The sequence below is a fragment of the Athene noctua genome, chromosome 7, assembly GCF_965140245.1.
Source record: "Athene noctua chromosome 7, bAthNoc1.hap1.1, whole genome shotgun sequence".
In the NCBI taxonomy this organism is placed as follows: Eukaryota; Metazoa; Chordata; class Aves; order Strigiformes; family Strigidae; genus Athene; species Athene noctua.
In genome coordinates this window covers 20808364-20879132 of record NC_134043.1, presented here as the reverse complement: position 1 = coordinate 20879132, position 70769 = coordinate 20808364, and the positions used below count along the sequence as shown (strand labels likewise).

The window sequence follows — 70769 nt, the reverse complement described above, 5'->3', positions numbered from 1 at the left end:
TCTGTGTAAAGTTACCCTACAAAGGAGACCAAATTATGGAAAGCACTGGATCAATCCTGGTTAAATACCAGTCTTATTTTGATTCCATGAGTTACACTTTCAGTGAGGAATCTCCTTAAAAATTACTCATCCAGAGTTTGAGAGTAAAATTAAATCAAAGGAAAAATAGAATTATATTAGGTGAATAACTAATAAAAAATAATTGTTACTTCATGGCAAGATACAATAAGGATACTCTAACATTCTTATCGACTTGCCTAATCCTAGGAAAATACTGATAATTTGTTTTTATAGACCATCACTCTGCAGTACAGCAAGCAGAGTTTGTGCATAAACAAGATGACCTACATTTCAACATCTGCAAGTCTTAGCTTGAAGCTTGTTTGTTACTCGAAAAGGCAATTAAAATTTAAACAAGTGTGAAAGAACAAACTTATTTTCCTTCAATTTCTGTGAAGGAACAGTTATGCATTAACTAATATTCAGTACAAAGTCACATCAGAATTCAAAATAACAGAGGGTAATTAACAGTCACATTCTTTAAGAATAAAACAAATCACAGATACTAAAACATATGCAGGAATATACAGTAACAATAGAGGTAAACATTTCAGGAGACTTGAGTGGGTAATTCCTTTCAAATCTTAAACTGTGTAAAGGAAGTGTAATTACACAGAATATCCATCAAGTAAGAAGTAAAGTCTGAGCTGATGAACAAAGTGACCTATATATTTTTGTATGGAAATCATTAAAAATCCAGGCACTAGACTTGCAACAAAGAAACGCTTCACGTAAAAGGTGACTTTTAAACATCAGTAAGTATTTACACTGGTAAACCTATTCCTGCTTTCTTCTACTTGTAATTTTTTTTTCATTGCATTTACATCTGTTATTATTTAGCTATGCATTTCAGGATGGATTTACTGCTACTTATTGAACATGTTATTTATTACAAGCTGAAAAGTGATACACAAACCAAAACAATTTCTGTTCCAAAGAGCTTGTAAACCAGGCAAACAGGCAAACACAGGAAAAACTGTCAAAGGACCAAGGGGCACTACAGCACCCATTTTTCATGGAAGCTAAAGAACCCAAATAATTTATACCTCTCAGTGTCCTGAAAAATGTCCTGAAGACAAATATGCCAGAACATGTTGTATGTTGTACTAACAAACTATTCTGAGCAAATTCAGCTCCATCCCTGTCACTGCTCTCAGGGATGGTTTTTTAGTTAAAGCACAAATGTCGAAGTCTAAAGAACTATGTTCTGTTACCAGCTCCTCTGCAGAACTTCAGACCTCTGGCTAAGGCTGTTACATATTTTCTTTACTTCATTCCACATTAAGAATCCAAATGTCACCACTTACACAAATGTACTTTAACATCTATATAAGCAAGCGTTTTAGACTTTTCCCATGAATCTACTTTTTTTATCTCAGGCAAACAAAACTATTTTAATGACAAAATCTGGCATCCTAGAGACAAGTGCATGATACTATAAACACTTGAGATTTGTGCTTCCACAGACTGTGGCATTCATAAGAGAAAGAATGGATAAATTAACGATGAAGAATGGGAAATAGAGTAGTCACAGGAAATTAAATCTCCTCTAAAATTAAGTATATGTTGCCATTCTTTGTGAACTTATATTTAAAAGCTCAAAGATTATTCAAGATACAAATAAATGATCTGACTATATAAATATCTGATCTCATGTACATTAAAAGAACAAAGAAGAATAGAGACTAAGGTTGCCATTAGTGCAGAAATGTCAATCGTAGTATTTCCTCACTGTACATTTGTGTAGCTTCTGATCCTTATATTTCTCTTAAATTCACTCTTCAAATTGTCCCGATGTCTTTATTTTAATTACAAGCTTCTTTGACCTTTTTCTCTTACCAATACAAAGTATTTTTAAAGGATGAAAGAGAACAGCCATGTAAATATATGCTGGTTACTTCAACACTGATCCTGGGTAAAATCATATAATGGAAGGTAAAGACTGCAATAAATTTAGAATTAGAGATGCTAGAATAACTGATGAGCATCAGAACAGCTTTAGAACTAAGTCTTGGCAAACACCACTTTTTTCTGAATATGGATTTATTTGATCAAAGTAACTGTGTTGACATCAAATGCCTTGCAGGAGCCTTTTAAAAGGCATATATGACATTCTGAGACACACAAAAAAAAATCAGTACTATTAAAAAAATCTTTATAGGGTTTGAAATCGATTGTATCTATGTAAATCACAGGTATCCAAAGGTAAACATAAATGAGATGCTACTAATAGAAGGAAGCATCCCCATTCAGATGTGGCTGATTTTGGTCAAAAGTAACAGATGCATCTTTATCATAGACTGGAACATTGTCCTGCATCACATTCTGGCATACTTGAGAAGAAAAGAAAATTTTTAAAGTTGACAAACTGAAAGTTAGCAGAATAAAAACAGTCAAAGAACAATTTTTTATCTTAGATAATGAAGAGTGAAAACTGCACTTCATGTACTAATTACTTTATCCAACTGAATACTGAAGCAATATGATTATCATCTATATATGCTTACATGCAAGAGAGATGCCTTTTACATTGTCTTCAAAATCATGATCTAGCAATAGATGTAAACCCTAATACAAAATCTTGGAATTCTTGTAGAATACTTGCATACAGAAAGTTTGAGCTACAGCTCTACAAAATCCCCTCTTTTTAAAGTATGATTTATATACCTTCTTTTAATCTCATGAGGAGCAGTTATTAGAATTATTAGTAGAATACTAGATAAAATACTAGAATCAAAATATCTCCAAGAAATACAAAATGACAAGAATTAGAAGGTTTTAAAAAAAAAAAAAAAAAAAAAAAAATCACACAAACTTCCCCTCAGATTCATTGTATTATCAGCACCTGAAATTACATACACTGGAATTCAAATTGCCTGATTCCAATATCCTTTTTATCATTAGTACAGCTTTATGTCTTAAAAGATATTTCTTTAAATCACACACGTCTTGTTATTGAAGAATTCTGCCCTAGTGTGACTTTTGTTTGAATTACTTCTTTCTACTGCTCCCTCATTCTCTTACATAATTCATTTGCTTAGGGTACCATCTGAGAGAAGATTACAGGTTAGCATCCTGAGACCTATTAGCCAGCAGGCTGTTTCCCTTCTAGGACAGCACCTCTGGGCAGACAGTCTGGCAAGCCAGTTCTCTCCATCCTGATTCTCCCCAGACAGGGAGACAAAGTGATTCATCCCTCCCGGCAGATAAGCTGCTGACATTTCCATCTCTGGTTACAGGGTTAGTTGACAGATTGCTGACATGATCCTTTTATTTTCTCCCTATTCTCTTTACATTAAAGCTGGGAACTTTAGAGGGTGAACACCACTTTCTGCTACAGTCTGAAAACACCACATGGAGTGAACTTTACTAGTAGTTTCAGTTTCAGAGTATAAAAGGTTAAGCATGTATATTAAAAATCTCCATTGCAAAACTCAGTTTGACAAAAAATAACAACGTCCTTAAAAAAAAGGCATTATCAGTCATATGACACATATTAATTTCACACACAGATGCTATTTATAAAGGAAAGCAAAAAGTTTTGCAAAGATTTCTTAAGGTACGGAAAAAACACCTATGAGGAGGTGAACAGATCTTGCTCCATTAAAAAAAAAAAAAAAAAAAAAAAAAATCAGACCTCTTTTTAACTTTAGTGACAAGCAGTTAAATTCTATAAGCTAAAGAATTTTAAACTCAGAATTTCCAAAAGGAAATGCTCCCTTTCAAAGCAAACAACTGATTTAAGTAACTTCAGGGGTGTCAGAGTCAGATCCCAAAGTTCTAGCTAGCTATAAAAAAAGCATATGTTATACATTTTAATGATGCTTGCTAGCTCCAAAAATTTTAAACAAGTTAATCTTGAGGTTGTTCAACTGTACAACACACAAACCCCATACATTTATATAGCATTACACAAATAAATCTTCCTAGGACTGGAACTTTACAAGCCCTACAGTATATGGAGGGAGGGAGGACAGGCTTAGATACAGTGTTACAGAATAAAAATAGACTACTAGTTCTCTAAGAAGAGGGAAAGCAATCACTAACCACTCTAAGACATGGACCTATAAACTTCTGATGCCACTAGACTACATTACATGGCACACAAAAACATGTAAAGCCATTTGTCTATTCACTGTTTACTAAAAGCTCACTAAATTGTGATTGCGTTTTAATGTTCAAGAAAAAAAATCCTAAGTTTTGCATCATGATTGTATTATTTCTAAATTATTAGGACACATTATAAAGGTAAAAGCTGACAGGATATTTAGCTCTAGATTCTCTCTTCTTTTCCCTCAACCACACCAGACATACATCTCCGAGCTCTGCCCACTGCTTTTTTGCTGTTGCCTCTCAGAAACAGCTGGCACATTTTTTAATGTTGATGGCATGTGCTTCTTTAAAACACTAAGCTGGAAAATTTACATGTAGAAATAAACACTAAGTACTTCTAAGGTGGAATAACTATTTGGTCACATTCTCCAGCCTCCAGGATGCTTCCTACAATAAGATTTTTGCAGAATAATTTCAAAGTACATAGGAACCAATTCTAACGCCTGTATTTTAGATTTGACTGCTACCTGTCATCAACCTGATAAAGAAGAAAAGATACCCTAAGAAGCAGAAACAAAATAATCTTTCACTGGAGTCCAAATCTCCAAGTATTTTATTTTTAGCATATAAATAAAAATTAAATCTATACAAATAATTCTTTATTGTGTCAACATTGATCGAACATTTCTTGTGCCTTTAAATGATACTTTAAACACACTTTTTTCCTCCTAGTTCAAGAACTTGAAGCTGCAAAAGAAACATTTCAAATATGACCCATTATAAATACCCTTCTTCTATTCACTATTAATGATTTAAATCACCTACTAGCTTCTGAAATTTCTAAGAGACAAAAAAAACAATAAAATTCTTCAGATAATATATTCCTTATCAGCATGGTTTTGGTGACAATCAGAGTGATGCTGAAAATTTGCCTCTTACACCCAGTTTCCTGGACAATAATGTAGAAATCACTAAATAGATGGGGAGCATTTGAAAGGGAAAGTGATTAAGCATTTCTTTTCAAAGTCTGTAGGATAAGAATTACTCAAAATAGGAAGGATACCTCAGATTTATAAATCTAGAAGTTGTGTAAGCCAAAACACACTGGTAAAAGGATCTAAAAAATACAATAGAGTACACTACATGTAACACCAGCATCAGAGCTCTAAAACATTGGGTATATATTTATTTTTAATGATTTATAGAACATTTCTGAAAAGGTATCAACTAAACTGATGGAGGATATAGCTAAAAATTACCTCTACAGCTCCCAAAAGAGGAAAATCTTGAAAGGAGGACTCATTTATCTGTCCAGGGCTTTTGATCTTATCATTTATTGATTTTTTTCAGAACAAAAGAGAATTTTTTTATAAGTTTCCCTTGAAAACCACTATGCAATATATTGGCAAGGTATGTCCCTGAGTCACACTGACATATCTGAACCCAAGTTGAGTTAGATGAAGACTGTTTTAAATATGGTGGAAGGGAAAATAGATCTGTGGAAAAAATTACAAAAAGATTCAAGATTTGCAGGATCTGAGTAAGAGTCCCTAAGTAAGTTGTAATAGTATTATAACATATTAGAAGTATATTCTTCTTTGCTGTCATGAAGGAGCTGGAATAAATAATATTCTATCATGAAATGGAGAACTACAAAGACAATTTGAAGGATTTCTCAATCTAATCACCCACAGTTTAGCACTTCAGGGAAAATATGTGAGAAGTCTGACTGACTTGGTATTATAGAATACCTTTAGTATCATGAAAAAAAGTTCTGAATCAATAAGACTTAAAAAAGCTATGTTTCTTATTACTCTTGCATCTCTGAATGATAAAGGCAACATAAAAATGAAGTAATGTAAGCTGTGAATAAAGTTTTCATAACCTTGCTAAATATTTCCTCCCAATATTCCTAAATCAGACAAGAAAGAAAAAAAAAAAAAAGTCCCTTATTTTCCAGTTAGGTTAAAATACTTCTTTGGAAGATAAGAAAAAAAAAAAAAAGCCAAAACAAAATTCAAAATCTGTGTTATCTATATTGATACTCTGTGGCCTTAAAATAATTTTAATTAAGTTAGTACAGAAGTTCTACAGAGCTTTCAAATCTAATTGTCTCCTCCCCAACTTCAACATCAAAATGTACTTTTTGTAACATATAATATGAACATTATCATCAAATACAACTTTATAGGACTTCTGATATTTTATAAAAGCTTTATATTATTTAGCCACTGTTTAAGACACATTCTCAGAATTTTGTATGAATAAATTCTAATACTTTAAAAAATATTTAAATTCTAGTTTGCTGTGGGGACATCTGGAAAAATAAAATATTCTGTTACATTCTTATTCCATAATTTTGTGTTCATGATTTTGCGAATCAAAAAATGCTGCTGCCCTTTAAGACACAGATAACCCTTTTGGAAGGGTCAGCATATTTAGTCATTTGTAGCAAGAAGACATTTAGTTAAATTACTGAATTAAACAGTCACCTATCTGAAATGTTTTCATATGACTTCATCTACAAAATAATTGAAAAATTAATATAATTAAATGTTGAAAAGTCCTTACAATTGTATTGTCCTGGTGTGCCCTTAACTTTCTAGTTATTCTAGTGCAGTAAATAGCACAAAGCTACAGTGACACCAGTGTTTCATTCCTGTTATATCTAAATTCTATTTCCTGAAAGAAAGATGCTTACCCACTGTAAATAGGTTCATAAGGTCATGTATTTAAGTTAACTTGGTACTAAAAAGGGGAACAGTTTCTTCATGAAATTTTCTGACTGCTTATATACTTGACCTCTTCCAGGGTGAGTGCCTTTTCCTTCTCTTTTATTTACATGAATATACAGCCAACCATTTTAAGATTTTACATGCATATCAGTACCCACAGAAAGCATGCTCTGTCTGCTGACTTACCAAAAGGACAGCTAGGCCTTTTTACAGCGAAAACCAAAATAATGCTCAAAACAATACCTTGGGTTTTTTTCCAAAGAATGTATCAGCATAAACAAAAAGCACCATTTTGCATACAGATTTGTCTGACAAGGATAGTTAAAAACCCAAAACATGCTGCAGCATCCTAATACAAGACAAAAATCACTGACCAAATTTTAACATATTCCAAGAATTCACAGAATTACAACATGCTCACTTTCTCCTCTGCTAGCTAACATTCCCTTTTTTCTGTTTCTTAGACCTGAACAAGTACTGCTTGCACAGTTAAAAAAGTCTCTGTAAAAAAAGTTATTAGCGATACCTCTGAAACAAACCAAAATTAACTTACTCTGCTGAAGCACATCATGAGCTGCATCACTTCTACATATCCTTCAAGTCCTTCTTCCTCAGTGTATTTGTTCCTCAGCAGTTTTAATGGGAGAAGGCGAATGGCACTCAGCAATGGACCTGCCAGAACCTCACTGTTCATGACATAGCACCTAATGAGACAGTAGAAAAGAGTTGGTTTGAATAATTTAAGGGTTTTTTTTTTTTTAAATAAAAGGGGAGGGGAGGGCAAGGAGGAGACAATATTATCTTGCAAGACAAAAGCAATATTTGATTCCCACTAACTTCCAGGTTTAAATTCTACCTGCTTGTGAATGCAGACTATCTCTGGTGAAACAGAAAGATTCATTCACTATACATTTTAGAATTAACTGTACTGAAATAGGACACAACTACTGAAGGGTAAACTAGATGAGTGAAATCTTACTAAAATTATAGAATCAAGATTTGAATCTAGCTAAATTCCATATTGATCAAAATCATGAACTTGAATTTATTGCTCAGCAGTCCACCAAGTTTCTAGTTTCTGAAAGACTTGCCAATCACTGCTGGCAAATTTAGAAACTAGAATCAACAAGAGCATTGATCCCAATAGACTAAAGACCTGGCTACACCAAGATACGCAGGGAATTTGATACATGTAAGACCTTCTCTGTGTCTGCAGAGGTGGACGCTCCATTGCACTATAAACTACCGTTTTCAGATGCTTTCGTAAACAAAATTGATTTCTTCATTTTTACAGAATATCATGGTTTTTACTTAAAAGCAATTCTCCAGCTCCCTCCCTGCTCCTCCCCCCCCCAAATAATCACCTCCTATATTTTACCTAATTTTTTGACAGGAATGCAAGGAGGATTGTCCTGGTTCAAAATGCCTTTCAGCTTATTTTAAGAAGAAAGACTTTAAAACACAAAACTGAATTTGGCAGGAACCAAACATCTTTTTATATTTTATAAAATGAAGACCTGCAAGTAAGTGCAATTTGTGGTCAAAAGAGACACAATGTTTCCTTCAAATGCATGGTAGGATAGCTCAAAGTGCCTGTAAAATGTGCTCACTGATGCAAATGCTTGAAACATTATCTACTGCCAGTAGCTGCACCACTGGCATTGGATTACAAGTGCAGAAAATTTCAACCTACTATAGCAGAAAACAGATACTTTATACATGCTTACAACTAGGCAGAAAAGCCTAGCAAAAAAGAATAAAGGCATTTTTAATAAATATAATGGTAAAAATCAGGTTTTAGATAAAAATTATACACTATAAAATCTTATCTCAGAGTTGGTGCTGATGAATAAAAACATTTAACAAAATCAGGTTTACTGTAGGTTTTTACATACCTCTAAGAATGGGCCTTCAAAATCTGAAAAAAACTGAGATCTATAGGCTTGAAAGCAAGCTTGAAGCCATGCTATAGTGGCCACCTAGCTGTTATGACTAGTATAGTTCTCAGGTTTTAATTTTTCAATCCATTAGATATCTCAGACTGTCTGTAAATATTTCCATCAAAGCCACTTATATTAAGTGAAAATGGGGTTGTGCAAACATTTTATTAGGCCATTCTTTCTTTTTACTCTCACACCTCAGTGCCAGGTGAATATTTCCCATCAACTGCTGACAGACCAGAACTATGAAAGCTGAAATTGGAAAATTTCTTTCATGGATCTGTACAGAGCAGTAAAGCCATTGTGAGAAAGATACCAGAATCCACAGGTCTAAGCACAACTCAGTAAGTTTACACACATGAAGCACGTGAGCACACTGTGCTCACGCACACTGCTGCTCCAATGATGGATTTCACCGGTTTCTTTCTGCATTTCAATCTCACTAAGCACAACTTCCTGATATTTATGTACATATACAGCCATTGTGATATTTTTTTTCCACCATATTATCTGAAGGTAGGACAAATCACAGAATCGTTCAGGCTCGAAGGCACCTCTTGAGATCATCTAGTCCAACCCCCTTGCACAAGCAAGGTCACCCAGACCATGTTGTGCAGGACCATGTCCAGATGGCTTTTGGATATCTCCACAGATGGAGACTCCACAACCTCTCTGGGCAACTTGTTTCAGTGTTTGACTAGCCTCACAGTAAAAAAGGTTTTTCTTTTGTTCAGAGGGAATTTCAAATGGTTTAATTTGTGCCTGTTGCCTCTTGTCCTATCAGAAGGCAGTACTGACAAGAGTCTAACTCCCTCTTCTTCATTTTCTCCCAGCAGGTACTTATACACATAACAAGATCCCTGCTGAGCCTTCTCTTCTCCAGATTGAAAGACCCAGTTTTCTCAGCTTCTCTTCATATGACAGATGCTCCAATCTTTTGATGATCTTTGTGGTTCTTTTGTGGACTCACTCCAGGAAGTTCACGTATTTCTCATGCTGGAGAGCCCAGAAGTGGACATGGTACTCCAGATATGACCTCACCAATGCTGAGTACAGAGGGAAAGGATCACCTGCCTCTCCCTGCTGGTACTGTCTTTCCTAATGCAGCCCAGGATGCTGCTAGCTTTTTTTGCTGTGAGGGCACTTTGCTGGCTCATGTTCAACCTATTGTCCACCAGGACCTCAAAATCCCACTCTGCAGAGCCACTTTCCAGCTACCTGGTCCCACCATGTACTGGCAGGACTTGGCAGTGCCCTTTGTGAAACATCATAAGATTCTTCTCTGCCCAATTCTCCAGCCTATCCAGGTCCATCTGAATGGCAGCACAACAGCTTGGTATACAGTATTGTGTAGTAACTCCTCACCATTTTTGTGTTGTCTACAGATTTGCTGAGGGTGTACTCTGTTGCATCATCAGGTTATTAACAAAGAGGTTGAACAGTACCAGTCCCTGTTTCTGTCCCTGAGGTACACACCAATTAGTGACTTGCCTTCAACTGAACTTTGTACTATAACATTATTCTCAGCAATTAACATAAGAACTTCAGGGGGTTTTGCTTAAAACTAATTATTTTTATTTTTTCTTGGTTCAACAATTTCACATGCTATCAATTAAATAACTTGTGAATACAGTTTTTCTATTTGACCATCTGCAACCAAAAGAAGTTTCTGCAGCAAAATAGAAAGGAAATCTGAGTACTACAAAGCCTAAGGCACATGGATTTAAAATAGAGACTATCTAAAGACAGGTTTAAGTCATGGTGTCCTCAATCAGTGGCCTTAATTTCTAAAGATGTTTTTACATTATGTTATCTTTGTACTATTAACAATACTATGCATATCTTATCACCATTTCCCTTTTGACAGAACTAGGTCTCCATAAACATGTACAGATCTGGAAGCAGAATAAAAGCGTTTGAAAATAAACACCTCAAATGTTGGGCAGCATATAAAAACTAAAACGTTATCATTGTTTCTACCATTATTTGCCTTCTATTATATAAAGAGGTTATGATGGATTTCCTTTTAGATTAGCATCACAACAGGGAGCCAAAACTGTAAGACCCTTTCCTTCTGAAAGCAAAGCTGCTGTTAAATTCTGTCATGAACCACTTTTCCCACTTAGAACTGCTAAGTAAAGCATGTGGTGGACATGTTTGAATTCTGACTCTATGACAAGGGTCCTGTAGCTTATGAGACCAAAAAGTCTTACTATTGATAATCCCACATTTTAGTTCATTTAGTTCAAGCACAGTCACAGATGTACTTTTCAAGACCATTATCCAGAGGAATACTTGAAGTTATTGACATCACATTTCTGGCATCAAGATTTTCTGCAGATAAGTCCATATGCTCCAGCACCATCAAGGTTTATGTCACTAGAGTTTTAACTCCAACAAGCGCCCTTTAGACCACATAGATGTAAAGGTAAATTCAACTGAAAACAACCCCAAACAACCAAACACCACTACAATCACCAACACCATTCACTGGTCCTTCTTGTTGGGGATGTGAGGGAGAAATTAAGTAGCAATTCAAGAAATATCCTTGTAAAAATCCGTATTTTGTAAATTCTCCACGCCTTAAGTGCTGTCAGACAGCACAGGGAGTACCAAACTCAGAAACTGGATTACACCAGGTCAGCTTCTACAATACTAAGCAGAGTTCTGCTATTAAGGATGTACTACTCCAAAAGTCCTTCATCTAGCTCAAGCCACAGAGCATTTTATTTAGTTGAGTCCAGTGTGTGCAATCAGCAAGTTAAAAGTAATGTGTGAGCTATAACCCTAAAGCCAAGGTTGCCCAATAACTAGATTCACATTGTATAAATTGATTCCTTGCTATTTGTAGATGTTAAGTGATGTGATCAATACTGTAGCATGCATTTAGCACACGTATCTAGCTGGGTGTTATTCTCTGCCCACTCGAAGTATTTATATCTATGCATGTACTAGATGTGTTACAGTACTTCATTAAATGACTTAACACCTTAAAATGCTGTACATACAAAAGCTGCTGTTTTTTTAAAGAAAACTATCAGAAACAGCTATTCAAAACAAAGCCCACAAAAAAGTGTTTTTAAAATGTATCATGTTAGATATCATCTTAGTAGATTATGTTCATCTTCAGTAAAATAAATATTTACTTACATTTTTAAACATCAGTTTAAAAAAAAAAGTAACACAGTGGAATGTATTAAAACACCCAGATAGCTGAAAAATATCTATGTAATTAGTGACTGAAATATCTTACAATTTGAGAAGATAAAAAAGAATGAAATAACTTTTTTTAAAAAAAAAAAAAAAAAGTATGTGAATACTTACACAAAATACAAATTAAAGACAGATAAAAAATAACACTGAAAAGAACATTGCTTATGTATAATACCTACTAAGATAGTTTTAAGCCTGTTTCTCCTTATTTGTAAAGAAACTGTTGAGGCTCTTACACCCAAAATTAGACCTACTATATCAGTTCTGTTTCAATTCTTGGCTGCGACATTCTTTCAGCCTGCCCCTACACTGCACTCTTGTGAGCTAGTGTGGTAATGCAATAGCTCAAGATGACTTGTTCCAATACTACGCGGTTTCTTCAATACAGAGATGCACAATGGGAAAGGAGTGACATAGCAGTTGCACGCGTGGGAGAGAACTCCTTTGCCTTAATTTGCTGCTCCTGGAGGATTCAGTAAAAAAAAAACCAACGGATTAACGCACCTGCAAGCACTCTTTTCTGGACTGGCACTATACGTCAGGACTACTAAATACGTATTTTGCAAATAAAACTGACAGAATATAAAGCAGTCAGACGAGACTTTAATATATTATGTTTCAGTAATAATTATTCATAGAATCATCATGGAAAAAAGTATTTTGATGTTAAGTGGAAGTAACCTGCTGTGACTCATTATGCAATTCCACCTCTTGGTTGTAGCAGGAATCAAGATATTCAACTCCTTCACAGCAACGTTTGTTTCTTGACTTTAAGCAGATCCATGCTTACCCTGCCTATAATGACTGTGACCACGTCAGTGCACTTCTGAACTAAATCTGGTGAACTGTACCAGCAACCTGCTGGCCGTTACCTGGATCATTCAGATGTTTCCAATTTTATAATCAGTTGTGCTTATGTTTTTAAGGTAGCACCAGTAATCTTAAAATCATCTTTAAAAACATTTAAATAATATGGTATCTCTACTACTATGCCAGGAAACCAACATTTTGGAAAGCAAGGCTGTTCAGCTAATTTTCAGTTACACAAAGTACATGCTTATTGGCATATTTAATGCTAGTAAAGACATGTAGTGAGGAAAAGAGGAAAGGAATTGAGGCAGGATCATCTTAAATAGTTAGAGCTACAACAGCAGTAATCCATAACTATAGCTAACAATGAAAACTCTGAATGCAGTCCTTTCTACAATGTCACAAATGGTTGCTGCAGAATAACAATGTCATTAATCCAAAATTGAAAGAAGAGAGCATCTGGAAACTAAAATCCCAGCCAGCAGCATCTCTGGTGTTAATTTTTTAATGTTAAAATTTATTTACAGGATTGTATTTCTCAGCCATAAATCATATTCTCTCAATCCTATTTTCTGCCTCCCACCCAGCTGCACCTCCACCCACCCTACTTCAAGGCTGTACTGTTGGTGCAAGGTAATGTTCATTGCTGCATATAGTAAAATGATTCTACCTTCTGTTATCCAACAGTACTTCTTTTTCACTCTACATTATTAATAGTTAGTCATAGAGCTATTATTCATTCTCTGAACTCCTAAAATGAAGTATCACTGATAGGTTTATATCCTTAGCAACCGCACATAATATGGAGAACTGTATTTTGCTCAGCTGTATCATCACATGTTCCTATTTCTGCTTGCAAACAGACTCTTGTTGTTGTTAAAGAATGTGTGTCAACAACAGGCTTCAACAAGACATTTCATAGCAGTTAATATTTAAATCATGTCTTTACCTCTCCAGCAATGTCACTAGCTTGAGTTACTTCAGTCTTTCTGCCCAAAAGTAGATCCCTCTGCCAGATAGTACTAAGCCAAGTACCTATTAAGCCTTGGTTCTAGTAAGAAAATATACATATGAATTTTTATCCCTGGTTTTGCCTTAAATATATTTAAATTTATATATATTTAATATATTTGCCCTTTTATATGTAAAAGCATGGCAGATATGTTAGATTGCCTAAAATGTTTAATCACATAGTGAAAATTATTCCCATAAACATAAATGCTGCTTTTTATTTTAAAATTTCATATTTATTGTGTTTTACTCAAATTATTTACTATATTTAACTCAGTTTTACTCCATGTGCACAGCAGGGAGTGCCCCAGACAGAGGATGTAAGACTGAAATTCTTTATAGAAATGAAATTGTTTCAACAGTCACAATCAGATTTTATATTCACTAGGAAAAAAGTGCAGGATATACAAGGACTTTAAAAAACAATGTTTCTAACTTTAGATACATGTTATCGTTAGCATACTTTCATATTATAAAGGAAGGCATGTTGGAAGGCTACTTTTGTTATACTAAGCATGAACTGGATTCAGTGAATTCAGCCAGTAACAGTAACAATGTTCAGAAATTATGAGAAGCTTAAGGTCAGAGAATACTACAGTGGCAGGAGTACTTAGAAGCTGACATCTCTGTATATTCTCCATTTAATAAGGAAAATATGTCTATTGTTCAAATCCCACATCTTTTTTCTGGATGTTTTTTTGCCAATATTAGCAGCAGACTTCTTACAATTCTACATTCCTTTTAGACCGAACATGCTTCAAAAGCACTACAAGGAAGCCAAAAAGCCCAAACTTAATATAACTAATATCTCAGTACACAAGGGGAACTTCCGTTCATGTGGTACTATAGCAAAATCTTGTTCCATGCACTGACTTATCTGATATGACCCGCTTCCCTTTTCCACATATACAACCATGTTAATAAAAAAAATCACTTTAAAAATCACTTACGCAGTTAGTTATTCATTACAAAATACTACCATTTCACTCCATTTGGTCCTCTGTTATTTTTTTTTCCAGAGCCTCACTTTCCTAAACCCTTCCAAAAGAAAGTCAGAGCCATTGCATCTTACAGTTACAAATACTTTACCCCCAAACCAGACCAAAAGAATTATTTCCATTTTGAATAAGGGAGGTGAGAACTACAGGGACCACTGTTATTCCCTCAAGCTCCAAAGACAGCCAGAAAAGTCCATTACCCATTCTCTCCAAGGATATTATCAACTCAAACAGCACAAGGAGGTTTTGTGTAGGTCTTCTGAAGGAAGGCAGAAATGGGGGAGCAGGTAAGGCAGTGTTTCTTGAGGAGCAGAGGGTAAAGTCAGGCTTCTGAATGGATAGCAGTAATAGCAATATGGAACTAAAATGTGGAAGTACATAGCACAGAGTGTGTCTCTATGTACTGCTTCTTTTATAGCACAGAAGATTAAAGGACAGAGGGGACAAATTAAATAAATACAGCTACCATATTACATGTCACCCCTACTTCTATCAGAGAATATTCTCAGGTAAATTATGCACATTGTATGCCAAGCTCAGTACATGCCTCTTTAGTAACTCGCCTAGAGAAAGTATGTTTTCAACCTTGAGAGGGAGATGGTATTTTGTAATACCTTCACCTGAATTTGTCTGTTGAAAATAGGTATGTGTATATGTCATGCATATATTCACACAGCTGCACACACACAGTTCTCAACATTTCCTTTACTTCCCCCCATTGAAAATGCTACTTTGAGTGTGAAAAAAAGTCTCCTTTGTCAGTTATCTGTCCTGAAAATAGAAAAAGATCAGGTTTATTAGCAAATACTTTACTAATCGTATGCAGTTATCCATTGCTTTAGTTGTTATTGCCAGTGGAGATGGTTCTTAGTCTTTCCTCAGTGATGTTGTATTTGTCACTATTCTGGGCATTAATCCAAATCCAAAGATAGGAATGAAAATTATAGGCTCTTCCTACATAGCTTTCCTTTTTAGCAACTTCATGCAGGCACCACATTAGCAACTTCTTACTTCTCTCAGATTTCTTCCTACATAAGTCACTCTCCAAATGGAACAAAAGTGAAATAAATTCAGCTTACTGCTATAAGGGAATTTTATTCTTTAACTTCTTACTGGAAATACACTACCTTTTTTTTCAAATTCAAATAAAGCTAACAGGTTTTTGTGGTTGTTGTTTCTTGTAGCATTTTCTATGGTATCTATCACACTAATATCTGAAGAAAAATGTTAATGGAATTTTCTTCACAATAGTTCTGTAAAATGGAAAATACCATTATCCTCATTTTAGCAACAGGGAACTCCTGCATAGAGAAAGTGTACTAATCAGAAGATTAATATTGAAATCAGGAATACCTTTCTGAAAATACAATCTCTCATTCCTAACTCTTTCAGTGTTTTGGACAATATTGCTATATATTTTTACTGCTGTTCCATGATGCTAATTAAATGGAATGCTGAATGCAACTTTTTGATTTGATCTTATTCATCATACTACTTTAATGAGTAGGAGTCCCAGTCATGGGTCAGGATTCATTCTGACAAATGTTAACAAACTAACGAGTTGGAAATGCTAAAAATACTAAGTATTAACTAACAGAAAAAAATACCTAACCAAATTTAATTCACTCCTAGTCTGAATTAATTGACAGCAAGTCTATTTTAAAGCAGGAGACAGAACTAAGGTGTCACTGATACCATCTGTCATTTATGCTTTGACACAGAAGAGGTATTTGTAAGGCATATCCACATCCTACTGCTACTGGAAAATCTCTGCATTTGATTATATGGAGCCCCTACATAGCAGTAGGGGTATATTTGACTAAATGTTGCTCTCTATATATTAACCAAATCCCTTGGATCATACCAAGTAGAAACTAACAGATTTACTGTTTCACTGAACTTTCAATGGACTTTAAATGGACATACTGACAACACAGTGGAAATCTGCTAGGCTATTTTTTTCTTTCCTCTTGAGACTCTTACTCTTTCTTCACTTCTCTTTATTTGTAATAATGAAAAAATAAGGAAACCATATTTGCATGTAATTCTTCAACCTCACTCTAAAATAAAATCAAGAACTGTTGCCAAAAACTTCTTGGCTGCCTTTCACAATGAAATGTATTCATTTAGGGTTAAAATGAGCAATCAGATATGATTACAAATTGAATGGTGATTGGGAAGCACTTAATCACCTAACTAAAATAAAACGTTACGAGTGGCAAATCAGAAAATACTTCTGAAAGAAAAATCTGAGAGGCTGCAAACACAATCAAAAGAGAAACTAAATGGCAGGGAAGTCATTAGCAAAACAGCATTTGACAAGACCAAGTGCCTCCTACTTATTTTTGTCCTACCATATTAAAATTGTCACTTCCCACAGTTCATTTCTAGTTTTCTCCCTTTCTTCCTTCCCCTTGCCAGCCCTTTTGGCAAAACAAAAACTACCTGTTCTTCCACTCCTCAGAACAGTCTTTTACTTACTAACCCCCTCCAAACTTGCATTATTGTAGAACCTACTACAAAGTTTTACACCTACAAACAATTCTGTCAGATATACAGGTAGTAAAACCACACAAGTAGTGTAGTAAAAAGATCCATTGCATCCTACAGGTGTATGTAATTGGTTAGCTCTTAAGCTATATTCATACAACACCATAGAGTGTTTAGGAGTTACACCACTGACTTCACTTTGTCCAGTTTCTCATCATAAATTTTCTATTCATAAATCAGATTTTAAAATAACAAACAATCAAAAGCTCATGGGAAGGTTCACAGTTTCCATACTGCGCATAGCGAAAATGTTCAGTCACTTGGTACGTCACAAATAAACTATAATCTGTCTATTGCCTGTAACTTTACACTTTTAACATATTAAACACCTACGTAGCTTCAAACACCGACTTTCTTCATGAGATTTGCAACATCTTATCTCCCCACTCTCTGCACAGAAACAAAGAGAAACATGAGTTTGCAAATGATGAAGACTCATAAATGGACAAATAGTTGTAAGGAATGCCAAGTTACTAAGATTGTTAGGAACCAGCCAACAAAAGACAGGAGTTTGACTAATCTGACACAACCATCACTTACTGCACGTAATTTTTGTGCTGTTTTTATAATATGACACTCTTTTGAGAAAAAGAATTGGAATGGTATCACTCGATTTTATTTTGCATCCCTGACAAATCTTTCCAAGCGTGTCACAATGCCTACGATGGATTCTGAGTTCCGGCGCTGTTTTCACCATTTCCTTCCCATTGTCGCTGTGTGTTGAAAACTTTTCCGCTAGTGGCCGTCTAAGCAGTAACCGCAGTAAGCGGGACCCCGAGCCCGGCACGGAGACCCCCGGGCGAGGCCCCTACTGCCCCCTAGTGGCGGCAGGACGCAGCGCGGCGGTTGCGAGGGGCCGCCCCACGGCCGGCGGGCGGGGCCGGGGCGGGGCCGGGGCGGGGCCGGGGCGGGGCCGGCCGCGGGGGTCGCGGTCACGCCGAACGCGGGAGCCCGGCGAGAGGCTGCGCGCCTTAACCCTTGCTGGGTGAGTTCATCGCCATATAGTTTAGGAATGAGCTGTAGGAGTATATACCCGAGTACGAACTAGTCAGCTCTGCAAAGAGAAATTAAAAACTTTAGCAAAGGACTTCAGGAAAGAACGAATATTGTTTATTAGGGATACAGGGGATATGCATATCAAAACTTGAGGGAAAAGAGTATTTTTATACTCAAAGTACGTTATGTTCTTAACTAGAAGAAAAATACTGAGTAAATTGACCTTAGTTTTCCAAATAAGCCCATACCTTATCATATTAAAGGCAGCATTTTTTAAGCTACTGTGTGTATACATTCAGTTGACCATCCACTTCAGAAAACACAGAAGAGATATTCCCTAAAAAGCAAGGAACTCATTCCCTTGATGAGTATTTGTTCTGAAAGGCATTCAGGGATTAAAGCACAGAAGAGCAGGGCCAAAGCAGCAAGCATGAGTAACAGAAATTAATATAGTATCACCAATTTTAATCCTTTGAAAACAAAAGCACATAAATAGTAATAAAGCAGCTTGTCTTACTTCTGTCTAAGATCTGTTAAGGCACTGGAGAAATACTACAGTAAAAGCTCTAGATGGCACATGGCTTTACATCATCAGTAACTAGTGAACTTCCAGCAGAATACCAGCACTTGTAGCATCACCATCTTCTGCTACAGCTCAGAAAGAGGACTGAACCAGTGAAGCAAACCAACTGGAAACCACAATGCCATTACACTCAGCATAAATCAAAACTAAGCATGTAGCAGAGAAACTCGGCACACTTCACAAAAACACCCTTTGCAGATGAATACATGCCCGCCAAACGTGTGTCTCTGCCCTTACCTTTCATTCTCTGAACCCTGAATGCCTTCAGGCTAGCTGCTGGCTAGCACCTTATTAGTCACTTGCACCTTACTCTCTTGCCTCCAGGTCTCCTACTTGTCTTTATTACGTCTATATTCTTTAATCTAAAATAGTTCTGTAGCATTATTTTTTTATATCTATAATCCTGCAGTCAGAAGAAAAATTTAAATAAAAAGCCTGAAGATTACACAGTTGAACTCCTCATGCCAACACCAATTTATCTGTTACTGCACCTTCAGTAACTTGTGATATACAGTGTACATTATAATTCCTTTAAACATTATCAGGACACCAATCTCTACCATCTAGGAAACAGTAAGAATTCTGACATTAGGAGCTTATGGTAACATAAACATGTATGAAGAACAGAGATTGTTACAAAATAAAACTGTAAGAACCAGGACAAGAAGAAGAGGATAGTAGCTACTAAAAGCTGAAGCCTCTAACAGAGAAGCAGGGTAAGCCAGCCTACTTAACCCAAGGCTGCAGCCAAATACCATTGTCTCCATTTAGTCAATACTGAACGGGCACATAACCGAGAAAGCTGGTTTTATTATGGTGACATCTTCAGGCAGCTACCTAAATTAGTTCTTATATGTCTTCATGAATTAAAATTGCTTTAATATTTTTTCCTGACAGCTAGTCAACTTTTCCCACCAGCTATGAGCATAAAAATTTATCCACTGAATAGGAGGCACATTGAGATAGTTTGTTTATACTTTTTTGGTAGAGCAAGCTGAAAACACTGAAAAAAATATCTTGCCTTGGCTTTTGAGAGATGAAAACTATTGCAGAAGAAAATGTAAAGTTTTCAAGAGCATTACTTTTCTACAAACCTGGCTGGTTTGTGGAAACCAGTGCCTGTTAACATTTACTTCCAGCTCCAGATAAAACTGATCATTTTAGTGTGAAATAGCAAAGTAAAATGGGAGGAAAAAATTCTAAACTGACTGACACCTTGCCTCACTAGTTTGTTGTTGCAGAATGTAACTTGTCAAGCCCAAAACTCTTTCAAATGGTTCCCAAATTCACCCCAGTTTATCTAAAGTCCTCAGGGATACAGACAGACCTTGTTTCTCTCTTATGCTTTGCTCACTGCTACCCGACTATACAGTTTGTTCTTCCACATTCCTGGCACCAGGCTCAGTGAAAGCTGGCACACATACTCTGGGGGATAGGAAGACAGAGGAAGATTTTTTTCATACTTACTCTCCCCCAGATATTTTCTGCATTCCTGGAAGCAAAATGTGATAGGTTTGAGGCATTTGTTGAAAAGTTCTGTTTGTGAAAATTTCACAATCAGTTCACAGTTCAAAGTACCCTTTTTTAGGTTCTTTCCCCGCTTGCAGGTTTATATTAAGTTCTATATTACAACTGTAGAAATAGCAAACTTTCCTATAACCCAACAGCCGTACTACATAAAGTTTGCAAACTTCTTTGTACTGTTAAATCTGTGCCCTCGATGCCCTCCTTCATATGTTCGGATCATAGTACAGGGGTACAGAAACCCAAGTTTCTTGTAGACCAGACAACATCTTCAATCTTTCTCACAATTTACAGATATCTGTGTACCCAACACTCAGATGGAGAGGGAATTAGCCAGGTGCAACTATCCCTAAGAAAGATTTACACCTACATTAATAACAATTTTGATAACCATACTACATTGTATCTTTACATAGGCAAAACGTTTGAGACACATGGCATAACAATTTCACTACTACTGTTACCATTTGTAAGAAAGTCTGATCAGACGGAGGATGAAAGATTCTTTTCAAGTGGTGAAGGGCCGCACTTGACCTGTTTTCTCTTATCCTTTCAAATCTGTTCAAGCAGCACAAGAGGTGATACCCAGACCTGCTACAGCAACGCTTCAAGAAAATCCCAATTTTTATCACTACCTCCTCACTCGAATTCTAACTCGTACCCAGGTAAACAATCAAGCAGATATAACTGGCTTCTGTTTTCAGCTTCTCTTTTTTTCCCCTAATATAGATAGTCTAAGCAGGTAAAAGTGGGATATTAACTTCAATCCTAAAACTGTGCTAGTTAAGCACAAGCACAGTTAGCTGCACTCACACACTGCTCACTTATCAATCGGCACACAAAGTAAGCATTTATTTTCTTATTTACTTTCTCAATTATAGTAAATAATCCACAGTAGGGCTACTTGGAGTCAAAAATACACAAAGGGTGGGGAAAAAAAAAAAAAATCCAAGTTCCAAAAAAGGTGAAAGAAACATTTAGGAAAGCAAATAATTAGTTCTTTTTGATGCATACAGTGTACCTGAACAGCTATAGAGTGTAACACAGCAAGGCAGCTCCCAATTCACAGTCATGAGTTCTTAGCACAGCTCTCCCACACCAGCATGCCTGCCCTCTGGGCTTCATTGTGGCTATTTTCAACCAGAAGAATTTTGGTTTTGATTTTCCCAGATACAGATACCATGAATTAATGAGTTGAGGAGAAATGACGAGTTTACATTTCAAACTTGTCATAAGAAAAATTCATATGTAAAGCTTCAAATTCTCATATTTAGCTGTGTTTGAAATTTAAATTAAATAAATAGTACATTAGCAGATCCAGTTGTAGTTCAAGACTTTTTTCCCCTCCAGATGCTTCTTTAGACTACAACTTTGCAGGGCATGTTATATATGAAGCAGAAAATTTTCATTATCACAAAAGGCTGAAGACCCAGGATCCATAATGAGAACCATCATCAAAAGGTTACCAACACTGCCTACCCAAAATTTATCACCTATATGTTTAAGACTCTATGTTTCTCCAGAAGAGATTATGGTAGTTACAACTCACAGGAGAGGAAAAGCTGTACTGATAACTTCCAGCTCAGTTGTTAGCATTTGTCCACTAACTTTACAAACTCCACAGGTTCTTATGAAGGTCAGGTTAGAACTTTTAGAGAGCAAACTAACATTTTCCTCAAACCAAAATTCTTTTAGGTAGTTTCTGTAATTGTCTATATACTCCTCCTGGAGACCAGGTGCTTGGTGTTTATTAAGCTCATCAGCTTAGCAATGCAAGCAGACTGCTTACAGTTTAACATCAGGAGGTTGCATTCCCCTGTAGTGCTGACCATCCTTACAGGGGGTGCCTGATTAAGTTGGGCAATTTTCACTCTAAGTTCTTAGTAAAATCTCTTTTAAAAGTGCTCCATGACGACTCTTACTGGCAGACTATTAGGTATCTTACAGCTAAATTAATAAACTGTTGAAAACATAGTTCTTTTAAAATATGTTTGCCTCATGGATGAAGACACTACTAAAAAGTAAAATGTTATTGACCTTTTCAGGAAGGACTAACAAGTCTGACATTAAAGTGTCATGTGATTATAACAATAATCCTCTACCAAAAATATGGTGGTTTTTTTCCTGGTTTTTTTTTCATTAATTTAAAGAAAGAGATAAAAGCAAATGAAATCTCTGTTTTGTTTGTCAGTTCATATCACATGGCTTTTCTTTTTCTAGGCTTGCTCTGTGTCTAATCTTTCTTACATCTTTTACCTCATGTATTCAGATGATCTAGATCACATCCTTGGAGTACACAAAGAGCCTATAGTATTGACTTTTCTCTGTTTTTTGAATGCCTTGTTTGCTTTAATATATTTAATGCTTGTGAAAGATGATTAGTTTTATTGGCTTTAGAAATTTGGTTCTCAAGCAGTAACACTAGCAAATCAAAGCTATAACAGTGCAGCCTTCTCCACAAAGCTCTGCCAACAGCTCCATCCAATCTCATCCTATTATTTATTATGGTTTCTACTACCTTGCCCAGTGGAAATGTCAGGCATATTGGTATGTAGATTCCTGGATCACTCCTGGAGTCCTTTCAGGCAGTCATATTTATGTCACATTTGCCATTTTCCAATACCACTTAGTAACACTGATATTAAGCAAAACCAGCACTCCCCTTTCCCCAGCTACAAATTTATGATTCCAAGATAAATGCATCTGACCATCCCAAATTATATCTTATCTTTCCATTCACTCTCTTGATAATTCAGTTTAAGGTATATTCTCTGTCTGGTTCTCCATATGGGAAGAGTTCTGCTGTGGAAATCTTCCAAAGATACCCTCCAGTGAACAAAAAATGCCCTCCTTTCTTTCTCTGTTCTGGTTTCATCATGATTGGTCTTCCCACCCAACGTTAATTCTGCATGGATCCTCAGGGTTCTCTTGCAGGATTTTTGCTTGTAAATATTAAGAGTTACTAATATCGATTCCTTTTTGCTGGTTATTGCTCTAACTCATTTTAGTCTGCCTTAATGTGTTTCCACATTTCACATTTATGATTTCATTTCACATTTATGATGCTTTCTGTTTTCTTTTCTGGACACAACTTCGTGTCCTTCTTTTTGGAAGATGCCTCCATTTTTATTTTTATTTTTTTAATAATTGCCCTGCCCCTGTGGTTTAATTGTATTAGTATTCTTCAGAGCTTGGCCCTCCACTGCACCCACAGGCATAAACAATGGTACAAACTGTCCTGCAGCTAATTCCCAAAGAACATAATGCAAACACTGGATTATGAACTTCCAGTGCACCCTGTAATTTTATTCACAATGTACTACTAGTCTCATTGCTAAGATTAAAACGAGCATTAAGCTTTTCATACAATAACCACATCCCAAAGCACAGCAAGGAGCACAGAGCAATCCAAGTGATCAAAGACTACTCATACTGCAGGAAAAAGACCCTCTACATGATCTTTTGGGAAATGCCAGTTCCTTTCCCTAATTCACTGCTAGTATACAGAATTAAAGCTTTCAAGTTTACAAACACAGCTCGGAATCATGCCAGCATGACTGATACAAGTAAAATTCTATGACTCTTAAATAAGTGGGTGCCACATTCAGGCACTGGCCCACTCACATTTTAAGAGATGCATGGTGGGAGCTTGACTTAATTTGTGTCAAATAAATGCCTGAAGAATGTACCTGATTAATAACAAGGACATACAGGAGAAAGCATTTGCACAAAACAGAAATTATTTTCTAAGGTAACAAATGTACACTCCAAACTGAAATTAAAACAAAATCGCAGCTCTCAGAAGGACCACTGTAGAGCATGTGGGTGTTAGATAAAAAGGCTTTGTGAGGAAGTTGCTGCGGTACTTAAACATACAGTCTGATAGAATACTGTCATGAAAACCTACTATATGCTTTATTACACTCTACTTCAGACCAGCTTAATTCCCTGTTTTTACACAGAATTCATTGTATAGTCCAACAAAAATAATGTTGCTACTTGCTCTGCACCTTAGGCCTCTCAATTTTCTCTGCTGAGTCATGTCATCTGACTGGTCACACAAGAATACATGTCAGCTTGTAGCTTGTCATGAAGTTGATTAGAGATTTTTTTGGAAGGAGCTAAATCTAATGTGCTTAAGCTATTGAACAAAAATGTCATGTATGCTCTTTATGTGCACTTCGTTCTCCATATTAAATCAAATGCATCATAGATCTTTAAAGACAAAGTAACTGCTGCATGGCACATGCACTCCTTTAATCACTGCTGTTTATCAAAGAATGATCAAATGTAAGAGTTCTCAAGACTATAGAAAGGAAATTAGCATGCTCTTTTCTTCTGCTATTTAGTTGTCATACCTCAGGGTTTTTTTCCCCATAATTATTTAATCTCATTGAAAGTTTTGGGTCTACATTCTACTGATGGGGCCCTCCTGTAATTGAAGTAAGTTCCCAAAGTTTCTTTTTGACTCTTCTGGGCCCTGAATTTTACATCCAACAATACTGCACAAAATTAATGACTGTCTGCAATTTTTTTATTATTGCTTACTGCTTCCTACAGTATTATTTTTTTAAAATATACCTTTCTTTGTGTGACTTGTTTTATGTTTACGAAGCATGTTTCTGCTGGAGACTGCCTGCTCTCAGGATAACTCGGGTATCTAGACTCTCAACTTTCAGCACTTTTTTTACATCTTCTAATTAGTTCGGCCTCTTCCTATACTTTTACCCCCGTATGTTCTTTATTTGACTTATCCCCGTTTTGCTGACTTAGCCCTCTAATTTACAGTAGCTTGCCCCCCCCCCCCCCCCCCCCGAGAAAAAACGACGACTACAGTAGCCTTGTCAATGATGTTGATACTGAAAAGCAACAACAAATAACTATGACACTGGAGACGCATTTTGCTACACACCTTACAGAGAGAGCTTTCATCGCGCATTCAGGATAAACAAGTATTTTGGAAACTCGGGGTCCCACAAATACAAGGTGGAACTTTCTGAGAGTTTCAAAGGCAGCACCGACCGGAGGCGGGGCGGCCCCCGCCGCCGCCTCACAGCCCCGCGGCCCCGGCGCTCCCTCCTCCCACACCCGGCCTCGGTCCAGCCGGTCTCGCTGCAGGCACTGTGCCCGGCCGGGCGGCGTCGAGCCCGGCCCAAAAGCTCACACCTTTCCCAAAGCCGCGGAGCTGCTGCGGGACCCTTCCCCTGCGCCTGCCAGGAGCTCCCGCCGCTGCCCGCCTGCCACCGCGCCCCTCTGCTCCCTGCCCTGCCTGCGTGCCCCGGGGCCGGCGGGGCTCAGGCAGCGGAGGCGGCCCGCAGCAGCTCGGCGGCGCCCTGAGGGAAGCGCCGCGTCTCCCCGGCGGCAGCCAGCGATGGAGCGCGGCGGGCCGGAGCCGCCGCCCGCCGCTGCCCACCAGGTACCGGGGCTGCGATCAGCGGCGGCAGGGAGGGGTGAGGCGGGGGGCTCTCCGCGGCTCAGGTAAACCTGCCGACATTTACCTGGCTTCTCTTTACTTCCCTCGGCCCGTCGCCGCGGGACGTTAAGAGGGGATCCCGGTGGGGAGCGCTGCGGCTGGTTTTGGCGGGCTTTATAGCCACCACCTGCGTGAAGCGCCCGGGCGGCTCGGCTCCGCTCCGCTCCCCGGCTATGTACCACGCAGGGAAAAAAAAAATGCAATCAGAGGCGCCTTATTCTTGTGAGGTTGGGGAACTGTGGGTGCTTAGCAAGCCAAAATTTAATGTCGCTTGAGGGCCAGAACTTGAGCAGTCTGTCTCTGGGTGAGCCTGGCGCTGTCAGCACACGAGAGCGGGTGGCCCTGGCTGGCCCGTGGCCTGCAGCCGGTCCCTGGGACAGGACCCTGCGAGAGGCAAACGCATCCCGTTCAGCTCCTGCACAGCCTTCCAGCTTGCATGGCTTGCTAGCACACCTCCCAGCGGGCATTCCCCTCACCTGCTGCCCAGGTGCACCTGCAAGAGCACTTGTCTTCACAGAGGAGCTATTTCAACCACGATCACAATCTCCGTTGCCCTTCCTTGTCCTTTTTGCCAATTCAAATGTGTCTCTAGCAAGTGGGGAGGCGACCAGGGCCGATGACAGAGTCACTGAGCTGTACGATGCACATTGTGTTCATTTTCTTGTAGCAGCTGAAAAGAGGGAACTGGACTGTTCTAGTTCAGTGCGATTTCACATGTACTGTGCTCTAAGTAGTAGAGAGCATTAAAATTTCGGGAGAGAATGACAGTGATGCTTGTGCTCAAATCAGTAGTGAAATAAAATGTACCAACTGTAAATCTGGGTGAGAAACAGCTGAGGGAGAATATTGTCTAAAACTGCATGTGACAGGGAGAAGATAAGTAGGAAATAGTTGGTTTGTCTGTGATGGTACAGAAATTTTTGGGATACTAAGTGGACATACTTAATGATAGATTCAGAACAAAGAAAAGTACATGTCTCTTCATATGATGCATAGTTAAGATGTGCTACTCATTGCTATATGACATTCCAGATGCTAGAAAATATACATGGTTTCAAAAAAGGGCAAATTCAAGGAGCAATCTGTTATGGGGTGTGATGCACTAAGAACATATCTGCTTCAGGAAGTCCAGGATATGCCAGCTGATGAAAGCTGGGATAGGAAAGTTATTTGCTAACTGTTTTTCATGTTCTTGTACTCTTCCCTAGGCGCCTTCTGTGGCCACTCTCAGGAATGGGATGCAAGATTATACTGGCCTTTGATCTGAGCCAGTATTACTCTTCTTATGTTAGTACTGCTTAAGGATTAAAGGTTCCACTTACATATATAGCCCTCCTTGAGGAACTCTTATGCTTATACCGCTATCTACAGATGACTTAGATTTATTGGTCATTTAATTTTTTTTCCAGAAGTACTTGTGACAAGCATCTGAGTCTGTACTATTTGCTATATATGTTAGATAGGCTGCTGCACCCATGAAATAGTGGTTTTATTTTCATGGTAAATATACAATATTTTGGTTTTGTAGAACACAGGTGAGCATTTTCTTCATTAAATTCATGTTCCTCTTTTGAATTACACAACTTCATTTAAAATACTGGCCTTCCAATGAATGATTCTAAAATGTTCTCTGATATCAGAGTGGTCATCTGAGGAGAGGACCACTGCATGCTTATGAAGAGATGCTTTTTAAAGATAACAACTTGAATTTTTGAAGCTACTGGCTACAAATTGTGCTTTGAACTTTGGTTTGTACCAGACCTTCCCACAGAAACTTTCTGGGGCTAGCCGATTTTATAGTGTCATTAACTATTTATAATGAGTTAACCACTGGATGACACAGAAATACTTAAAATGCTGGATAAAACCTTGAATTAGAGCATTTTCAGATGTTGGCATACTTTACTAGTAACTTGAAATTGATTTCATTCCCCTGATTCAGGGGCCTGTTTTTACTGACCAGTTGTATTAGCCAAAATATTTTCAGAAATACTTGATTCACATTTCTGCCTTTGGAACATGACTAAAAAGCTCTTTGTTTAACAGTCTATCTCTGAGTTTATATACATTTCTGTCCTACTTTTTTTTTCTTTTCAGAGAAGAATTAATTACAGAGGATTATGGGTCAGACTTATACAGGAATTAGATGCCTAACAACCCTTTGATTTCTCACTGAAAAAAATGGGATTTACTTACCAAAATACCTCTACAAATCTGAGTCTATGACTCTTTTTTTTTTTTTTAATCTTGAATAGACTATGTGTAAAATGCTTGTTCTTAGGTATTTTTCTCATGTATAATGTTATTATCATTGTCTTCCTGAAATAGGTAGAAACAGATGACCAAACAGCCCTTGTTAGTAAGCCCAGGAATAAAGGAGGAAACAGTGATCTTGCTTCAGCTGGATTTAACATTATCAACTCTATCATAGGATCGGGTATTATAGGTAAGTATAGTTTTCTTCAGTATCCTGTGTTCAGCCTTCTTTATACATGCATGACTATCCAGTTCAGCGAATAACACTGTCATCTTACTTTCTGCTGCTGTTCCTAAAGATTTGTCTCTATATTTTTTTGCTTTGTATGTAAAAATGCAGAGGTGTCAGCTGAGATCACATCTCACAGTCAGAAATACCCTACAGCCTCTTTCCCATAATGATCAGAGAGAACTGGCTGCGCAGGTGCTGGGTGAACTTCACACATAGGCAGCACTTTGTCACTGAAAATGATCTTTCTGCGGTTATTAAGCATGATGGTCCAATTTGAGAGATTGACAGCAATTTTTTGAATTGGAATATTTCTTTATTTTGATCACAAATAAGTATTTGAAAAGCTTCTTCTATAATTTCTTCTTATTTTACAGGATTGCCATATTCAATGAAGGAAGCTGGTTTTCCACTAGGAGTACTGCTTTTATTTGGGGTTGCCTATATCACAGGTACTCTAAAAGCAGTTTCTGTTGTAAAGTGAAAATTAGTCTTGCAACGTTTAGCTGATCTTGAGCTTAATGGTATTTTAAGCAAGTATATGTATGGCAATAAAAATAACAAATTTTTTCCTTACCTTACTAATCCCTTGAGCAGATTAGTAAAAGTAGAGAATTATACTGTACAACATACAAAGCTGCTTTTTCTGTGCACTTTATTTTTGTGAAGCCTAGTATCTTAGGCTAGGTCAAGGTGACATTTGGAAGAATAGCTCTTATTTGTGCCTCATAATCACCCATTTTAGTCCACAGTTTTTACCCTAATTAAGAGACTGATCCTTGAGTGAGTTGAATATCACTTTTTAAAAAATACACTACAGAAAGAGAACCTTTGGCAATACTATGATTTTGAATATTTTATTCAATTATCATTCATTTAAAAAATAATGGATTTACCTTCAAAAAGGGACAAGTTTTGAAATCACATGGTAGATAAACTTAAATGTAAGTAAATCCATTGGTAACAAAGGAGAATTTTTGTAAAGAGTCTGTGGATTCAAGTCCTAAAATGACAAATCATATCAACATGAGTGGCACAAATTCTGCTGTGGCTGTATGCTGAGCAACAGTTGATGCTTTTCATTGCATAAAATATCATTTAAGGGTCTGCGTAAATGATTGAGGTTTGTCTGGAGAGCAATATAATGTAAGAAATGTGTTTCTTATGAATGGAAAATTTTCTGGATGGCTGATGGCAAAAAACATTAATGAAATCATATCATAAACATAGCTCAGAAATTGTTACTTTTCTGCAGGAAATCTGATTTGTCCTTTGCATTTCTACGTATTTTGAAGACTTTTTAGCCAGACCTGTGAATTAAACTCAGCATTTTATTATGTTAAAGGTGTGTCTCAACGTATCTTGCATGAGCAAATTATAGTTCCAACTTTTTGACTAGTAGCTTTTAAAGTACAGGCTAAATATGTAACATTAGCATTTATTTTCCATAGCTTTTACTGAGTAATTGGTGAATAGCTGTTATTTAGCAGTTTTCACTGTATTTCATTTTGGGGTATGTTTTTGAATTATACTGGGTTTAGTCCTACATTGACAAATACAATTCTAGGTCATTTAACAATAAATCTTTTTCAAGTTTTGTGAGTCTAAGATCCCTTACAAAGACTTAATATTTCTTGTACAAGTTCAGCTCAGTATGCAACATAATTGATAATGAACAACTCTGTATTTCTATTTTTGTCACCTCCCAAATATAGTGTGAGTATATACTGCGTAAAAATTGCATATGCTCATGGTAATCTCTGCACTGGCTTTCACATTAACAAATGGTAGAAATTTTCTTTGTAAAGACTGTGAAAATGTCATCATTTCAGTAATTCCCAGAAGATAATAAACACCAATACTCTTCACAGAAAGGAGCTGTTCCTATCGCAGTGTAGATTACAAGCTAAGTGAAAGCCAGATGAGGAATAGACAAGGTCTAGCTACTGTCTGTCAGGACATCTGCACCAAGGTAATAAATTCTGTGCTGTAACTAATATGGACTTGAAAATCCCATGGTGCTCAAACGAATACTAAAGCATAGATTGATAAAACAGCAATATCTCAAAATGTTTTTTAAAAAATTGAGGTTCAGTCTAGGATTAATTCCGCCTGCTGTCTCAAGGCCCCATTGCTTCATGGGTTTACAGATAAATCACTTTGTGCATGTTTTATTTTAAAAGTATTCAATAAAAATGTTTATAATATTTTTATCGTAAACAATGGAGAAGACATAAAATACTAACCAGGCTTTATCTTTCACAAACCTAGATAAATAGCTAAGTAAAATGATTGAGAATTCTAGCACCATGACACAGGCAATCCTCACGTGTTACCCCCTTTCAGGATATAATCAAGTGCTCCATCCATTCAGGAGCCATCTGCATTATTAATTGAATTTTCCTTTTTTGGTGTTTGTGTGACAGTTTTCGTTCCCTTTGAACATACTGGAGTCTGTTTCTGCTGTCCCTGATCAGGAAAGCTGGAATTCCCTTCCAATATGAGCCTATAACTCTTGGGTTTGAGGAATTGAGATCCTTTGAGGTTTCTCATCCTTGCTCTTCCCAGTGACACTGTTTTCCTTTTCACAAACTTTGGGGTTTTTTTAAGGAGTAAGTTAGATGAGGGGTAACCAACCACAAGTTGATTCATACTGTCTTTAACAGTAATTTTATATTTTAACAGATTATTCCATTATATTACTTATCAAAGGAGGAAACCTCTCCAGTACCAACACCTATCAAGAGCTGGTCAGAAAAACATATGGTCTTGTAGGTTATCTAATTCTTTCAACTCTTCAATTTTTATATCCATTTATTGGTAAGATCACAAAAAATAGAAAAGTTTAAGCTTTATAAATAACACGCTTTTTCACATTATCTCATTCTTTCACTGGTTAAATACTAAGCCCTCTGTAAAGTAATATACTGTGTATGCCTCTTTCCTATAAAAAAATACCTGGTGTGTTCTGAAGAATGACTGAGGAAGAATTCATTGAATTGGAGGACTAGAATAATAGAAATGAACTGAAATTTAATAGCAGAGAAATTAATGATCACACACTTAAAAACTAATGACAAAAGTAGCTATGAAAAATACCAAAGAATAGATTCTCTTCTGTAATGAGTAACAAAGCACACGGTTGATGTCCCTGAAACAAAAGCAAAGTATGACTTCAGGAGTATATTGAATTAATATTTTTCCAAAGATGTAGTATTAGAAACCACTGATCAGATCTTGCTTGAATATTATGTTCTGTCATTGCTCTTCAAAAGCATTAATTCAGCCTTATACCTAATGAGCTACTAGAAAATTGGGCAGTCAAGACCTATTTGAAGAAGAAATAGTGAAAGAACAAATGAGTAGAAGAATCTGGGCAGGAATTAGTTAGACCAGAATTTTAAAATAAAGTGATTTTCTGAATTTGCCCCCTACAGTACTAACTTAATTAAATAAAATCTTAAATAAGCTTGATACTTTCACACATGGGGCTGCAAGAGGTGGTGACGAGATACCATGAGTCTGGACTCAGCAGAGTCCTAGATCAAAATCCCTACTGCAGGAATAATCAGTCTGAATTGATTACAGGTAGCTGAGAATTTTAAGGGAGTCAAGTTACTGTTACTGCAGGTAATAATGTTAAACATGCTGACTTAAAAAAGAGTATAATTACTACTTCAGAGAGAATATGACAAAGAATTGTAAAGATCTCAGTCCTTACCATGGAACCAGTTATGCCTATGTATATGCTTCAGTTGATTTCTGTAAGTAGTGTAATGACTTACAGTTTCACAACAGCAAATATTTATGCATTAGTTAAGGTTGGGACCTATAGGTATGCTGTCTAAATGGTGAAGACCACATGAGTATATAAATATATTCTGTGTGTATGTGTACACATGCATGCACACATATACACACATATAGTGTAGAATAAGATAACAATGAAATATGAATGTTAAGGCCACAGTTCTTGTTAATGAGAGGAAGGAATGGAAGTCCATATCTGATATCTTCATCTATTTTCTCCTCCTTTCTTCCAGTGTAAAGATTTTGCTAACTTTTTATATGAGGTAGGAAGTCCTGTGCACTTGATTGCAGGACTGATTATTAGGCTAACACAGGAACTTTACTAAAGAGAAATAATTTGAAAATTAACTGACAAAGAATTGCTGTGGGAAACATAATTTTAAAAAGCCTTTTTAAACTTACTAAGAAGTAAGTTTATGTGGGAAGTCAGCACAACAGCCTTGCTTCTCAGACTGGATTCTTGCTTAGATTGTACCTGTTTAAAAAAAAAAAAAAAGATAAAAATAAAGGGGAGCATTAAAGAATTTTTTTTTTTCATTGTAAAACTTAAAATTTGTTGGTGCTAGCCAGAATTCAAGAGGGATGGTGGCACATAATCCTGAAGTCTACAAAATACATGTATTAAATGTTTATCAAATATTTCATATTTGATTTCTACTAACCAAAAAATTTATTTTCTTCCAGCTATGATCAGTTACAACATAATAACAGGAGACACTTTAACTAAAGTTTTTCAGAGAATTCCTGGAGGTAAGATGCATTTAACAGGGAAAATGTGTTAGATAGGAGTATAGTATAAGTATTTAGGGATTACGTGTTACGTTGCTTCTAAATTACTCTCAAATATAATTCCAGTTAAGAACTGAAGCATATTTGTATGAGTGGGGTTTTGTGGTTTTTTGGATTTTTTTAATGTCTTTCTCAAATAAGTCCTTGGTTATCACTGGACTCAGTGTCAGTGAAGAGATCCCTTGCTTCAATGAAATACTAGGCAAATAGGAAGAGTATTCCACAGTGGTCTATTTACAGTGTCATCATATTTTGTCATCTTTTTTAGATATTTCCTATTATAATCATTTGAATACTGGTACTGTATCTAGTGAATAATTCTGAGTGACTTACAAACAGTATAATGGATTTAATGATTACTTAAACATATCTGTAATAGTTGGTCATGAATTGCAATGTAACTTTCAGTTCTCTTAGCTGTTCTCTTCAAAACCAGATGTGGCATTTTGAGCGTTTTTACTCATGCATTTATTACCCTTCCTCTGCTGTAAGTTTTTACAGCAGAATCAGTGGAGATTCGCCATCTACTTTAGCACAAAGCCAGCTAAGTTACAACATTCTTCACTGGGAAATTAATAAGAACATGTCTACAATGAAGTGGAAATTAGTATTTGTATATACTGTTTGATTTCTACAGGAGGACTACAATTTTCAGTGGGTGAAGCCTGCAAGGTGTGATTCAGTTTTAACTGTCACACTCTTGTTCTGTAAATACCTGACTAGGTTGATAGTGACAGTGAATATCTAATAATCTCTGTACAATACGACTCTACTAATAGGAGGAGCCCTCAACATGTCACATTTTTCCACCTAAGTGATAGAATATCTGCCTGGAAAGAGGTGGAAAAGCATTATAATCTCCCAATAAATAGAGGGAACTGAACACAGACCTTCCATGTCAATTGCCAGTCACTTCTCAGCCATAAGTACTCAGCAAGCTTTCATTCAAGGCCATGATTCATGGTAGTGTGATTGAAACTGAGGTATGTTTTATTTTCTGTTGTCATTGGCTTGAAAAAAACACCAGTTGTACAAATAAATTCCACGTATTGCAAGGAATATTATAACATTATAGTTCCCTACACTTGGTAATCTGTATTCTGCGAGTGGAAGCAAGCTGACAACAAGAAAGGAGGTACTCAAGCCTCAAAATTAACTTATTTTAGGATCATTCTTTAAGAATTTGTTTATCTTCAACAGCACAGTAATTGATGTCAAAACACAGTGTCAAAAAATCCTCAAGAGTAAATGGCAGAAAGAAGTAGTAGAATGTTTTACTTGCAGTCTGCCAACATTGACCCAGGCATAATGAAAGAAATTACTATTAATCTATGTGTAGAAATACCAGACTTCCCAAGTTTGGTATAATATATCCCATGCGTTATGCATTTGCTTTGAATTTGCAGAATTCTTGTGATTGTGCACACGCTGTGTATGGCTTTCAAAAGGTTAGGTTAGTGCTTAGTCTTTATTTCAGTGTTACTTGTCATGAGTAAAGGAGATAGTAGTCTAGTCAACATCAGAGTTTGGTACTCCTAGCTTTTCAAATGTATCTAATCTCTTCCTCATGTCAGTCTCTTAGAGAAATAAATTATTTTCTTTTTTGCTTTAGTTGGACTGGATAACGTGCTTACTGACCGTCACTTCATAATTCTCCTTACCACCATCATCTTTACCTTGCCTATATCTTTATATCGAGACATAGCAAAACTGGGAAAGGTATAACAGTGGTTTACTTTTCTGTATGTCATTAAGAAAATAAGTGTTAGACACTTCATGTATTTGAACTCAAATACACCTGGCTAGAGCATGTTAAATATTTTAGAAGTTCAGACTGTCTTCTGTTCCAAGAAATATTGGAAAACTTGGAATAGTGTAAGCAGAACTTTGGTCTCCATGTGAATTGCTAGAATTTTTCCATCTACTGCTAACAGAGATAAAATCTTGTAAATCTTGTAAAGCCCTAGAAGATGCAGGCTTGATCTTGAAATGCTGAGCACCATTGATTAGAAATGTTTAAATGGGAATAGCACTTAAAATTAGACAAATTGTTGCAGTTATTGCAATTGGCTAGTTACTCAAAAAGAATAACAAAAGTTGATGATGCGGGAAAAGCTTTCTAATGATGAATATTTGATGTGATACTTCGAAGTTTACTTGGCTGTTAATTATTCTTAAAAAAAAAAAAAGTACTTCATGCTGCTAAGAGGACAACCTTTCAGCAGCTTACTGAAGTGGTGTTTTTACCTTCACAGGTATCTCTTATTTCTCTGATTTTAACCATTGTCATCTTGATTATTGTGATGGTGAGAACAGTAACATTCAGTCCACAAGTGTAAGTATTCTTATGCTTGTCACAAAGTGAATTTTTGATCATATGTAATCTGTTATTTCACTATTACATATATCTGCATAGTTTTTGAACCTGACTGTTTGGAGAGAGACAAAATTGAAAAAAATAAACCTGTATTAACAGTAATACAGAATGAACTGCTAAAACATACTTTATCCTTTTTTTTTTTTTTTTTTTTTTTCTTCTATTGTACATAAGCACATTTACAAAAAGTCTCAAAAACCCAACAGATTAATTGGAAATTGCTGGTGATATGGATAAGAGCAGGTGATTCCTGAATGGGCATGTAAGGTTGTTTGTCATTTGAGAAGGCTTTAATTTTGTCCATTATTGTCAGATGGCCTATATTTGCAATCTTAAAATAGATAGTATCTTAGGAATATTTCTTTTTCTGTTAATATAATGATTTTATAATAAAAGTTAAATACAAATAATGAAAGGAAAAAAGAGAACACAACAATAAAAACTTTATTCTGTCACTTGAGAAAACCACAATATAAGCATGCAACACTTTTCCAGCGCTCATACTCTGAAAGTATTTAACATTGAAGTATTCTAGACAATTCAGTACACAGGAATATGTTGTGGCAATATTTTTATAATTATACTGCAAGAAAGTGTTATGAAGATATATTAATAAAGACAACAAGCTGTTTCTGAATGTGTTTGTTTATTGGAATAGTTTTATATAGTATATCTAAAGTTTCTATAAGAAGTGGATTTTTCCACCATGATTGTTTCAGCAGTGTTATACGTAATTGTTCATTTGTCTTCTACGTTACGATATGTGGGCTAATTGCAGGGTATTCATGTTTAATCTAGAATAGGAGTACACGATGTTGTTAATCATCCATAAAACGATGCACTCAGAACAGTATGGGACTTCCACACGCCACCCCCCCCCCACCCCCACCCCGCCATCTTTCTGAAGCAGCATGTTTCTCATACTGTGTGTCAAAGAGGTATTTGGAAGGCTAATCTCAAAATCCTCTGTCAAAAAAGGAAGAAGCTGTATGTACTGGTTACTGATGACCTTGTTACTATGGTAACATATCTTCTCAACAGTTTTGATACACTGAAAAATACAAAATGCATGGGTTTCTTTTTCTTAAAATAAGTAATGTTGGGTTTTGAGTGATTCTTGAAGTTTTCCTTTTTAATTCTTCAGAAACTTCCATTTTGCCTTTACACTTCCTGTTTTCAAAAATGCATCTAGCAAGTTGATAAACTTTAATCAGAATTTTCTCACAAACATTGTATCAATGTCTTTACTATTTTTAGTATTTTTATTTTACAGTTAGAAATAGATACATACTTTATTGAAACCCTTTTCTAATATTTTGTTAATGGTATAATGGTATGAGAATAAAGAGCACTAATATATTTTAATATAGGTCCCATCATAGTATTATAACAAGTGAAACAAGTAAATAATGCATTTACTATGAATGCTTATTAAAATACAATAAAAGTTGGAGTTTTCAAAGAGATTTTAAATCATGATTATGAAACAGTCCTCAGATCTGTCATATCTGAAAAGAATTGGAACAATCCTAGGTAAAGGCTTGATGGGGCCAAGAAAGACTATTTAATCCCTACCATTGTTACATGACACAACTGACTGTATGGCTGTCATTGATGACAGGTCATCATCTTGTTTGTTCTTGGCAGTTCAGTGATCTCCCATTCCAGTTCTTAACTAGCCTTTTCTTATGAATTCTTCCTAAGTATGTATCATATGTCTCTCTTACTACATTTCATGTTGGTTGCTTCTTGGCCTAACCACAGTGGATATGGACATATGTCCAGTCTTTTTCAAATGCTTAAAAAACACCTGTAAAGAGCTGTAGCTTTTTCCCCTTCAGTGATTCTTTCTATAAACAAACACCAGTTCCTTTACTTTTTGTCATTTCCTGGGCTACTGATCATTCTCAATGGCTGCCTTAAGTTCTCTGCAAATTGAAGTGAGATCATGGTGCCCCAACTGCCTGTGGTATTCCCATTGTGAAGCAGAGAAGAAAGATTGATGTATTTTACATGCAAAGTGTCTTGAGGGCTTTCAGCTCTATCTTTTGGGGGTTCCCACACTCTTGTTTATATAAACTAGTTTGCTTGCTTCTGAAAAACAACACGACACTGTGGACGTGCCCAGAGTTTGCAATCTCATAGAAGCACCAAGCCCTTCTTTTCAGAAATGTAAGCTGGCAATTTTCCCTTTCTTTTACTCTGTTCTCATGAAGTTTGGGGTTTATTTTGCTTGTTCCCCCCCGCCTTATTCTCATGAAGCCTTTTTTTCCCAGCATAACTGTAGAATTTGTCATTACAGGATTGAATACTGCTTTATTAGATGATTTCTCCATTTACCAACATATTTATGATTTTTCTTTTTTCACCCTGTTCTCTAACATGCTTGTGTTAACTGCACATTTCATGCTTTCTATTAAGGATGCTTCTTACTTTTTGTTCCATCATTTAAGTTACTGCTGCATACATTCAAAAGTGCTGAACTCAGGTCAGGTTCCACTGGAATCCTGTTCAGATATCTTCCCACTTTGATAATTACTCTCTGAGTAGTATTCACTTACCTGTAGATTTTTCAAAGTGAAGATTACTTCCTCTTGGGAAGTACAACAAGATTATCCAGGGATGATAAAACTGTTTTTTTGCCTAAATGCAATTCATGTTCTAGTTGAAAACTATATCTATTATTTGGACAACTGAGAATATTATCTTTCCTAGAAACCTTCTGCAGTGTGCTTGACCATAAGCAAAACAACAAAATTGTTACTGTTTTTAATGATTTGATGTACTTGAAACTGTAGGCTGGAAAACAGCAATTTTAAGTCTTTAGAATGTTGCATTTTTACTTTATTAATTTTTTTTTAGTTGCTTTGGGAGTGGAGCGGGTTGTCCAGGAACATTATAGGAATGTTATTTTCTTGTTACTTCTCAGGGGAAAAAAATTTTAAAAAGTATTTAAGATGAGGAATTATTTAATTTTTTTCTCTTACAACACATATGAAACTGAGGTACCTTTTTTTTTTTTCAGTTTTGCCTTTGATTAATATCATCCATATGCTTATTGTTGCCTGAAGAACTTAATGAACCTGCAGATAAAATCCAGTGTTCTGGACCCAGACTTTAGTCTCAATACTTTAAGATGTTGGATGAAAATACATTCTGATGATCCATTCTTTATTTCCACCTGTTTATAGATGGGAATTTTTCTACTGTGATCAAAAACAGTGGGTTAGAATTATCTCAAACTGTAAATGAGCAGTATATTAATACTGCATAAAACAATGCTTCAAAGCTGAAACTAACATTCATTGCTGTAAAAAGCAATATTTTATGTAGCTTATAAAGATGGACCATTTTAATTTGGTGTTCTTTTGGAAAGAATGTCATGATGTCAGTGTCTGCATAATACAGAAATCTCTAGGAAAATCTTCCAGAGCATCTGCTACACATAAATAGGATGTGAGAATTACTCAACTGGCAGCTGATCACAGGGATGAAACACCAAGTGTTCAGGAAAATAACTTGAAAGTAGAAAGTTTATTCTTTCCTTCATATAAATAATCCAATAGTAAGTAAAGATAAACTTTGATGAAATTTAAAAAATGAAACCTAAACTACTATATTTACAGAACTGCGAAGTAGATCATTAGGGAAGAAAGAGGAATTAAAGCAGCTGTAACTAAGTGGGGATGACATAGAGCTTTGCCTCATCTTTTTTTCTTTAACAACCAAGATGATTCTGATTAAAGTAAAATTCAAGGCTGATGTGAGCATTACTCATTTTCTTTTCATTATATTGGTTCAAGTAATATTCAGCATCTAAAGCTTCTTAAGTATCTTTAAACTTTTAAAGTTCAAACAAAAACTAAAAAGCTTTTTACCTTAGAATAGAATTCCATTTAAATTTTACAGTTAGTTTACTAAATGTCTAAATCATTGAATTAAACCTGCATTAACCTGCTACGTGTTCCTGGATTATTTTGATAACTGCTGATTTGCACCTAAACTTGGTGGTTTATTACTGATCTTCAATGCAAAACAATAGAAGTCTTTTGCTTGTTCCAACATGTAGCTCCCCGTCAAACATATGACTTTGCTTCTTCTCTAGAAACTAATTTTTTTTCAGTCAGTGTTTCATACCTGCAAGCTGGGTTGAGATCAGGGATGTATGTTTCTCCTGTCCTCCCTAAAGATACTTTGCTTGTGGTGCACTCTGTTGCTGTATTTTATTTGGCAGCATTTCTACATAAATGACAGAAAAGATTTTTGTATAACATGGATCTTAAGATGGGGAATGTTATACTGTAAATGTTTTACAAGAAGTAGGAAATATGCTGGTTTAGACTGCCAAATTTGTCCAACTCTTACTCATGATCTGGATGTGAAATGCCTTTTACCCCTTAAGATGTCTTAATCTTTGCCTGGTTCATTTTTTCTTTTCATTTTCCCCTGTTCTTATGTAGGTAAACATAAATATTTAAACTTATTTCAACTCACTAACATGTTTATTATGCTATACTTTCCCTTAAGTATAGTTAAGATTGAGTTGTAGTTTCTTAACCTCTAGGCTTTCTTCATTGCTAGGCTTCACTGCCTTCCTACAGACAGTTTTAATTGTCAGTCTGTCTTGCTGTTGCCTTACTTTCAGCTGAGATTGTTTTCTCTCTGGGATCTCCCTTGGATATCTTTTTGTTCAATCTTTTCCAAAAATCACAGTTGTATTACCTTTCAGCTTTTACTTTGTGATACAACTTCTACTACACAGTATACAGTACAGTTCTCAACAAATGCATTTAGTATCATGAATGTATTTCTTCTGTTAACTTTCATTGTGTTTCATCTAACTACTCCTTCTTCTCCAGCATGAAAAAAACTTTGTGTTCATGCAGGTACAGGCTGTGTTATTATACACTGAGAGGAGCAGTAAGCTAGCTGGTTTTGTCATTCATGGATATTTGCAGCTATTGCTATTCTTGTATGAGCAGCAGTTAAAATCTTCCCCCAATAATTCCTAGCAAGAATGTAGGTCAAACTGGTCAGAAGAAAGGTCCTTCTCAAAAAAAGAAAAAAAAAATTCCATGTTGAGCAGTAGCAGAAAGATAAAAAAGCAGAGCAAGTATAGTGTTACCTGGTGTTCCTGTGATAGACTCTTTCAGCTGACGTATGCGTCTGGCTACACAGACACATGTATTTATATGAATATGTGTTTACATTGATAATTGGTACATGATATTTCTGTTAGATGCCCTTTGTCTTGAGTCATTTTAAGCAATTATTCACTGTATGGCTCTTCCATAACTAACAGCTACTCTTTCCTGACACAATTTTCTCTTTCCGCGTCTGAAGTCTTACTTTATATTGACACTTTCATGTCACATGCAGCTTTTTCCAGGAGCTTTACATAAGTCTCTATGTCCTGCAGGCTAGACTTGGGGGTGATTTGTTGTTGATACGGTCAGAACTCTAGAGCTGTTGACTCTTATAAAATTTTTTACTGTGTTGCTTTCACTTCTTAGTTTATATCTCACATCTGTGTGAGATCCCTCTAGTCCCAAAGTATGAAAACATTTTTCAGAATACATGCAGCAGTATATGATTTACTGTAAGAAATAGTCATATGTACCAATGTGCATTGTATGACACTGCAATCTGCTGCTATTGTTCAAATCGTAGATCTGAAATGCTTCACGCTTTCTGCAACTAGATGGAAAGAATTTATCTTATGTTGCTAAATAAGCAGGATTTTGTTCTTTTGGGTTTTTCTCCCCCCCCCCCCCCCCCCCCCCCCCCATAATACTACTAATCTGATTTATCATTCATCCATAAAGCAAAGCTGTTTTGGTGTGTTGAATATAGCTAGTGCACAAGCTTACACTATGCAGGGAGAAAACTAGCTCCTGTGATATTTTGACTTCTTTTACATTTATTATTTGGCCACTTTATTAAAAATATTTTAACTGAAATTCACATGCTTTCTACATTCCATTTTTTAAATCCTTGTTGATAGAAGTTTATAATATAGCTATACTGTTGCACAGGATGTACAATTTTCACAGAAGTTAAATGTGTTCTAGATAAAAACATTTTTTATTTTTGTGCATTTTAATTTTTTTTTGTTTATAGGGTATTAGATAATCTAAGTGTTAATTATTACTAGAAAAAGGGGTATGGAGACTTACAAGTACTGTTGTCAAAGGATAATATGAAACAAGTTTTCATTCTGTATGTTTGGTATCAAAGCTGACCTCTACGGGTTACAGAATGGAACAATTGTAATGCTGGCTTTCTATATTCTATTTTATGTTGGATTATTGATTTTTTTTTCCCCTCAATCAGATATGAATGCTTTCCTGAACAATAATATATTCAAAATTATGAATATGAGTTGGCCACAGACATCCCTAGTGATTCGAAAGCAGTAGCATCAATTAAGGGAGGCTACTCTATATAAGGAACTACAGCAGCTATAGTGGGTCTGTTTCACAAGAGAAATGCCAGATATTCTATTTCACCTACGTGCTGCATCAGAATATTTTAGGAGGGCCATATTTATCTGCTTAAGACTAGAAGCAGGATGTTGCAGTGGTCAAGACAATATACTGCATCTAAGGACAAAACAACTGAACTTGATTTTGATGCTCAGGTTCTGTTCACTTCAAAGTTAAGCTTAGCAAGCACAACTGAAAAGGTGCTCCATGTCTGAACTGAATGTGCATTAGATGCTGTAAAGCTGGGGGCTTTTTAATATAGAAAAGGAAGGATTGACTATTTGAGCTCTCAAGAAATAGTGGTATGAGTTCTGAAAGGGGTAACAGCAACATTATTTTTTTGTCTTTTTTTTTTTTAATATTTTAGGAGGTAGAGGTGGAGTTTGAATATCTTAAAGTAATGAAACCTAGCAAAGCATATGCCACTATGGCTGTCAAAATCAGCTAGTTATCACTAGATGGAGAGACAAAGCTGCCATTGTTACTGCTTTCTAGGGCAGTAGGAAAATAACAGCTAAGACCTCAGGTGGCACAGCTTTCCCTTCTAAATAAAAACAGAGCAATCAAAGTTAGCAGCACAAAAGTTAACTTTTTAATAACAAGCTTCTCTGTACTGTTCCTTTGGCTATGCTTTAATATTACAAATATAACGTTCAGCTGGGTTGTGAATTTAATTTTGTATTTAGCAAATTGTAGTTCTTGAAAAGGATGTTTCATGTCCTTCCCCTTTCCTTCATTTTGGGTCTTTATTCAGAGGAAGTTCATGCATCAGATGAATTTTAACAAAGTTTTCTGATGGTTTTCTGTGGTCCTCCTATAGGAATTGCAAGCACCACAGGCCCAAAATTGTGGACATGTCATAGAGGAGCAGATACGGGCAATACTACATTCTTGCTTGATTATAAAAGTCTCCGTATACTCTCACACCTTTATTACTCCTTTGGGAACTAGCAGAATCCCTTTACTATGAGGAATAGTTGAAACAGGTATAAAGAAAAGCAAACTGGCTCATTTTATTTCTAGCCTACAAAAGTATCTTTAGACTGCATGGATTACATGTTCAAATTCAAAGGAAGAAATTGCCTCTAAATAGGCAGAAGAGATTTTGGGTTGAGATAACCTTAGTCAGAACCAGTAACAACTTTTACCTTCCTTGTTGACGTTTCTTGGTATATGATGACTTGAAAAGTTTATTTACAAAACTAGTCACTGAAGCAGGCTGACATTTCTGTAACCAGTTTTTACAGCCAAAAATACTTTAACCAAAACAAGGGAGGTGGGAAGAGTGTCTCTGTCATTTCAACTTATTGTTGATGAACACTGTGGCCTACTTCAGAGAGTTCTGGAGATCTGACTAGCAGTTCTGTATTACAGCATAAAATTTGAAGTTATTTTTAGTAGCTGGTAGTGGAAAAGAGGATAATCTTTTAAAACAAATGTCTGTTTTAGACCCAAATCAGAAAATGCGTGGATATTTGCGAAATCAAACGCAGTACAAGCTGTTGGGGTGATGTCATTTGGTAAGTAATTTTTGTTGTATTCTCAATATTCAGATCAACTGTAGGAAATTATTTTCTTTAATATTTTGGACCTAGAAGTTGTGGGGTTTTTAATTGTAATTTTTTAATATTCATGTTAAGCTGATTTAGAAAAGAATAAAATTGACTTCGAGTCATCCATTGCCCATCTGGCCCTAGAGGCTATGGCCACCGTAGCAGAGACAGTGGTGTGGCACGTGAATTCAGCTCAACTGTCTAGGTCATCTTAAAACACCTGCACCAATAGGGTTAGTCTAACTGATAAACTGAGGAGGCAGAGATTGTTCTGCACTTTCTTGGATAACCTCTAACGGAAAAATCTTAGACTGCAATGCATACATTCACTAGAGAAGGCCTGTTGCTTCCCATTTCTCACAATGAACCATTCAGGTGAGTCTCAACTCACCTCCATTATCCTTATTCTAAAATCTGTTCCTGCCTGCAGGATCTGATATATTATTTCTTGTTAATCCTTGATAATCTAAGGCCTCCCAATGCTTGCTGCTGCCTTAAGTGGTTGTCATAGGAAGTCTGAAGGTAGCAAATGGCTTTATGGATTAATAAAAAAATAATCTTAGAACTGCTGTTTAGTTCTTAAGCAAAATAAGAGCAGAAAGAGGAAATAGAAGTGAAAAGGAGGTGTGAAGGGTGGGAAACAGCATGGCATTTTAGAGTAGTGTAATCAGAATCATCTTGGGATGAATATAAACCTTTGTCAAATCAAACAAGTAAGCAAAAGTTCAAGCCATTTATCTTTGTCACTCATTGCAGGAGTAATGTTTCTATTTAATAATTAGTGGATTCAAACTCTGCTGTGTCTCTCCTACCTTGGCATATACACTCCATAAATTTATGTTATATGCATGAATTCATACATTTGCTTTAACTGTCATGTGTGTTTCAGCATTCATCTGCAACCATAACAGCTTTTTAATATATGGGTCTCTGGAAGAACCCACATTAAAGAACTGGTCTCAAGTCACACACGTATCTGTCTCACTCGCTGCTGTTATCAGTGTAGTGTTCGCTGCATGTGGATATATGACTTTTACAGGATACACAGAAGGTAAACTCTTTGATCCTGCAATTTTGGTGCTTGCTGTAATGCTTACATTTCCACCTTTCTGTCTGACTTCTGCTGTTAATATTTTCGTGATTGTAAAAATGCCAAAATCATACTATGTTTGGACAGAAATAGTTAGGATATTCCTTGTAGTTACTCAATAAGCAAAACATAATACAAAGATGTTAGGCTATGTGCTAATAGGTGTCAGATTCCCAAGTGTAAGTCTCACTGGTGAAAGTCCCCTATGAGTACTTCCATAATCAAAATACTTCTGAGGACTAAACATCGATAATGTAGCCATGTGGTCCACTAGCAGAGAGAAGTAAAAAAAAAACTTGCCTTGATTTTTCTACAGGGTGCTTGTCTCATTTTTCTGTATATTCTCCTGTACCTTTTCCTGTCTGTGCTAATAAAACATCCTAGCTCTGACTTGGAGATATTTCCTATCTTTACAACATCTGTTCTGCTTTAACTAATCCTACAGTCAACTCTGTGGGTATATGAATATACATATATGTATAAATATATATAATCAATGTTACATCATAGTATTTAACATCATTTTGTTGAAGTGGAGAAGGTGCTTTCAGAAGAACAAGGCATAAATTTGTTCAGTGCTTTAGCTTCTTCAGGAAAAATGTGCATTTCAGAAGCAAGTACTTATTTAATAGTGCTGTTCCAAATTGTAGAAGGCTTCCAAACTTTTCCCTCTCCTGATGAGCAGCATCATGTAGTTGAGAACAGAGGAATTGTAGGATGGGGGTTAGTGCTTGATTTGTCCTTCTTTCTTGCCTCCAGTGCTGTTTATGCAGAGTAACTTACTGTCCTAGATGCAAATGTAGCTAGACTGCAAACTGGCTGAGATATTTCAAGTATAGAAATCTCTGACTGCAGCTATCCCTCAGTATATAATTTTATTGTAAACAGGTTCCATTCTACCTTCTGTCTCTGTTGTCAAAATCTTGTGGCTGTTTTCTCTAATGTACGCCTTACTGCTTCTTCAGTGCTATTGTGATCCTAAGAGTAGTAAACCATAAGACAGTATAGTCTTATAGACCTGATAGATCATCTGATTACTGTCTTCCAGTGCCTCTTGTGCCTCAGAAATCATTATTCCAGATTCTTTGTGGTAAACGCTAAGCAAGATGATGATTTGAATTCTCTCACAACGCTTTTGTTGTTAGATGTAAGGAGATTTGCTAGGTAACAATCCATATGTTTATAAGGGGCTTTCAGGGTCAGAATATTTTAAATCCTTCACTGTAGTTTAGAAGCTATGATTAGGTACTATCGGGGAAATGCAGTTCTCCAGAGGTAACTCACTAGTCTTCCTTGTGCAATTGTTCTAGGAATTACATTTTTAAATGAAATGTATCTTTTACATAGCAGCTTTCTTTCTGAATGTCACAAACACCAGCATCTCATACAAAATCTGTGCGAAGGGGAAGATAACAGATGACAAACTCTAATGTGTATATGTTAAAATATTTTTGAAAGATAAAGGCTACTTGAAATAAAAACACTTCTACTAGCAGAATGAGGTGGAAGTTTCTCCTGGATGTGATTTGTGACTGTGGCTACAGTTTCCTAATATGTGTCAGGAGAGGGGATCTCAACTACTCCAGTAATTTATTCTTCATTTTGCAAATAGGCAAATGACACGAAGTTCAAACTAATTGATGTTTTGCTATGCCTCAGGAGATATATTTGAAAACTACTGTAGAGATGACAACCTTGCTACATTTGGAAGGTTTTGTTACGGAGTTACTGTAATTCTGACCTTCCCCCTTGAATGTTTTGTGACCAGAGAGGTAAGAATTTATTACATTCTCCCTTTAACAATCTTGGTATATATTAATAATATTCTCTCATTATTAATGTACACTGTAGATGAAGTCAGTAGTTGTTCTGTGATAAATATCAACATATCCTATCTTGCTACATGGAGTGACTATGAAGTACTAGTTGTACTGTTTAGATTCCGGCAATATAACATTGTATTACATTTATTATAATATTATCCAATATTATAATAACAATTATTTTAAAAATACCAGGACTTCTTAGAATTCCAAGTTTGGCATAAATGTCACGGTTATTATTTTGAGAATAGCTGAAAATAGCATATTTATGCTTACTAGTTTTGCTTTGTGAAAATACCTCCATCTAGGGACTCTATCTGTTCAATAAACAATTGTAGATGGCTTTAATTCTGTAGTGATTAAATGAGAAGAGAATAAGTATACCCTAAATCCTGCGGGTATAACTTAAGTCAGTCTTGCAAGTGTTCTGCAATGCTTGTTACGAGTTAATTTTGGTAGTGGATGAAGAGGTTTTCTTGAAGCAAGATGGGTAAAGTTCAGTCAGTGTATTCTTACACATTCTTTTAGTTTCCTAAGGTTAGAAAATTTGGAATAAGCTGTTTGTTAACATAAAGAGCAAAATCAAGGTCTAAAATTATGATTCTGTTTCAGGTGATTGCCAATGTGTTTTTCCACGGGAACCTCTCAACAGTTTTCCATATTGTTGTGACAGTACTTATCATTGCTGTGGCGACTGGTGTATCATTAGTGTATGATTGCCTTGGAATAGTTTTAGAGCTGAATGTAAGTGAACCTGTATACTCTCTTATTTAATAAATCACTTTTTTATAAAACAGAACTCTGAAAAATCCATAGCTCTACTGAAAGTCTTACATAATTTGACATAGTAGTCAGTAGAAATGTTAGTAGGAAAAAAAAAGAATTATTCACCACTTCAAAATCAGATAATTAAAGGAGGAAGAAGGTTGAGGAAGTAAAGTTCATATGGCTAGAGAGGTCTTTAAGAACAGTTTTTGAGATATGGCAAGTGGCTATGACTTACAAAATGTATTTAAACTGCAGTGGAAATCACTAAATTACTCATACTGACTGTAGTGAATCTAGCATTTCTGTCTCAAATCCCTCCTTCTGATGAAACAGGCAAATTATTCAATACTGGGGCAGGTCCTAATTACTGTCTTGAGCCAAAGGGGCAAAAACGAAAGAGGCGGGGGGGGGGGGGGGGGGGGGGGGGAGAGAGAAATAAAGAACCGGTAGTAGTGAGACCACAGAGATAGAACTGGAATTTTTTCCTGCTTTGGATTTAACAGGGAGAAAAACTGAGTAATTTCATAACTTGAGCATATGACTTTTTAGGAGGAAACTGCTCTGTTTGCCATAAACATTCCTGTGTCTGCTATCACCTTGTTGCAGAGATGAAGGCGGGCCATACAAGGCATTTACTACCTCGAACCAGTTTTAACACATTTATATAAATTCTCTGATTGGCTGGAACTGCCATGTAATCTACTTGAGTCCTAGGCTACTAGTTAGCAAAGCAGTCTTACCAGATGAAGTCAGTCTGCTTTGTCACAGAATGTACATTTAATCCAAGGAAATGTTAACAAAAAAAATCCCATCTATGTTTATCATAGAATCATAGAATAGGTTGGTTGGAAGGGACCTTAAAGATCACCTCGTTCCAACCCCCTGCCCTGGGCAGGGACACCTTCCACTAGCCCAGGTTGCTCAAAGCCCCGTCCAACCTGGCCTTGAACACTGCCAGGGAGGGGGCAGCCACAGCTTCTCTGGGCAACCTCTGCCAGTGTCTCACCACCCTCACAGTAAAGAATTTCTTCCTTATATCTCATCTAAATCTCCCGTCTTTCAGTTTAAAATCATTACCCCTTGTGCTATCCCTACACCCCCTGATGAAGAGTCCCTCCCCATCTTTCCTGTAGCCCCCTTTAAGTACTGGAAGGTCGCTATAAGGTCTTCCTGGAGCCTTCTCTAGGCTGAACACCCCCAATTCTCTCAGCTTGTCCTCACAGGGGAAGTGCTCCAGCCCCTGATCATCTTTGTGGTCTACTCTAGACCCACTTGAGCAGGTCCGTGTCCCTCTTATGTTGGGGGCCCCAGAGCTGGACACAGTGCTCCCGGTGGGGGTCTCACAAGAGCAGAGTAAAGGGGGAGAATCCCCTCCCTTGACCTGCTGGCCACACTTCTCTTGATGCAGCCCAGGACACAGTTGGCTTTCTGGGCTGTGAGTGCACGTTGCTGGCTCGCAGTCAGTTTTCCATCCATTAATGCCCCCAAGTCCTCCGCAAGGCTGCTCTCAATCCATTCTCTACCCTGTCTGTATTTCTGTTTGAGATTGCCCTGACCCATGTGTAGGACCTTGTACTTGGCCTTGCTGAACTTCATGAGGTTCACATGGGCCCATGTTTGTTTATGATAAACATTATTTGTCTTAACAATTTACCTTTAATTTCAGGTTAGCTATTTTTAATAAGTAAAGATGTGGAAATACCATACTCCAGGATATAAGAGTTATAAAGTTGAGAAAACTTTCTAAGGGCAGCCTTTTCTTCTTTATAGAAATATTTTAGAATAGCCTCCTTACATCCCTCTCCATGAATTCATTAACAACATCAAGCCATATATTGCATGCTTACCGATGGAACAAAACGGAAGGATTTGTTCTTTATGCTACATGCTACATGTACTTGTATGTACATTATGATATACGTACACTGTTCTGATCCGCCGTGCAGTTTATCTGCTAACCAAGAAGTAGTGAGTGATTTTGTAGCAGTGATTTAGCAGGTCATGCTTGCACTAATATTATAGAACAGGTCTGAATATTCAGATAAGCTACCCTCTGTTTAAAATAATTACTTACGTGGTTTCTTCTCAGTTAATCCTTTCCAAATTATAACTAGCTCAAAATAAAAATATTCCTATTGGTTTGGTTGGGATGCATGTTTCCATTAAAATTTCTCATTTGTGTCATCTGTTTGCAATTTCTTTTCCATCGTTTTTCCTTCTGTTTTTATGTTGCCAGTGCAGAAGATTCACCTCTGTGTTTATATACACACACCAGTAGAAGTATTTAAATGTGTACACACATGCACACATACCTGTTCTGGCCAGATATCAGAATACTGCTATAATGAACCTAATTCACTGTGTGCGCCCATATATGTCTATGTATGTATATGTTTTACATCTATTATATGGCATGTTAAGAATAATTTTACACTAGAGAACTGCCAGTGAGTCTTTCTAACATGAATAAATATGTGTGATTCCCGTTTGAAATGAAATTGTTTTAAAATAATCACTCAAAAGCAAACATTCCATCAATGCATTATTTTTACCCAAGAGGCCTCCGCAATTACTTCATAGCCAAGCTGACGGCTTGATTCAGTTACAAATAGAAGTTGATAGCCAGACATCTGAGTGGGTAGTTCATCTCTTGTGGATTGTTTTTTCCTTTTTAGGAGAGAATTTGACAGCACAGCTGTAAGATTTTTCTTACATGATATCCACCAGTAGAGAAAAATGAATAGGCAGAGTCTTTACATGTGAAGGAAGGATGATCTGTCCTCTCTCTCAGCAGGCTTTCTGTCCAGCAGAAGAGCAGTCCTTTGGCTTTTCACCACAGATGGCATTTGCTGCTATTTCTCTGCTTACTTTTTCTGTGCTTTCTGTTTTTAAAACAAAACACAAGCCATTGTGTTTGCCCAGTGGTAATTCCCCAGGGAAACCGTTCAGTCATATGGGAATCAAGGGTCCACAGATTTTGCTGTGCTGTTCTTTCACTGGCTGCTCATTTGTGTTGCTTCACATGCTTGAGTGTCTTGGTTCTTATGAAGAAGGTAGTTTGTGCATGTACCTATTTTGTTGTCTGTACTGATCACTCTTAACAGGTTCTACCATAAAAATAAACAAAAGTTTGTACAAACAACTATGCAAGATAATCAGTAGGCTGGATTACTACCTCACGGTAATTAAGTTGAAACATTGTGTTGTTAAGTATGTGACAAAGTAAACATTCAAAATTTCTGCATAAAAATGCTCACTTTGGCATGTAACTCATATGCAGTGGCTTTACTATAAAAAGCATTTAAGCAAGTGCTTTTTATCTGTCCCTATCTAAGAGAGCATTTAAAGAGGACCTGTATTTTTAATAAAAGAGCAGGTTCTACTCTCTCAAGGGGACCTTTGCTTCCATAGGGAAGGCAACCTAAACTGGGTTACAAATGTAGGAAATGATCAGAATTCTTTGAACTGCTACATGATGTTTCCACTTTTTTTTTTTTTTTTTTTTTTAAGGCAGTATTGTATCTAGACTCCTATATAGAATGATCTTAAATATTTTAAGTTAGAATATTGCAGAACTATTATTTTTGGACTTTTACTGTACTTATGAAGCTGAAAAACTTCTGGTAATCAGATTTAATAGTACTTGCAACATACAATACTATTCTGTATCAGCAAAGTGAAAGCATTTGAATAAATCTGAATTATTTCAAAAAGTTTTACAGATATTTTTGCAGGTTACTTGTGACTTTGAAAAGAAAGTTTTCTATATAGCAACACTGGAAAAGGCCTCTATTCTCTGGCTTTACTGTAGCATTAATCTAATCACAACCATTTAAAAATTTGGGGTTTTTTTTCTTCACATCTAGATACACATACTTATGAGGGTTTTTTCTGTTGTTGTTTCCCACACACAGGGAGTTCTGAGTGCTACCCCACTTGTTTTTATCATCCCAACAGCGTGTTATCTAAGGCTGTCCAAAGAACGATGGAACCATTCAGATAACCTCATATCCTGCCTGATTCTTGCTGTCGGTGTGCTAGTGATGACAGTAGGGTTTGTTTTGACTATCTTGCATCCCCAGGAATGTAGCCATGGAAAAGAAATGTTCTACTGCTTCCCTAGTAATGTTTCTTTTCACAACAGTACACTTCCACCATAGGTAGCACCCCAGTCGGCAGGCTAGATCAGGTACATCTCACAGCAAGCCATACATGCCAGTTTAAAGGAGAGTGGAACAATTAGCTTTTAGGTTTTGATATGCACTATGAATTTTAAACTATATAACTGTATTTACATACTTGGTTTTATGCTGCCATCCTTTTCCAGATAAGACTTAAGCTTTAGCTGTTGAAACAAATTCTCAGAGGTGCCTTTCAGTAGACCTTACTTAGGTAACTTGCAAACCTATAAAACAGTCTGCATTTTTTTAACTTAGTCTGCAATGCTGTTTAAAAGCTATAAATGAAATGTTTGTGAATGTAAACATCTCCCATGTTTCATTGCTGTCATTTAGTTTTTATAAATTTTATAATCTTCTGACGTGTATTTATTAGCACACTATAGTATGGGCTTTCAGTATACTGAAAAAAAGGTGTGTCAGTGACTCTCTGTGTATTAAATTTATGCTGTTAAATTGAAAGACCCCTATTAATTCTGACTTTGATTAACCGTCCTTTAATGCTGAAATCCCTTGTATTGGGTCTTGAGTCAAGGACAATTTTGTATTCTGACTGAACTGTAACTGATACAATTCAAGTGTAACTTAGAATTTGTGGTCTTTTAATTAAAAGATATTGCACAAATAAATCCACAGTGGTGAATTAAAAAAGATTCAAGTAAACTGTCTTTGTGTAAATTTCAAGACTGACAGAGAAGAAAATGACATGCATAACAAACACAGCTTGATTCTTACATTTATAACCGTATTTATTTTTTCTGAAACTGGATTGAAACATTGCTATATGCCAAGCATGAGCAAATTCTGTAAGAAAACACTCTGAACTTGGTTATCATTCTAGTCCTCTGATTCTTTTCAATATATGGCTATTGATTTCATCATGGTTTGTTACATTTTGGTGATTTGTTATGTTCTCCAAAATTCATTTAACATTAAAGATTCATGTATGTATATATATGTACATATATACATATGCATATATGAAAATGCACACAGATACACACATGCCTATAGAATATGAGTAATTTGAAGTTGAGAGTGAGTAACGTGCATATACTCTATATCAGTGTTGGAGTTTTGAAAATGTTTTGTTACCAAATCAAACTGTGTACCCTGAGTTAGTTTTTGCATTATTGTGGTCATTGTGGTTCCTTTTTCCAGCCATTCCTTGACAACAAGATGTGTAATCCTACTTCATTCTTACGGTGCTAAATGAGGTGGTGATGGTTTTTGTTTTCACTTCATGCTGGATGATAAAACTATTTGATTCATGACTTCTAGCTAAATAGATCTTTAAGCAGTGGTCACTAGATGGTGATAATATGCATGAGAATAACTTTTTTAAAGCGGTGCTTTCATAATAAATGTTTCTAGTATTGTTGGGGTTTTGGGGATGGTGGGTTTTTGTGTTTAAATTGTAAAGCTATTAGAGAGAACTGGGAATATTCATCTTCCTTAATTTCCCTACATAGAGTCAACTTTGAGGGTCATAATTTATCTGTTGTCCAGGTCGCTGGTACTGTTGACAGAGAATATTTTTCACCAGTTTAGATCCAGCAATAGCTGATTTTGTCTTAGCTGTAAGTAGTCATTGGATAGATTCCCTGTCTTCTATGCCAAATGGAGTTAAATAATATTTCCTTATGACAGCTAACGAGATCTTTCTGATGAATCAGAAATCTCTCATGAGCTTTTCTGTTCTTTTTTCTGATTTTTTTTTCAAAATTTTTTGTTGAGTATGCTACCCTGTTTCAAATGCTAATAATGCACTATCCTTGCTTTAGAGGGTCAATGGAATAATTTCTAGGATGCACTGTGCCTGTTCAACTTAAAAATTTGACTGAAGCTATGTAATATTAAATCTCGTTTACATGTCCTTTATGAAGGACAAGTCTTTCTATGCCTTTCTACTTTCTAAATGCAGATTTAAAGAAAATTGGTTTCATGATGCTTTGCAATTTGGAAAGTGTAAAGTCTGATCAGGGTAGCAATAGTCACTTAAATGTTTTCATTACTGATAAAGCTTTTGCTCTTAAAAGTTTCTTTTGCCGAAACTAATTGCACTCATGTAATCATATGCTCAGTGGTTTTCATTCATGAATTTGCCAAGTGATGATGGGGCTCTCCCAGCCATAAGTATACAGAAGAAGGGAAGTCAGACATCATGGGTGCCAGAATTTAAAGTTAACTGCTATTTGGCTAATGGCTTTATAGAAGCTGTGGCTCCTTCCTTTCCAGTATTACGTAGTGTAACCTACCTTTATTGAAATGGCAAATAACAATAACCTGCTGTATGCTTTCTTAGGACCTAGGAGGTCTGAGTACAGAAAGAACAACCTTTTTATGTCATAATAATTGTGATAGTCAATGATTTTTGGAAACAGTTAAGACGCACCAAAATAGAGTTGTAGCTATTACCAAAGCAATACAGGAAGCATTTACAGATATGAAAATAAAGCTGTTATAAATATGACATTGGTCAAGTCTTTATGCAGTAGGAAAGAAAGATACATAAACTTAAAAGGACACATTACAGCAAAGTACAAACACATTGAAGAATTACTAGCAAATAAGCTTTAAAGAGAAGTGTCTTTCTGTGACTAAAAAAGTAAGGCAAAAGCAGCAATTTACAATCTGGTAGTTTTAAGGGAGCTCACTGAGAATGAATGAAAACTAGTTACTACCTGTGTTACACTATTGAACAGACTTTTGCACTGAAGAGTATACTTTAGATTTGTAGTCATAAAGCAGGTTTGGTCGTTAAGCTAGAGGTACTTAGCACTGCTTAGCTACTGAATGAATCACAACCTCTGACTCTGTATATTTCAGTATGATAAAGTTTTCTTTTTCATCTCAGTATCTTTTCAGATTTGTATCTTGGTTTGGCTTTTTGGCAGTGCATGCTAGGGTTTGTTCTAGCTTTGTAAAATCCATTGGGATGCTTTCACTGGCCTCAGCATGTGCAGGATCTCACCCCTACCACAAGACCTCAAGCAGAGGTGTGCTGTGCACAGCAGTGGAAGGAGTGCTGGAAGCAGTGATAGCCCCAACTCCAAATGCTCTGTGGTGACAGAGCTGCACGGAGTCCAAGCGGAGGGAGAAGAGCAGTGTTCCACAAGCACTTGCTGGCAGCGTTTTCACATCAAAAGCTGGTACTGTGACTCACTGTTTTTTCCAAATTCCTCTCTCCAGCTGAGAAGGCATTTCAGGACACCAGATGTACAGTTACCATTCTTGCAGGAGCTAAGCAGACAGTTTCTGACTTTGTAGAAAAGTGTGCTTCTTATCAATCACAGACTTCTGCACATTCACAAACTACTTTGTCAGATCAGCAAACCTCAGGTACGACTGCAGAGAACTTTCCTTCCTCCTCAAATTTTTCTATGGAGGTGGAATCAGAATGGCTCAGATTTGCTAAATGAACATAATTCTATATATTTTTCCCACACAAAATCTTTATGTCTCTCATAACATGTTATCTGGATTTGATATGGTTTGATATTTATCTCTTTAGTAGATACACTACTTCGTATTTGTGCCTCAGTAGCAATCAAAACTTAAATGTAGTGTGAGGATTTATTTGGACTCTGTCCGGTGTGAACATTGAATAGAAGTTAGGGATAAAGACAAAATTGACAGACTAACCAAACGTACTGTGAGTGCAAAACATGAGATTGAACACATTCCCATAGCAAGAAGGAGGGAGAAATCAAAAAACAAACATAATGCACAGAAGGTTTATGTTTTTATATTAATTCTGTTACATGGAGATCTAATTTTAAAAAACAATTCTTGAGTTTCAAGCTAGAAACTGTGTTGCAACATTTGTTGGGTTTTTTAGAACTGGCACAAATTCTACTAAGTAAAGGATTTTAATTCAGGCCAGTGAAGGAAATAAGTAGAAGCTTTCCAGTTTCTTTCATTCAGTGCTTTTGGAGAAGATGAGATTCAGGTACATGCTTAGTACAAATTCAACATATGACTCAAAAGTCTTCATGGAAGGAAATTAGATTGTTTGATTATTCTTCTTTCTGCTTATTTTTCTGTTCCCTCCTAGCTAGATGTTGATTCTAGGTGCTTCATATACTATATGCAACAATACCGTATGGAAAAGCTATAGTTGCTGTATAGAATTCCAAAATCACATGCAGCAGGCATTCAAGAAAAGTTCAGGAAGGTCTGAATTTCCATGTGTTGTTTCCTAAATGAGACAATGGCCTCTAAAGTTCGTGGACTTACTGAATTCATACAAATACTGAAGTAATGAGCTGAAGACAAAAAGAAAGTTAGAAACTAAGTGAAAATTACTGTTAGATGCTGTAGGGATAAATTACAGATGTCATTCTGTAAAACCTTTATTAGGTGGGATCATGCAAATTAGCTTTCAGTGGGAAGCTTATGTCTGCCACAAGCAGTACACCTGGCAGTCTCAGCTCAAGCAGGTAGAAGGCTCTATTCTGAAGTAAGTCCATGCAGCCTGCTTCAGTTACCTCCTGTTTTCCTTTGACTCTTCAGTGGTGTCCTTTGTCTTGATGGTGGCAAAAACCTGACAATGGTGATACTGCTGTCTTGCCAAGACTGACTGAGATTTCATGGCGGTATGTTGTATGAATCTCTCATGACTTGTTTCTAGAGGCATGGGCTATCTTTTTTTTTTTTTGTGTGTGTGTGTGTGTTCATATACTGCTTAGTACAGTGGCTTCTGATATGTGACAGGACCTTCTAGGTGCTGTATTAACATCAGCAGTAATTATTATACTTTGGCCATATTTGTTGTTTCTCTATTTTTTTTCCCTATCATTAATGAGTAAAAAATATGTCACTGGGTGACAGAGGGTCCCTTTGCTTTTATTTTTGATACAAATATTCAAACAAAAGGCTTACAAGATGTCTCCATACTTGTTTCACTGCATTTTGTGTCTCTTCTGAAAAGGACGCAGGTGTCACATACCTTATTTATGTAGCCAGAGTGCTTAGTAGTTATTCTAGTTTTTATAGTGCTGCATCTGAACTCTTGTGGAAAAGCAGTACCCTGCCTATTATACAGAATATGTTAAAATACAGGGCAGTCCTGGCCTCCTTGGAACACTAATTAACTCTTCAAAGGAGGCATGGCTGGGGTCACATGACATTTGATGAAGTCACAGCTGTCTAATTTTCGCCTTCCTTCATATCAAGTCATTTAGAAAGATAATTTTGAGGAAAAAAGGCAAGTATTTTCTTTTAAAGCCAAAACTGGCTGCTTAGATAAGATGTAAATGATTAAGATAGACCCTACAGAGCAAAAAAGTTACATGATTATAGGAGCTTATATTTAAAACTTTCCCTTTTACTGAAGAGTAGCTTTTTTCTTTCATCCTACCTTTTTATATCATAGAAGATGAATGTTTCTAGTGAAATTCCGCAAGTGTTTCAGGCTCTTTCCTGTCATATTGCAAGAGATATGTTAGCTGAGAAGAAGTGAATACAGGTATCTTCCTATGCTGTTTGAGGAAGTCACTCGACTAGGCACCACCAAAAAAACCCCAAACCTGGAAAAGAGATGATAAAATGTGAGCATATTTAAAAAATGTTCAGGTCACATAAATTCACTGCTGCTCATTTGCTTCTTCTCTTTACATATTTTCTCTGTTTTATTTTTTCACAGAAAGGAAGGTCTGTCTTATGAAATAAAGTTCTTTTATATCCCAGTTCAGTGCTCTGTGTGAAGTGCGAAGTCTTCTCCATCTATTTCTCTTTACATTAAAATTCTTGTCACTGGCCTACTACAGTATAATAGATGTCTTAAAATAACATGAGTTTTCACAGAAGGATTATTACCTTCGCAAGAGTATGTAGCTAGCTGTCTTCCAGAGAAAAGATAAATCCCTAAAATTAAGTTTTGAAGGAGGTAAGATATAAGACAATACCAGAACGCAGTGTTTTCCAGCATTCTAAATTAGTGGCATGCTGTATGCTGACAGCAAACATTTGTAACAGTGCTAGTCTGCCTGCAGTGTGAAACAAATTATGCTTTTAGACTCCATTCATGTATTTAACAGTATATATTAAATCTGTTCCCATCCAATGCCTGGGCAGTGGGATGAAAAAAAAGATTGTTTCTTCTAATAAGACAGTAATTTTTAAACTATACAAACAGATTATGGTATAGCCCATTTTATGCAGAAATCTGGTTATCTGTACAGCATGCTGGTCCTTCCAGAGGCTTCATGGGAGTTCATGAAGCCTGCCTGAAGAGGTGGGACAAGTGTGAAGTTACTCAGTTATCACTGGATAATCGACATTTTCAGTATTTCAGAAATCAGATGGAATACGATTAGATTTTATAAAAGAAGGCTAGGTCTCAATGGTGAAATGCAAATATATAATTGGTGGCATATCAACTAATTGCTGCTAGGCTCTGTTGTACTTGTCCCAGCTGTGGGAAAGCATGGGGATGCAGCAGTGTTAAACCAGCACGTTGCAGAGACAAAGGGGACCTAGACCCTAGATGTGTGAGGAACCCCCAGTTTTCTTAGTATGGGTTCAGCTACAAAGCAGTGGGAATCAATGATATAATACACATTTCTTCCTCATAATTTCTGCTTTCAGGCCTGTGTTCCCAGTCTGTTGCATTAAGTGGTTTACGGGAAAAGACCATGAGGTTGTGAAAGAGCTGGATCAGTATTCTAACTTTGTAGGTAGAGACACAGGAGTGTGAGAAGCTTTACCAGAAGGAATGGTGTAGTTGTCAGTCCTGTGGATCTGCAGGTGCAGTGAAGACCCATGCCATTACACTTCAAGAAGTTACTCATTGTGAAACTGGACAAGAGACCCTATTTCATTTCTTGCACAGGCAAAATACAGATAACATGGCCCAGGAAGCTTGATATTTTAAATTAAGAACTGATACTTTTATCTGCTTTCTGCAAATATCCGATCTTGTATTGCTTAAGAATACTAGCGGCAAAGTTACTAACAATTCTGCTTGCTGTAAACAAATTCAAGCTTTTATAATTGATTTAGTCACCTCTGCCTACTCTGAAGTCCACTGCAACTATTGACTAAAAAGTCAGGGAAATGCAGAAATATGCAGGAAAACTTGAAACTAGTCTTTCACTTTGGCAGCATCTGCTGTTAGAAATCAGCTGAACCAGGAAATCAATATAAGCATTTAAAATGCAAGTCTTCTTTAATAGGTAGAAATACTGTTTCTGCTAAGACACACTTAGCTCAGTCTGAAACAGTAAAGAACTGTGGACATCTTAGAGCAGAATTGGCTCTAAAAGATTCCTCAAGTTCTGTTGCATGCTACTTTGTATTATTAATTGCTGATAATCTGTTCCCACTTTCTTTTATTAGGCTGCAGTTCTTCCTTAGATGGCTATTCTATTGTAATTTTTTTCCTTGGAAGACTGTGAAACTTGTAGGGGGCTTCCAGGAGGGCTTGAATCTCAGATCTAAAGCAGGATGCAACAAGAAAAACATCCTGAAACTTTAGTAGGGCATCAAAAAACGAGCATCCTGTAACTGAGGAAGGAACTTTGTTGAAAACTTAGAAATACTCCCAATTGATGGTTAATGCTTCCAAAATGAGAGCCACACCACCACCACCCCCCCCCCCACCTTGTGCTTGTTGTGCTATAGTTAGGTATAAGCTGTGAACTCACTTGAAACTCACTAGTAACATCAGTATTTTAACAACATAAACTGCATTTCATTGGACTGTATTTTTAAATTGTTGAGATAAGAATGTTTTACAAGTAATTATTGCTAATGATGACATTTAGTAACTTGTGCAACAGCTTTTAGCCATTTTCTCTAGTAAGTGGGATGGTATAAATGTAGAATTATAATATAACAGATCCTATGCATCAAGACATCACTAAGTGTTAGAGTATCATGGGACTGGTACAAGTTTATGAAGAATATCGCTGTGACCCAAGGGAAAGTCGTTAGTGTGAAAGGGTGAACTAGATAAAACCAGGCAACTAGATAGACTGTTGTGTTAAAAATTTTAACTTTCCTATTCTGTAGAACAATGATAAATAAAAAGTTGTTTCTGTATTTTCATCATAGTATATCTACCCTTTTTACCTTTAGAGCACAAAAGAAACCTTTAAACTGCTGTTTTGCAAATGCAAAAATAATGTCTTAATTGGAATATTAAAGGAATTGCAGAAACACTTCTATTTCTATGCCTTCTGCATGCTCTTTTACTTGGATTTAAGTTTTTCTTATTCTCCACAGGGCTCCAAAGTCTCAATCCTGAACATACATAGTTAACTAAAAATGCAGAAACAGTCCTATTTACTTCAATATGAAAAAAGAAAAAAAAAAAAGATTTAAGTGTTTGTTGAAATATTGTAGGAATATTGACCATTACACAGGATATATCCAGACTGACCACAGTATTCTGGGCAATAGATAAAGCACTTGTGGAATATGAGTAAATTAATAATTCAATTGATAATTGTTAGTCACTATTCAATAATTCGATACTCAAATTAATTAAATAACTGTTCAGCATATCAACAGACCAGTATTTTATATCTAGGCCTTCTAGGCTGTACCTTCAGTTTGATACTGAAACTAATTTTTATTTAAATTGAAATTTAAAAAATACTTTAGTGCATTATATGTGTTTGTGGTGTTTAAGTAGATTCGTAAGAAGCTTGGGAAGAAAGTGGCAAGATTCAGATGCTCTCTTCTACACTGAACATTACAAAGCAATTCAAACTGGAAAGAAATTACCTTTAACAGAAAGCAAGTACAGATCTCTTACAAAATATTTTGGTAAACGCAAATTAAGCAAATATTTATTTAGTGTTCTAGGGAAAAGGAGAAAAGAATGAGGCTCCAGATTTGCTAGTAGTTAACCCCATCAGGATCCAGACTCCTAACATGAGACATTGTCATCTTGTCCTAGAGGAAATGTTAGGTCTTTCTGGAATGGAGTAAAGACATGAAAAGCAGATGTCATTGTTTTGCTGTGAGCAAGAGGTGAGCAAGAAGTAATCATGATGATATATTTGAGTGTGAGATTCTCTCTTTGTAGATTTCTCTACAACTCTTTCCAGTAGTATCTTGAGAATCCGCAAGAAGGAAAAGATGGCAGCAATACCTCTTCTTTCCTTGCTGACAAGAGTTATGGTAGGGGTGACATATGGTACGTTAAGATGAAAACAGTGGCCAAGTTGCTTTCATTTTCAGCTTGAGAAACCTTTTCAGCTTAAAAACATCCCTGTGACAGGCTTATCTCAACATATATTAACTGCAGAACAGCTATTTTAACCTTTCAACACATCTCCTCTATAGCCGCCCATTTCTACATGAATTCTGTTATTTCCTCTAGTATGATGATAATGCAGGACTTGTGGGAACTTTTAATAAATATGTAGCAAAATAAGTGATAAATCAACACAGACCTGATATGTATCTATGTGTTACCAGCAGTTGAGAAATTTGGTTGTTGTTTTAGAAGCGGACCAGCAGATGGTGCTCAAAAATAACGGAGTTGTGATGATGCATTTTAAATTAATTTATTTTTCTTTTTTGTTCTTTATAGAATGGTTATTAAACACATTTATTAATTAAATGGAAATGTGAGTAAGGATGGAAGGAAACAGAATACCCAACACTCCTTGGAAATCAATTTCTGAATCCTTATTATTTTTCTTCGAGCAATAATTGTTGGGTTTAATTTCATTATCTTATTATATTAATTTAATTTCAAATGTTAACAGTTTTATCTTAAAAATCTAGCTTTCCTTCTAATCATACTGAGATGGTTTGCCTTGTAGATTTAAGAATAATTGTGATGATATTTGGAGGGGTGATGGAAACTGCAGGTGATAAATGAAAAAAATAAAAATAGAAAAAGTCCCTACTTGAACTAAAGTTAAGCTGCAAAGATACACCAGTAAACTTAAGATCCTTGGGAATTTTATACACAATATATTAACCACAAAACCTTCTCCAAATCATAAAATTCAACGTTAATTTCATATTCACAAAGCGAGCACTGGCCTGTGTTAAAATGCGGTAAAGTTAACATTCTCTGCCATCCTGTTAAGTCTCAGTCTATGGCAGTGACAACCTGTTGACATGCTATATTCTAGATGCTGCGAATGATATGCCCAGGTACTTTGAAACCTGTCAGCTTTACAGTCCCTGCTTTCTTGGATATTTCACTTGCAGATGCCTTGATAAATACGCACTTCAGTTCATGAAACAGAGTGTGAAAAGGAACCTAGCTTGGGAGCTTTGGCAAACCCCACCTACGGTGTGTAGTCTTTTTAATTAAATGTATTGGCAAGTTAATGAAGCTGGTTTGTTTGAACAGTAAAAGCTTAACATTGGCAGTAACTGCCTTGAGGTAGCTATACTGGAAGGAAGAGAGAGATTTGTCAAAGAATCAAAAATGTGATAAATGGTATACTGGTGGTGGCATTTTGAGAAGGAAGGTTGAATTATTATAAACTGGTCTTTGGCAGGGCAGGGTTACAGTGCTAGTTTGCACATCAGTGGAGACAGCTACAGAACTCACAATTAATGTAAGAAGCCTATGGCAAGTAACAGGTTTTTGGTTGCATAAATTCCAGGAAAATGCAAGTAAAAGTATGTATTACAGTGGAGTTTTATTAAGTAGAAATTATATGTGTGCATGTGCACACAGACACACACAAACAATCAAAACAACCGATGCATTCTTTCAAAAGGGTAAAATGCAATTTAGAAGCAGGAATAACTTGGAAAATAGATAATTTACTCAGCATGCAAATAAAACAAGGTACCGACCAGCCTTTGTCTCTTGCTGCTAAGCCCAGTTTTATAGACCTCTGCTTAAAGATAGACTTTCCATTAGTGTTTGAACAGATGCAACAGGGGAAAGAAGTAAAGATTTATCTGCTTTCTGTTAGGTTGTACATAAAAGGTGGGGCATTAGTACAGCACCTTCAAAAAAGCATTTTCAAATAATTCCAGCTCTTAAATTGCTTTGTATACTCCTCAGTGCTTAGCACACCTTCAGCATCCATGAGAAGCATGTCTCTTAGGTTTTCTGCTGTGAACTACTGAGATTGATGCATTTCCAGCAGAAAAAAAAAAAAAAAATCACTAAAATGTAAATTAGGATTCAGTCCAAAATTGTGTGATCATACATACAATTTGATTTTCATGGACTTTAAATATGACTTAAGATCTTTGATAGACTGAGAATGAATCAGATTACCCAGCAAGTCCAAAGCCATATATATGGAGACTGTCTGACTTTCAAGTATGCTGAAGGCATGAACAGGAAAAGAAAGGTATTTTTGTAACTGCCACTGTCACAATAATCCAGTTTGGAAGTTGCGTATGCTGTGATATGTCTTTGAACTCAAAGCTGATCAAACAGTTTTCTGCTTCCCCGTTCTTATTCTGCTGGCATCTTAGGCTCCTCTGTGTAGAACACCTCTCTTTGCTTTCTCAAATACAGGAATGAAGTAGTTTCTTCGTGATGTTAGTGAACAGACAAGCATTGTAATGGTTTATATTGATTTTGTGGACTGTGGGCATTACCTGAACTTCCGCAGCAGTTAGGGACAGATACAAGCAAGTCATTTATCTATACAGCTAGAGTCTCTGAATGCAGGTATTACTCTGTAGCACATATGAAGTTAGAAATGCAGCTCATGTGCAGCTTAAAATCAAGGCCATAGACTGAATTTACCCCAAAGCAAGATGTTTTGGGCGTGTTCTCATGGAAGTGGTCAGGAGCTCCTTTGGAAATAACAAAGATAATGGTGACTATTAAACATGGCCATAGATTTTTGTTTTCTCACACTGCCATCCTTTCTTGGTTTTGATTTTTAATACTTTTATTGCTTTATTACTCTTGTTGCATATAACATTTACTGCATTCCACATGGTGTCCACCAGTCCTCTTATTCTCATGTTTAAAAGCCTCGTTTCCTGCTCTGATTTAATAATAGTGTTCAAACAGTTTTATTCACATTCATCTTTGATGAGGGGATGAGATCATTCTTCTCTTAAACTGAGTGCATATATTTATATTTTTGTTGATCTTATCCACAGTAGACTTGGCCAATCAGAAAACCAGCACAGATATGCTGAGATGGAGGTCATGGGGCTGAATGTCACAGAGTTCAGGCATGCAATAGTTGCTGACTGCTGTTTTTCTGTGGAGAACAGGAGATTGCTGTGACAGAGGCTCTGAAACCTCTGGCAACGTGTAGTGGACAGAGACAGCAGTAGGCTCAAAGCAGGCCGATATAAGCCTGATGGTTTAGCATCTGGTTTGATAATCTCTTCAGCAGGAAGCTATTTTCACCTGATGCTTGTGGGCTACCTAACATACGGTGTCCTCCACACTAAACTGACCCTTCAGGAAAATGCAGTATTGATTACCTCAAAACCTGGCTCTTGCATTAGGTGACTGAGGTTTTCGAGAGGGGACTGGTCTCTAGATCAGAGGCCAAATGGCACAGAACTGCTTATATCCACAGTACATATCAGTTGGCCCTTGATGTCCCCTGGACAAAACAGAGTACTGCTCTGGCTCTAGGCATAATTTGTGTGTGCATGCACCTGTGTGTCTGTGATTTTTTTTTTTTAGTTCAGAATATTGGGAATGATGTGAAAGATGTTCAACAGCTCATGGGACTGGTAAAACACTCATAGATAACATTATACGGAGGGTATGGGAAAGAGTACTAGCTGGGACAGTCAAACCACACCAGGAGTGTTGTAACAGTGAAGCAGCACTGATGGACAAGGATGCAGGGTTCAATCTCGTTCCTATACAATTCAGCAGTATAGACACAGTCTGCCTTTATGACTGGTGAAAATCTGTGATAGATTATCAACGATATCAGGAGATACCACTGTATCATTTACAATATTCAGACAATGTCAGAACAGGCTAATAAGTACTAATATAGTCTTGTTTGTTCAGTACCTACTTATTAAATAGACAAACTGAAATCAATCGCAGAATTATAGCAGTTTGTTGTTCTACCTGCAGAGGGCATTCGTACTATTCAGTATGTCATTTCTCTCCAGTTGACAGTGAATTCAAAGGATTATTTGTGGTTATCTCAGTTAAGGGTGCATAAATCAGGAGCTTTGTGATACTTGATTTACTGAGCATATCTACCTTCTCTAAAGACTCTGAGAACCTATAGCTGGGTATATATGAAGCAGCTGAAAAATGTGATTGTGAGAAGAGTTGTAAGAGATGAACAGCTATTTTCCTAAGCAAAAATACCACTTTGCTTGCCAAAATACTTTTCATTTTAGTTATACAGTTTTTAAAACTATTTTTATTACTAATTTCTAACCCTTTTCATTTTAATAAATGTTTACACTTATAGTTTGTGCACAGTGATAAACTCTTGCACTCCTTTTCAATAAAGTTACTCCACAGAGCTTGCACTAAACTTGCAGAGAGCAGCAAAAGTTGCAAATATGAAAAATTTGAAAAAGACATAGTGAAGTCAAGCTAGAGTGTAGAAAGATGGTATTTTATTTTCTTGGAACCAAGAAGCATAAGAGGGAAAAGACCATGATATCAGGACTATTAATCAAAATATTTTTCAAAGCATTTTTTTCAGTTTTAAATTTATTATGCAAGTGATTATTATTGTTTTCTTGAGGAGAGAGCATGCCCCTTTGGGAGGCTGAGGAAGTATCTTCATAAACCATCTCCCCATCCTGGAAGTGGCAAGGGCAAGGAATGCAGACTAGCTGGAAGAACAGGTCTGATAAATGGTAACCCAGGTCCATTGTATCAGACAATGGCAACTGCTGAACAAACACTGGCAAGGGCAGTATTAGTCTGCACAAGAGACAAGCTGAAGCACAGAACACTTGAAATCCTATTCATGAGATAGTTGTTGATCCTTAGATGCCTCTGGAAGACTGTCAGAAAGTTGGCAGTCTATAACAGTGGAGAATAGAGCTTTAAGAAACAGAAAGAGAGGAACAAGAGGAGTTTCCATCTCTTTTTGAGACTAGTCATTCTACTTTTGGGCATTCATTCTTATCACAAGCCATAAGACAATATTCTGAGAAAGTCTGTATTCATTATGTCAAAGTGACTGTGAAGTATATCACTGAGAATCCAGGGCACTGAAATGAGGATAAGGTGCTTGTCAGGAAGGTCATCCCTGGCGGCAGACGCACCTGTATTGCAGAACACAGTATTGCTAGAACTGCAGTTTCCTTTCATGTAATAATCCAGCGCGTATTCATGAAACTGAGAGTGACTGAATGCTATATTCCAACTTCTAAGTGCCTGACAGCTCTCCCCTTGGATGCATATATTTCTGTAGTCTCTTTATACTGTCACAAGCTGCTTGACACACAGCTTTCTCCTCTGAACTCTCATCAGCTCTCTGACAAAGCTTATTGACTATTCCTTAGTGGAACTTACATAAATATTTGAGTGCAATCGCTGCAGATGGTGTGCTAAGACTTGCTGCTCTCAATCATATTTTTAATACAGAGGCCTTTCTGCTTATTCACACTTCCTGTAAAATAGTTTATGAACTTTAAGAATTTAAAAAGTGACTAGAGTTACAGTGATTGCCAGGTGGAAGAAATTGAGGAAGGCTTCTCTTGCTGGCTAACACAGAGATGTCTTTCTGTAGAATCCCCCATGCTTACAATGGGCTCTATAATATTACAGTAAATTAAATTTATGATGCCTACTGCATGTACCTAGGTATGGGAATACAAAAAGTGCTCTTAGGTCTGCTGGGTCAGATGTTGCTAAAGAGATTAAATTGCAACAGTTACCTGACTTTTGTATGCCTCTGGGTAGTGAAAGGGAGGATAGGAGGAGTTGTTGGAACTTGCTGTTTGTTGCAAGTTTGGCAGGGGATTCTTCCCATTCTATTATTCCTCCTCTCTGTTTCATGTACTGCAGATTAAACACGAGTACTATTCAGACAGGATCTGCTGGTGAAGTAGATCCTGAAGCAGATAAGGAGTGAGATTTCTAGCAGAAGTGGGAAAAGGCATTAATACCCCATTCCTTTACCACCAGTTCCATGGTGGCAATCATAAAAAATTTAATAGATTAGATTTTAATTCCACTATTCTCAATGTTTTCACATGCCTACTATGTAAAGTTGAGGCCTGACTTCAGAGATGTTGGGTTGACTTTTACAATTCAGTAAAATTGCTGTGTTTTTTCATTGCACAAGGTGAAACCATTAGTAATCTCTGGAAAATATGTTTGGTCTTGATGAGACTTCTCATATAAAAATGATAAACTATATGCAAAAGCTAAAACATGTACTACAATCAGATCCTGAGGTTTTCCTGTAATTTTCGTCATGCTTTTTTTCATACCTTGCTTTTACCGTCTATTAATTTTCTCCTTCAATAAATTAAATCCTTTCTGTTAATCTGTAACTGAAGTAGACTGTTTGAAAATGAAATGCTACAGCTCTAATCAGATTGCTGTCTACTATGGCATTTTGCACTGTGTGATACTCACTGGTATCTGGTGCAACCAGGAGAGATCTCTGGAAAGGCAGCTTTGCTGGATAAACACAAGGAGTAAACTGTGTTGCATGGAAGGATTTAAGAAATGTTATTTCACTTTCTTCTTCACAGGTTAAAGTTGTCAAGGCTTAAACATATTACAGATTCCTGGTGTTCTCTGCCATATCATACTGAACTTGGATACCTTTTCTGTGCAGTACTCTTGATTTTTACCTGGATGATACTTGACTGGCATAGTCATCAGAGAAAGCTTCCAGATTTTAGTCTTTTCTTAAGGAACTGTATACAGCTTAGGTTCCTTTTTTAACAGTTAGCTACACATAATTGCTACAGCTCTTAAGAGAAGATTCTCTTCACAGTGACTGCGATAATGAATTCTGAACACTGCCCTCACTATCTCCCCAATGTTCAATTTTGCTGAAGATTGCGAAGTGTTCCTTTTCTTATCATAGGCCCCAGACGTCTAGGATTCTTTCACAGAAGAAACTTTCAGAATATATCTCATGATTTATTTTTGAGTTAAGAGAGAGACTCAGTTAACACTAGAAAAATGGACATCTGTAAGGATAGAACTTCAATATATTACAAAAATGTTGCTTGGAAATCTGCCTCCTGGCTTTTTTTCTCCTTCAGCACTGTGGTTCAAATCTTTCTCTAAACTTAAAGAAAACTGTGGAATATGTTCAAAAATTACATTAAAAGAGCAGTTGGTTAAGGATGATGTTTGCAATGATCAGTAATTTTTATTGGTACCCTTCCTCGTGCTGGTGAACAGGCTTCTGACTGAAGTCTCAGTCATAAACTGCACATGAAAAAACTGCTGTAAGTAGTCTTACTTCATGTCTAGAAGTCTTAATAAAAGAAAAAGTATACAAAATAGTAATATGTCATGTATAAAACAAGCTACATGTCCACACTGATAAAATTTATTGGGACAAAGAATGAAAAAACCACATACTTAAAAAAATAGTTCAAGATAACTCCCCCTTCCTCATAATTCCCCATCTAAGTGATCCCTATCTAAGTTCTGTCTTTTACCTACTTTTGTGAGCTCATTTAAAGAGAAATGGGGACTTAAATGTATGTGACCTTTGAAAAATTAGACTTCTTAGCCTGAATGGTAGGAAAAAGGGAAACCTTGAAAACACCTATGCTTGAACCTTGAAATATCACCATAATTTTACACCCCTAAGAATCACAAAGGATCTTGCCCTTGAAGCCAATAGGTTGGAGTTCATCCATGGTGTCTGTGTGTTCTGCATTGGTGAATGAGTAGAATGGGTTCTCTTCTTTGTAGAGAGCAATTTCTCTTACAGTTTACTAGAGAAGTGATACATATTTCTGTCATTCCTTGTTTTTTTAGAATATCTTAGAATACAACAGATTTACTTTTATTGTTTGCTTTGCTTTCAACAGAACATATATTTAGCCTAATTTGCAATTCATAAGCATTATATTAACTGAATAAAGATGTATTCAGGTTAATTATCAGTGATTTAAATATTTATGAACTTGAGTTTACTTTTTGTCAGCTACACATTTATTCTGTAATTGATAATTTTTATCATAAGAAGGATTAAAAATCTGTTATTTTATTGAAAACCATGGGTGAAAGTAATTTCATTTTATATTCAGTAATTCTAACCAAAGATTGCAGTAGTCTAGATAATTAGAAATTTAGTTGTCTGCCATTTCAATTTGAAAGTCTTAAATTCAGATTGATTCACATTCACTACCTTTCAGGTTTACATAGGAGTGATAGCTGCCTGATGAAGCTGAATCACTTTGCTTCTGTTCTTTTCATACATTAAGACAGTAACAAATCTGATTTCCTGACTCAGGCTTAGGTAGTTGATCAAAGTCATCAGAGCGCAGACCTTGAAGAGTACCAGCATTAAAGTCTCTTACTCTTGACTAAGGATGAAATTGTGACAAAATTCTTAGTGCATTTTTCTTTATGCACTCTGCATTTTTTTTCATCAGTGGCATGTGAAGTGGAAAAAGGTGGTTTGAAAAAGTAAAAAAAAAAAAAGGAATTGTTTATTTGCTAGAAATGATGACAAATAGTTATACAGTCTAGCCTAATAGTCACTCTGATCTAGAGAGGACAGAGTGAGTTGGGGATTAAAGCCTCAGAATGCAGGGTTAACCATCTGTCCAGCACAAGATCATTGTTTTTACTTGTGCCATGAATCTGTTCCTGTACCTTCACGTTCCTTAACCATGTAGTCTGGCCTTGCCATTTTTACCTCTTGGTTTTCTTCCTCTCCTCTCAGTCTTCTTATTTTATGCTGCAAAATGTCATGCTTCTTTTTAACATTAATAGTTACTGTCTATGTTTTAAAACTATTTCCTTCTGCCCTCATCTTATCTCCTGAGCCATTGCACAGATTTATCTCCCTGTTCTTTTTCATTCACTTTAAATGTTTCAAAAATTTTCTGCCCTTGGGCCAAGGATTTTCTAAGGTGCATCTTGAATTACTTAAAACAGGTTATGCAGCAGGGTTCTGTCTGTAAAATAGACAAGAGTTAGTTCACTTGAAAAACAGTTGTGTGACTCAACCCAAATTGATATCATGTTGACCAGAGTCTACAGTTGCTTATTTCTCAAATGCAGTTTCATAAGTAGTAAAATAAAAAAGAACACAAACCATTTCGTGTGACTCTTTGTTTTGCCTTATTTTCTCCTCCTTCTGCATCTGGGCAGCTCAACCCTCTTTCAATCTTTTCTCTGTAACCGTTTGGCCTAAATAGACTCTGATGCATTTAATTAGCATATACATGTTTATCTTTGTGAATCTTATCCTGGAATGAAGCCCAAGAACTTGTATTTCACTATAATGGGCTGACTTTTAAGGTTCAGCCAGGTCAATAAGCATTTCATACACTGCTAGGGAGAGATAAAACATCTCCTTGTCCCAGTGCTGTCACTTTCACACACACTGGCCTCAGAGCTGTTAATAAGGCCATTCAGCATCACCACTTTACATAGAGCCTCTAAAGTCAATACCCAAGAAAGCCATTCAGCTGAGCTGTAATTTACCTTCTAACACCACCAAACTGCCTCTACCAGCTCTTTGAATGCCTGATGATTGAAAGGTGTGGTGCATTACAATGTAAAAAATAAGACTGAAGGCAAAATCCTGAAATAATTACAGTAGGTTCAAAGAAACCACAGACATCTATAGCACTCCTTTAACTTTATTAAAAAATGAGGCCTTTCTCTTTTAAAGTTAGACTTCCAAATATATCTAAAGGACCTCAGAACATGAGAATGGCCTCTCTATGTCAGATCGAATGTCTTATCGAGCCTGGTATCCTGTCTCAGATAATGTCCAAAAATGAATGTTGAGGGAACACTATAAATGAAGGGAAAGCATATATACTTCCACAAATATTCCTATCGTTAGGCAGTCTGTGGTTCAGGAACTTCCTGAGCCATAGATGGTGCTTTGTATTTAATAACTCTTGATGGATTTCTTTCCCACTGACTTGCCCAGTCTTCTCCAGGAAGAGATAGGGGAGATAAAACTGATGCTCTTTTAATTTTCTAACCTTTATTTCTGTGAAAAACATTGGCCCCATTCCACAAAGTCAGAAATAGCTGTAGTGCTGTTATAGCAACTGAGGGGCCTATGGCTCCAGTATAGAATGATGATGACAATTTCACATCTTCTGACATAAATGTGTGACACTGGAGCTAGACATTGGTCATGGAGTGGGACTGACTGATGCATTCAAAATCTTTTTGCTGTATTTAGTTGGGTTTTTCTTTTCAAAGGAAAAGGTTAAAAATACCTTTAATGAGCTACTTAAAAGTTGAATCTTCAGATCTTTTAATCATGCAGTTGTATTGCTATGCATAAAACATTGCACAGTCTTCTAAATCTGGTCTAATGTCCGAGTCAAAATGCTTGAGCTAGGGGCATTTCTGGTTTTGGTTCCATATGGAACATTTAAAACTCTAGCC

The 70769-nt window shown here is 36.4% G+C and overlaps 1 protein-coding gene across 2 annotated transcripts; it reads left to right on the top strand.

Moving 5' to 3' along the window:
- Window positions 1-28268: 28268 nt before the first annotated feature.
- On the top strand, window positions 28269-51574 carry SLC38A11 (solute carrier family 38 member 11). Of its 2 annotated transcripts, XM_074910877.1 has the most exons (11): window positions 28269-28392; window positions 28809-28883; window positions 31117-31251; window positions 32926-32991; window positions 34643-34749; window positions 35286-35365; window positions 43342-43412; window positions 44335-44496; window positions 46195-46307; window positions 46971-47102; window positions 51041-51574. In XM_074910877.1, exons 2-11 carry the CDS (start codon window positions 28823-28825, stop codon window positions 51284-51286), a joined length of 1173 nt encoding a protein of 390 aa, XP_074766978.1. In that variant the 5' UTR covers window positions 28269-28392; window positions 28809-28822; the 3' UTR covers window positions 51287-51574. The 2 variants fall into 2 exon arrangements, with proteins under 2 accessions (XP_074766978.1, XP_074766979.1); XM_074910878.1 differs by lacking the exon at window positions 32926-32991 and having other exon boundaries at window positions 28294-28392.
- Window positions 51575-70769: the final 19195 nt, after the last annotated feature.

Bases quoted from the DNA above. Each gene is read 5' to 3' on its own strand.
- SLC38A11 (XM_074910877.1), top strand. From the start codon at position 28,823: ATGAAGGAAGCTGGTTTTCCACTAGGAGTACTGCTTTTATTTGGGGTT. The intron at 31,252-32,925 runs GTAAGATCACAA...ATTTTCTTCCAG, and splicing joins ATTTTTATATCCATTTATTG to CTATGATCAGTTACAACATA. The intron at 44,497-46,194 runs GTAAACTCTTTG...GCTATGCCTCAG, and splicing joins TTTTACAGGATACACAGAAG to GAGATATATTTGAAAACTAC.